Genomic DNA, 72089 nt, shown 5'->3' with positions numbered 1-72089 from the left:
TGATGCTCTGTCCACCTTGTATCAATCTATAAGTGACCTGCAAAGCAGAAATCCAGAGCATGCAATAGTAATTGCAGGAGACTTCAGTCAGGCTAACATAAAGACTGCATTACCCCACTACCACCAGCATGTAAACATTGCCAAAAGGGGGTAAATGTACTGGACAAGGTCTACACTAACATCAAAGGTGCATATAAAGCAAAACCTTATCCACATCTAGGGAGCTGTAACCACCTAGCCATCATGCTGGTTCCAGCTTATAAATCCATATTGAAAACCAGTACACCGGCTATAAAACAAATAAGGATCTGGCCTGAGGGAGCATTCTCAGCTCTACAAGACTGCTTTGACTGCACAGACTGGTCAGTGTTTAGAGAGGCTGCTGTGACAACAACCATGTTGACTTGGACACATACAGTGAGTCAGTCACAGCTTACAAGTGTGTGGAGGATGTAACCAACACCAAACTCATCACCATATGGGCAAATCAAAAATCTTAGTTAACTAGTGAGGTGTATGAGCTCTTGAAAGTAAAAAAAATGCAGCTTTCAATTCCCAAGATATGGAATCTTTAAGTGTGGTCAGAGCTAAACTGAACAAAGGTATCAAAGAGGCGAAAAGATCCTATGGCAGAAAAATCCAAAGTCACTTCAGGGACCAGAAGGATACCTGGCAACTATGGAAAGGAATTCAAACCATCGCTAACAACTTGTCTACATCAGCTTCATGTGATATTATCGAGTTTCTGAACCAAGTGAACAAATTCTTCAGTAGGTTTGATGCTGACAACAAAACAACAGCATGCAGAATCCCTGAAGACAAGGATGCAGTGGTGCTGAGCTTCAATACAATCGATGTCACCAGAACCCTAAAATGTGTCAACCCAAGGAAAGCAGCTGGCCCTGACATCATGGGCAGGGTACTAAGGGAATGTGTGACATAATTGGCTCCAGTACTCACTGACATCTTCAACACTTCACTCCATATACCCAGTGTTCCGAAATGCTTCAAGGAGATGACTATCATTCCTCTACCCAAGAAACCGCAGCCAACAACTCTGAATGACTACCGACCAGTTGCTTTAACCTCAATTGTAATGAAGCACCTGGAGAGGCTGGTCAAAGATCATATTGTCTCAATCTTGCCTGTGATGTTAGACACACTGCAATTTGCATACAGGACAAACTGCAGTACAGGGGATGCCGTCTCACTAGCTATCCATGAAACACTGACCCACTTAGAAGACAAAACCTTCTGCCTTCAACACTGTCATCACTCAGAATCTGATATCAAAACTACTTCAACTGGGCAGAGACTCTCAGTTATGCAATTGGATTCTGAGCTTCCTTACTGAAAGGCCTCAAAAGGTTCGTGTGGGAGACAACAGCTCTGGAAGTATCATCCTGAACACAGGAGTACCACAGAGGTGTGTCTTATGCCCTCTACTTTTCACTCTGCTGACACATGACTGCATGGCCACACATGAGATGAACAGAATAATCAAATTTGTGGATGACATCATTGTTATAGAGCTGGTCAAAGGCGGAGAGGAGGGGGGCCTACAGGAAAGAGATTGATCAACTACTGGTCTGGTGTGACAGCAACAATCTAGCACTGAATGTCAGCAAGACAAAGGATTTGATTGTTGATTTCAGAAAATCTCAAGTACCACACAAACCTCTAGTGATGAAAGGGATGGCAGTGGAAAGGGTCAAGAGTATAAAGTTCTTGGGTGTTTATATCACGGAGAACTTATCCTGGTCAGTCCATGTATCCAGCACAGTCAAAAAAGCTCAGCAATGCTTGCACTTTCTAAGGAAACTTATGAAGGGAAAATTACCAAGCACCATACTTCAGACCTTTTATAGGAGCACCATTGAAAGTGTCCTGACCAACAGCATTGCAGTCTGGTATGGGAGCTGTAACAATCAGGATCGGAAGGCTCTCAAGAGAGTTGTAAGATCGGCAGAAAGAATCATTGGCTCCTTCCTTATACCTCTGGAGGATCTACACAAATGCCAGTACATCAACAGGGCCAAAAAGATTTCCAGCGATCCAATGCATCCTGCCAATGGTCTGTACACCTGCCTGTCCTCAGGCAGGAGATACAGAACCCTGAAGATCACCAGACTAAAAAAGTGTTTCTTTCCGCTCTCCATTAGACTGTTGAACTCTTGGGAAAAATGAACCATAACGTCTGTTACATAACTAGCCTATCAAGAGGCTTATTTTATGGATGTGCAATAACTACGTGCAATACTAAGGTAGCTCACCTACACACTGAAGGACTGTAAAGTGCAATATACAAACTGCAATAATTCAGTGTATTCATAGATATGCTGCTATTGTTTCAGTTTTACTTTGATAATATTACCTTCATATTGTTCCTTGTCTTCCTTGTCGCCTGTTCTGGGATGGGTGTGGGTCACTGCTGTCCTACTTTACTTACAAATTGCTCTTTATTACATTTCTACTGTGATATTTTATTAATTTTTCTCTGTCTATATGTGCAACTGTTTCCTGCATTGAGAATGAAGCATTGTAATTTCATTTAGCTGCACTGCTGTGTAGTTCTGAATGACAGTAAAGTTTTCTTTGACTTGACTTGACTTGATGCTGGATTTAATGTTCTTATTTGCTTTCTACAAGTTTGACGTGTGGTTGTTCATAGTTGAAATTGTCTTATTCTTCAAAAAATTGCTTATTTTTATGTTATCTGGTGTATGAGGGTTCCTACATCTCACTTAGGATCAACACTATTGTGCTTGATTGTAAATGTACAAGTAAGGTTGCATGAAAATGCAAACAGTCACTAGGTTAGAATTTTTGTGTTACATTGTGAAATTATTGTCAAACTCAAGTGTCTGTATATCTTTTTTCATGATTATGAGATGTAAATAAATATGAACATATATTTTAAAAATGGTCTCCATAACCAGTGCTGATATTCTTAAGGATTATACAAAACACAAAAAGTGGCTTTCTTTGTCAGGACAATATTGAAGAAATATCCTATATCAAATATATGGTCTGACAGTTCACATTGCCAAATGATTGTTCACAATTCTGGGTCACACATTTCCTTGCATTCTAATGGTTCAGCATGTAAAACCCTATATATGAGGAAGGTTTGGTTGTTACAAAAAACATCTGAAATCAGATCTCAGATCTTTTAGAAGTTCTAGTTCCAGATCTTTTGTCAAAACGGAAGTAATTCCTATAGTGGGCAAACTCTCATTAAGAAATCTGTCCATCCTTTTACTTCATTCTTAAACATCATGACAAACTCTTCAGACTGCAGGAACTCTGTCTGTCCTCTTACTTCATTCTTAAACATCATGACAAACTCTTCAGACTGCAGGAACTCTGTCCGTCCTCTTACTTCATTCTTAAACGTCATGACAAACTCTTCAGACTGCATTTCAAGATGCTTTAAGTGAGTGCAGAATTTGATTTGTGGTGGCTCCAAGAAACTAATCTCCATATCAACATAAAAGAAATAAGAGTAACATCTAAGTTTTAATTGCTCCAGGTCTTCTTCAGATTAACATAGATAATATATTAATAGTGTGCTATATCACCAATTATACAATGATGGGTCATTGTTATTCAAAACTGAGCACTCTGATTGGACAAATCAACTGACCCTGCTGCCCATTGTAAATTGAGCATGAACCAATAGTAAAAAAGGTCATCCACTGAAGTACCATTAAGCAGACAGACATTTTTTCATTTATATATGCTCTGGAGGCACACCTCTCAAATGTCCAGATTTTCACAGAATGTCTAGATTTTTGCCTCATATTTTTGGTGCGTTCTTCATAAAATTTGTGGTTTTCTGACAAATCATTGAAGAGTGAAGTCACTAAAAATTATATCCATTTGAGTTTCAGACTTCATATTCTATGTTCAGACAATGCGCATGACAAAAATATTGTTATTCTAGCAGCTTTCAAGTTTATAATTTGTAATCTGCATTTATACATTTACAATCTGTCCCTAAGTGAGAGGCCTTTGTCTCCATTATTTAAGGCCTTGTCCACATTTCTTGAGCTAAATGGTTGAGAGGTATGTATATAAGGCAGACCAAACACAAGAAAAATAAGGTGCGTTCTGCAAAACTAAAGAAACACATCTGTTTTTCCTTGTATTTCTGCACTGTCTCAGCAGACTCTTGTATATGTGAACTGCCCGGACTTAATAGTTAAAAAAAGTAACATGCACACGAGCAACAAATGCTTTAGAAAAGGAAACAATGCAGAGGAATACCATGCTGCTGTCACACAAAGACATTATTTAAGTAAGGTAAGCAATTTCTTTCTTAAATAATATCATTGTATAATAACAATAACAGACTTGTGTGTGTATATGAGGACTTACCCACAGCTAGCTTTATTTAATCACTCAGGCTTCACCCTTGTGATCAAACCATACCAGCCATGGGTAAATCATCACATATCCACAGCCATTCATTGGTTAGTGCTTAAGAAGAGGTTAAACTTCATAGCACCAGTGCAAAGAGGCAGTGCTGATATGGCAGTGGTGAACACAACACATTTCTCTGATCATAGTCTGTATTCCAGGACAACAGAATTCATATTTGGACTGTATCAGCAGATATGTCCCACTCACCAGGTTAGAGAAGGAGAAAGTTATTGTCAGCTGCCTGTCCAGTTCATAGGTTCATAGGTTCATACTAGGCTATCTGCCCTGAGGCAATTATAAGCCTAGCCCGATTCTATATGGCTTACGCCACCCCTTGATTTGAGTATACTGTGCCCTTTAAGGTTTAGTTTACTGTGCCTCTGTCTAATAGTGACACGGGAGTAATCCCTGGGACAAACCTATGATCCCCCATCCACCTATCGAGATTCTTCTTGAAGAGATTCAGTGAGGTGCTCTGCCTCACATGAACTGGAATTCTATTCCAGAGCGAAGGGAGCCTCTGGGTTATGAACCTGTCCCTCGAGCGTGTGGCTCTAAGGGATTTAGATTTACTGAGGTGGAGCATGTCCATTAATTCTGGATTTCACATAGCTTTGTATGTCAGGCATAGATCGCCTCAAAGTAGGCGGTATGCAACTGAGTAGAGCTGGAGTTTTTTTAACTGAGCAGCATTGGCATCTGTTTGAGACCCTTGATCCTCTTGGTGAGATACTTTTGGGGTCTTTCTAATTGCTGCAGGTGTCGGGTAAGGTACATCCCAAAAGGGGCATTGTATTCTATGATGGGCCTGATGAGGGATGAATAAAGAGGCACGATTACCTCTCTTGATCTAGATGTGAAATCCTTTGTGATGAGGTGGGCTATGTAGAAGGTCTTTCTAACCACTTTGGTAATGTGGTTTTCAAAGGAGAGATTGTTATCAACTTGGGTCCCCAGGTCCCTAATAACTTTCTCTGTACTTAATGGGTTTCCGCCTATGTGGTAATTTGTGGGCACATTGTTTTTGCCAAAGGGTATGACTATACATTTTTTGGCATTTAGCTTTAGACCATGGCGCTGGCACCAGTTATCTGTCTCTGTGAGACCTTTTTGAAGGATGTTTGTGTCAGCTGGAGAGTTGATTATGGCTTCAGTTTGCAGTCGCTCTGCTAACTTGGTGAGCCATAGTCCTCCCACGTTTGCCTGTACCTCGGAAAAGTATATACCGAACAAGAGTGATCCCAGGACAGAACCCTGTGGGATGCCACGTGACTGGTTTCAAGTCTGACATGGCTCCAGCAACTCTCACTCTGTGGGTTCTGTCTTTGAGCCAGTTTGCGACCCATCTTGTGACATAGGGGTTTATATTTAAGCTGGATAGCTTATCTATGATGCCCGAGTGGGGTATTGTGTCAAATGCCTTTGCAAGGTCCAGATAGGCTATGTGGACTACCTTCCCTTCATCTATGGCTTTGGTGACTGTTTCGAAGAAGTCAACCAGGTTCAAAAGGCAGGATCTGCCCTTGACAAAGCCGAACTGGGTAGGATCTAGTGTCTGTAGGTCCCCAATGTCTTTGTTTATGAGCTCCATGATGATCCTCTCCATAGCCTTGCAGACTAAGCTAGTCAGGCTTATGGGGCAATAGTTTCCAGGGTCCGTAGAGGCTCCACCTTTGTGGAGTGGGACCACTGTTGCTGTACGCCATTCTGTGGGCACATATCCTGTAGTGAGGCTGAGATTGTATAGCTGTTTTATTTGAGGGATTAGTTCCTCTTGGAGTTCATGTAGGACGCAACCTGGGACGCCATCTGGTCCCATGGAAGCAGTGTTTTTTGCTTTGGAGAGGGCAGCCTTCACCTGAGCATCAGAGATGTTTGGGAGGCAGCCCTCTGCTGGGATAGATACTTGCTCTTTTGGGGGGTGTGGAGAAGTTTGCACTGAACCCGTCTGCCAGGATATTGGTGATGTCTGTGGGTTCAGTGTATTTTGTCATTTAGAGTCAACTCAGAACAAGTCTGGGAGCTGCATCCCAGGTTTCTAACATAACAGAAAAATATTGACTGGGAGCACTTGGCTCAGTAGCCTGGAATTAACCAAGCAGGAACAGGCTACACCATACGGGATCCTCATTGGAAGAGACCATAATTCATTCACTTTCGTTCACATCACTGATTCACTTGAAGCCCAGAAATTGACAGTGAAACTCCAAAGCGGAATTCAGTGTAGTGGACTGTCAAACTGCAGACTATAATTTACGATTCCAGAATGATCATGTTATCTCAGCCAAAATTAAGACTAATGAAGCAGGCGCCCAGGGATTCTTGGAATAACAGAAGGTTACAGAGATAGAAAATCTTGAAGGCATTCGATTTAGTACTAGCAAATATGATCTCATAAATTGCTGAGAGAAATAGATAGGACACCAAAGACAATCATTATGATTGTCTTGGTGTCCTGTGCAATTTTTCTCTCAAGCTGGCCTTGGAGGATTTTATGAGGGATCGTAATTTTGCTAGTACTGATCAGAAATGCCTTCCCTATTAGGGATTTTGCTCTATCATGTAGTAGCTTCCTCCTTCTGTTGTACAGTTTATTTATGGTAGGGGTCCACCAGACTGGACGCCTGCCCTTGGATGATTGGGTCTTGGTTTTATTTGGGATAAGATGATCCATGCATTCCTGGAGATGTCCGTGAGAATGCGCTATATAGGATTCTGCAGTTTGGGCCGTAGTTTCCACTGGCCCTGGGGCCTTGAAGGATTCCACTTCAGTTTTGAGAAGTGAGAAGTTCGCTTTTGAGAGGTTTTTCACTGTGGTTTTCTGGGCTGGGTGGGGTCGGATGTGACATCCAGTGAGATTAATTTATGGTCTGATCTTACCAATGAGGGATATACATCTGGTGTGGAGCATAGAGTCCCCATGTTGGTAATGATCAGGTCTAGTATATTGTCCCCTCTTGTGGGAGTGGTGACTAGTTGTTCCATAGCATTTGAGTTTATAATTTCCAGGAACCTTTGGGCTAAGGTGCTGGGGCTTGAGTAGTGCTCCCAGTCAATGTTTGGGTAGTTGAAGTCACCCAATATAATGGTGTTCGGAGAGATCTTCATGTTCTCCAATGTTTTCAGGAACGCCGAGTGGGATTCCTGACTTTGAGAGAGTGGTCTGTACGATGCTATAAACTGAAAAGCAGTCTTGCCCACTGTTAGTTGCACATGGATGGTCTCCGATACTTTGTGCAATGCCACTAACCTGGAGGTGTGGATATCCTTGATAAATATGGAAACTCCCCCTCCTTTTGTGGTTCGGTCCGGGTTTTGGGGCCGAAAAGCATGATATGAGGTATAGCCTGGTAGTGCGGGGGTGCTCTCTGGAGCCTTGAACCAGGTTTTTGTCAATGCACAGATATTGATGTTCTTCATACTGAGGAGAGCTTCAAGTGCGTGCATCTTGAGGTTAAGACTTCTGGCATTTAGCAGCATTACCCTTAGTTTCTTGTTCCTTGTGCTGTCTATGGGGGTGGGTTTGACTTTTGAGCCTTGCCTAAAAAAGGCACTATGGGGGTGGCAAGAGCCTTTGCCAATATCCGAAAGCCCAGTGGTGACAGGTGCAAGCCGTCCCTAGTGAAGCAACGTGGCTTGTTGAGCATGTCATCCCAGGCTGACAGACACTGGATCCCCTTTGAATGACACCAAAATTTTAGCCAATTGTTAAAATCGATCATTTTGTCTTTGTACTGTGGCATCATTCTAGGTGAGGGTAAGATGCTGCTCAAGGTCAGGGCCATACCAGCCTGGGCTACATGATCAGAGAGCTCCTCTATGTCTCTTTTCATGTAGTCCAGGGAGGTACATCTCAGGTCATTCACACCAGCATGTACAATGACTGAGTCATATTTGTATTTGCTTTGGAGTGACCTGAGTGCTTGCATTATGTGGCGGATCCTAGCACCTGACAGGCAGCTCACCGTGACCTTATCTTTATTCAGCCTGGTGAGTGGGACGTCAGTGTGTCGGACAGTAGAGTCACCTATTACAAGAGTATCAGGTGTATTATTCAGCCTTAAGGGCTGTGGCTGCTTGGCACACTGACTTTGTGGGCTATGTGTTGTGCGTGTTTTGTTTTTAGGTAGCGTTTGCTTGGATGTCTGCTTTGGAGGTCTCTGTTGCTTAGGTAGATTTTTATTTAGAGCCTCCGAGTATGTTTTTGTGTATTTATGTGTTTGGTTCGCTGATGTGGTGGAACTATGTGATACTGGAATTGTGTTGTGTGAGGTTACATTCTCCTCCTGACTGATTACACCAGTTTTGAGATGAGAGAGCTCAGCCTCCAGTTTGGCTAAATAGTTGCATCTCTCACATATATTTGAATCTGTTTGGAGGAGGAGAGGGTTGTCCGTGTACATGAGACAGTTGTAACATTGCCTCAAAATTCCCAGATTCACCAGCTGGACTGGAGAAGAAACCATTGACTGACCTTTGGACATGCTAGAGTAACATAGGGAAACTGAAATTTAAGACGGACCAATAGGGGACAGGGTAATCATAGAGAGTATAAGAGTAAGTAGTGCTTATGGTTTAATAGTGCTAACTTGTAGGATTACTTAATTGGACCAGTGAAGGACCTTAGAATGAGAATATGGTGTTTAAATTGAGAGATAGAGCAGTTCTAAGGGAAAAAGTGAAGAGCAGACTTTGTGGAGCCAGGAATAGTTTAAACCCAATTAGCGGCGCTGCCGCTGTTGCGCTATGCACAAAAACGTGCAAAACCGCCAAGAAAAGAGGGTTTTAAGAGAGGAAGATGAAGGAGTTTTGGAATTGACCCAAAATGGCCAATAAAACTACAGTTTCAAGTCAGTAACCACTCCCACAGGGGCAGGCAGGCTGTTCAATGTTTTTCACTGCCACTGATAAACAGAGAGACTTCCCTTTAGCCCAAGCAAAAAATGGCCTCACAGAAACTTACAAACAGTTCAAGAACAGCAAGCCTGTAACTGAACTTTTTTAAATCTCAGAAGAGTGGAAAAAAGCAAGATTTTTTTTGTTTTTTTGTTTTTTTCAGAGATAGCAGAGGTTCACAAGTATTAACAAGTTATAACAGTGCAGTAAATGACTCCACACAAGAGTGCTAGGCCAAAGACAGATAAAATGCAAGTTTTGAGAAAAAAACGATTTTAAAAATAAGTGCAAACAGGAAATTCAGTAAACAGCTTTAGTTTGTGCTCTAAATACAGTTACTAATGCAGAAATCAAGTTTAACAAGCCAGAAAATGCTCAAAATAGGTGGCTATGCAGAAAAACTTAGCAAATAAACAGAGGAAAAATACTTAAAATCTCAAAAGTGGCTCCTTTCTTCTCTCAGCGTTTTCTCCTCTTAGTGGGTGCTTCACCAATAGCCAACATGCCTGAAAAGACGCCAAAGTCATGAGGCAACCAGGTTTTAAGAGAGGAAGATGAAAGAGTTTTGGAATTGACCCAAAATGGCCAATAAAACTACAGTTTCAATTCAATAACCACTCCCACAGGGGCAGGCAGGCTGCTCAATGTTTTTCACTGCCACTGATCAACAGAGAGACTTCCCTTTAGCCCAAGCAAAAAATGGCCTCACAGAAACTTACAAACAGTTCAAGAACAGCAAGCCTGTAACTGAGCTTTTTTAAATCTCAGAAAAGTGGGAAAAAAAGCAAGATTTTTTTTTGTTTTTTTGTTTTTTTTCAGAGATAGCAGAGGTTCACAAGTATTAACAAGTTATAACAGTGCAGTAAATGACCCCACACAAGAGTGCTAGGCCAAAGACAGATAAACTGCAAGTTTTGAGAAAAAAAACGATTTTAAAAATAAGTGCAAACAGGAAATTCAGTAAACAGCTTTAGGTGTTAGCACTAACAGTGCTAGGATTCACCATATCACACATGCGCTCAGGTCTCTCAACAAGTACCATTATGACTCTGTCATAGTTCATGTTGGTATGAATGATATGAGATGTACCTCACTGGACTATATTAAGACAGACATAGTCGAGCTCTCTGAGTACGTGTCCCAGGCAGGTATGTCCCTAGCCTTGAGCAGCATACTACTCTCACCTAGAATTATGCCATGTATAAACAAAAAATGATTGATTTCAATAATTGTCTTAGTTTTTGGTGTCATTCCAAGAGGATCCAGTTCCTCTCTGCTTGGGAAACCATGGTAGACAAACCTCGCTGCTTTGCCAGAGACAGTTTGCACTTGGTATCCCTACGCTTTCAGCTGCTGGCAAAGGCTCTTGCCTCCTCCATACTGCCTTTTTTAGGAAAGGTCTTGAAAACATTACTGACATGAAATTAACCAATCAAAACAAAATAAAGGTCATGCTGCTAAATGCTAGGAGCTTAAACTAAAAACTGCACTCTCTGGAAGCACTTCTATCACTAGAAGATGTATGTGTTAGTGGAATCACAGGAACCTAGTTTAAGGCTTCAGACAATACTCCAGCCCTGCAAGTATGCAATGCCTTCCACACCTTTACACTGCAAAAGAAACGTAAAAATCAAAGGAGGTGGTGTTTCAATCTATATTAGAGATAAATTCATCTCACATCATAGTTAGACTAGACAACTCCATGGAGTTACTCCAGGTCCAGGTTACACTGGATAAGACCCCCATTCAACTCCTAGCCAGTTATAGATCCCCCTCCATGGTTCACAACACCCATGAAGCCTACTTATCCAAACTGAAGACAATCCAAATGTTACCAAACACAGTGGTTATGGGAGAATTCAATTATCCTACCATCCACTGGGAAACCTACTCTAGCCTAAACTCGCTAGCACAAAAGTTCCTTGACTTTGTGAATTCAAATGCCTTGGAGTAAATTGCCCATACCCGGACAAGAGGAACAAACATTCTACATCTGCTTTTCACCAACATGTCAAACAGGTGCACTGCTGCAAATGTTGGACCCTCATTGGTTAAAACTGACCACAAATCAGTTATCTTTGAACTGACACCAACACCAAAACTCATAAAGGGTGAAATCAGATTAAAATACTTCACAAAGGCAAACTATACCCGCCTAGGTTCATAGGTTCATAGGATGATACTAGGCTATTGGCCTGGAGGCCCTTAAAAGCCTAGCCAAGAATTTTGCCCATGTTCCTACAATGACAGCACCTATTTTCTCTGTCCAACAGGGACACAGGTGGGATCCCAGGGGTGTATTTTCAGTTTCCCATCCAGTCGTCCGGGTTCCTCTTAAAGAAGGATATTGAGGTACTCTGCTTGATGGGTCTATATTATAACATCGAAGTCTAACAACTTTGAATATTATAATATCGAACCCAGTAGAGCAAACGCTGGAAATAGCAAAGCTGCAAAACACCGAATACTTTCCTAGGGAAAGTATTTGGTGGGCCGTTTCTGCAGCTTCGCTATTTCCTCAACTGTGGAGTGAAGGTTATGGACCGGGTTAAGGTAAGTGTGCGAACGAAGGTGAGTGTGCGATTGGACGTGGGTTAGGTGAGTTAAGGTTAGGGCGCAGGGCAGGTAAGTGTGCGATTGTGTGGATGTGAGGGTTAGGGTGGGGTAGGTGAGTTAGGGTTAGGGAGCGGGTAAGGTGAGTGTGCGATAGTGACGGACCTTAGGGTTAGGGTTGGGTTAATGTAAGTGGATAGCTAGTGGTGTATGTATGGTTTAGTGTAGGGTTTTGTGAAGTGTGTGTGTGTGTGTGTGTGTGTGTGTGTGTGTGTGTGGATTATTTATTTTGGTGTGTTTGTGTTGTGTGTATGTTTGTCAGAACAGCAAATTTTTTCCCTGGGAAAAAATTTGCTATTCTGACTGTTCGGTATTCTGGTGTTTCGCTCTACTGGGTTCGATATTATAGCATTCAAAGTTGTTAGACTTAGATGTTATGATATATACCCCTGCTTGACATGGAAAGCGGGTCTATTCCACAGATGGGGGAGTCTTTGGGACACAAATCTATCCCATCAACAAATTCTGTTAATGTCATAGACCACGTTGAAGCCTTACATGCAGGTTGCAGAAGTTTGAGTTACAGATATGCAACAACTCCATCAAGGCTGAGTCTGAGTTGGCCTTGTATACCAGACACAGTTCACCTCTGAGCAGTCTGTATGAGTAGAGGGACAGGGAATTTAGCTGATATGTATAGGATTGGTGTTTAAGACTCTGGATTTTCCTAGTCAAGAACCTCTGTGGTCTCTCCAGCTGCTGCATGTGCTTGGCAAGGTACATGCCGAAGGGGGCATTGTACTCGAAAATGAGTCTGATAAGAGAGGAGTACAGGGATGGTATGACCTCCTTGTTCCTGGATGAAATCCTCTTACTTTAGCGGTGAGCCATGTAGAAAGCCTTCTGTATGATGGAGGCAACATGGTGGTGAAACGTCAGGTTGCTATCAACCTTGGCGCCTGTTCATCATGACGGATTGTGTGCTTAGTATGTTGTTATTAATGTGATAATTAGTGAGGATGCCATTTTCTCTAAAGGGGATAATGATGAATTTCTTGGCATTTGGTTTGCGGCCATGCTTCTATCATCAGTCATTAGTTTGGGTAAGGCCCTCTTGGAGGATGATCACATCACTAGGGGAATTTAAGACAGCACCCAGCCTGCAGTCATCTGCAAACTTGGCCAGTCACAGACCACTGGTTTTGGCTTGCACCTCAGAAAAGCATATCCCAAAGAGTAGAGGCCCCAAGACCAATCCTCAGGGTACGCCATTCATTACAGGTCTACTACTAGAGGTGGCTTCCCCTTTATTGACTGAGTAGCCGGTTAGCTAACCATTTGGTAACATAAGGGTTGATGCCTAGCTGGGAGAGTTTATCTATTATGCCCGAGTGGGGAATAGTGTTAAAGGCTTTGGCTAGGTCAATATAGGTAGAGCGCACCTTACTTCCCTCGTTCCTGGCTTTGGTGATTGTTTCAAAGAAGTCAAGCAAGTTTAATAGGCATGAACTCCCTTTGACAAAACCAAACTGTGTGGGGTCAAGCTTTTGGAGGTTGCCAATATCCTTGTTTACAAGGTCCATGATAATACATTCCATGGCCTATCAGATTAGGCTAATTAGGCTGATGGGCCTATAATTGCCTGGGTCAGTGGATGCTCCACATTTGTGTAGAGGGATGACACTGGCTGTCCTCCATTCAGCTGGGATGAAGCCAGTGCTCAGGCTTTGGTTGAATAGGATGCCTAATGGTGCTGAGAGTTCATGCCTGAGTTCATGTAGGATGCAGTGAGGGATGTTGTCAGGTCCCATGGAGCCTCTATTTTTTTCCTTTGAGAGGGCATTAAAGACTTGCTCCCTAGTGATGAGGGGAGGAGGCAGGTGCTGGGGATGTCCTAGTTTACTGATACAGGGATAGGGGGTGAAGTTTTCACTAAACCTGTCTGCCAACAGGTTGGCTATATCTACAGAATTTGTGCATGTGTTGTTCTTGGCCACCAGTTCAGAGCGCATTTGGGTGTTACCTTTGAGATTTCAGATGTATGCGAAGAAGGACTTGTGATTGTCCTTAGTGGATGTGGCCAATTTAGACTCAAAATTACTTTTAGAGGATTCCACCAATGACCTTATTTTCTTGTTCAGACAAAGGAGAGATTGCTTCCAACTTGGCATCTGCTCCTTCTTGGTGCTGTACAGCAATTTTTTCCTTTAATTATAGAGTTTGTTTATTGCTGCTGTCCACCAGACAGGTTTACTCTTCCTTGAGGAAGATGATTTGAGTCCATGCAGTTATGTAGGTGCTCATATAGTTTTTTGGTGTAGACTTGGACATGCTGTAATTAAATCAAAAAGTGCTTCCACAAAGTATTAGTTTAAGGGTATGCACACATGTAACCAGCTTGTCGTACGTTTTTTATTTTTTATATTTTTTCTCCTAGCAGATTTGTTTGTTTTTTAATTGAATTGTACAGGTTAAAGGTTACATTACAGGTGGGAAAAGTTTTGAAATGATTTATTGTGGTCTTATTTTTTATATCACAAAAACCTTGCATTTTAACAGGGGTGTGTACACTTTTTATATCCACTGCAAGTCCAGATAGGTAGAGTGGGCGTCCTGGGTCATGGTTGGGGGTCTATAGATAGCTATGTTTTGAATATGTGTTTTATCAACAGTTAGCTGCATCTGGAGTGTCTCCTGTGCGTCATACTGTTTGACCAGCCTGGAGGTGTGTATGTCTTTGATAAATATTGAAACTCTGCCTCCATTGACTTTGTAGTCCTCCGTTTGGGGTCTGAAAGTATGGTAGGATGAGTAACCGGGTAAGGCTGGGATGCTCTCTACATGTTTCAGTGACTGCACTAATGTCAGCATCCTCCAGGGTGAGAAATGCTTGCAATAAGTGCAGTTTCATGCTAACACTCTTAGCATTTAGCAACATGACCTTTACATTTCATTTAGAATTTTTCATGTTGGTAATTTTGTGCTCATGGCTTTGCCTAAAAAGGCACTAGGGGAGGCAAGAGCCTTTGCGAGAAGCCTGAAGCCCAGGAGAGACAGATGAAGGCCATCCCTGGCAAAGCATCATGGCCTATCAATCATTTTCTTCCAGGCTGTTAGGTACTGGATCCCCTTGGAATGACACCAGAAACTAAGCCAATTGTTAAAGTCAATCATTTTCTGTTTGTATTGAGGCATCATTCTGGGTGACAGTAGGATGCTGCTTAAGGCTAGGGACATACCTGCCTGGGACACATAATCAGTGAGATCAATCATGATTCTCTTCATATAGTCCAGAGAGGTATGTCTCAAGTCATTCACACCAACATGAACTATGACAGATTTATAACAGTACCTGTTGTTAAGAGACTTGAGCGCATGTGTGATATGGTGGATTCTAGCACCTTAGTAGCAACTTACCGTGACTTTCTCCTTGTCTATCTTGTTGATGGGCACATCTGTGTGTCTCATGATAGAGCATCCTATAACTAGTATGTTGGATTTGTGGCTGGGCCTTAGAGGCTGTGAGACTCAAGCGTGTGTACTATGTGTGGTGCTTGCCACTGTGGGTTGTGATGTAAGTGTGTGTTTTTGCTTCGGAGGTCTAGGTATGTTTTTGTTGAGAACCTCTGCATATTTAGGAGTGTGTTGTACAGGTGTGGGTGGTGTTAGAGGTGTGGTGTTTGTAGTGTTTGTGCAGACAACCTTCTAAGTGCCAGATTTACTGGTTTATGCTACCCAAACATAGACTGGGAGCATTACTCTAGCTCCAACACCCTAGCTCAAAGGTTCCTAGAATTTATAAACTCAAATTCTATGGAACAACTTGTTACCACTCCCACAAGAGGGGAAAACATACTGGACCTGATCCTCACCAACATGGGGACTCTATGCTCCAGACCAGAAGTGTATCCCTCACTGGTAAGATCAGACCATAAACTAATCTCATTGGATATTCACATCCCGACCCCACCCCCTGCCCAGAAAACCACAGTGAAAAACTTCTCTAAAGCAAATTTCACACTCCTCAAAACCGAGGTGGAATCCTTCAAAGCCCCCGGGCCTGTGGAAAATATGGCCCAGACCGCAGAATCCTTTATAAACGCATTCTATGAACACCTTCAGGAATGCAAGGTTAATGCAATCCCAAATAAAACCAAGACCCAATCCTCCAAAGGCAGACATCCTGTCTGGTGGACCTCAGCCATAAACAAACTATACAATAGAAGGAGGAAGCTACTACATGATAGAGCAAAATCCCAAAAAGGGAAGGCATCTCTGATCAGTGTTAGCAAAAAACTACGGGCACTCATAAAATCATCTAAGGCCAGCTTCGAGAGAAAAATTGCACAGGACACTAAGGATAATCACAAGGCTTTCTTTAGTTATGTTAGGAACCTGGGTGGGAATTCCCAGATATGCTCAGAATTAGTCCAAAATGACAAAAAAATACACCGAACCCACAGACATTGCCAACATCCTAGCTGACAGGTTAGGCACAAACATCTCCCCCCCCTCCCCACCAAAAGGGCAAATATCTATCCCAGCAGAGTGCTGCCCCCCTGACATCTCAGATGCTCAGGTAAGAGCAGCCCTCTCCAAAGCAAAAAAACACAGCATCAATGGGACCAGCCGGTGTCCCGGGCTGCGTCCTACATGAACTCCAAGAAGAGCTAAACCTAAATATAAAACTACTGTTCAATCTCAGCCTTACCACAGGATATGTACCCAAAGAGTTGCGTACAGCAACAGTGGTCCCTCTCCACAAAGGTGGTGCCTCAATGGATCCTGGAAACTATCGCCCCATAAGCCTGACTAGCTTGGTCTGCAAAGCTATGGAAAGGATCATCATGAACCTCATAAAAAAAGATATTGGGGACCGACAGACACTGGATCCTACCCAGTTTGGCTTTGTTAAGGGCAGATCCTGCCTCTTAAACCTGGTCGATTTCTTTGAAACAGTCACCAAGGCCATTGACGAGGGGAAGGTGGTCCACACAGCCTACCTGGACCTTGCAAAAGCCTTCGATACAATACCCCACATGGGCATTATAGATAAGCTCACCAGCTTAAATATAAACCCCTATGTCACTAGATGGGTTGCAAACTGGCTCAAGGACAGAACCCACATGGTTAGAATTGCTGGAGCCATGTCAGACTCCAAACCAGTTACAAGTGGCGTCCCACAAGGCTCAGTCCTGGGACCTCTCCTGTTCGGTATATATTTCTCTGAGGTACAGGCCAACACGGAAGGACTGTGGCTGACCAAGTTCGCAGATGACTGCAAACTGGGCACTATAATCGACTCTCCAGCCGACACAAGCATCCTCCAAAAGGGCCTCATAGAAACAGACAACTGGTGCCAGAGCCATGGCTCAAGCTAAATGCCAAAAGTGTATAGTCATCCCTTTGGCAAAACAAAGTGCTACAAATTACCACATAGGTGGTAATCCATTAAGTACGGAAGAAGTAATTAGGGACCTGGGGACCCAAGTTGATAGCAATCTCTCATTTGACAACCATGTGGCCAAAGTGGTTAGAAAAACATTTTATATAGCCCACCTAATCATGAAGGGATTCACATCTAGATCAGGTGAGGTCATCATGCCTCTTTACTCATCCCTCATCAGGCCCATAATTGAGTACAATGCCCCTTTTGAGCTGTACCTTACCAGACACCTGCAGCAACTGGAAAGACCCCAAAAGTACCTCACCAAGAGGATCAAAGGGCTCAAACAGATGCCATATGCTGCCCGGTTAAAGAAACTCCAGCTCTACTCAATGGCATATTGCCTGCTCAGAGGCGATCTGTGCCTGACGTATAAAGCCATGTCTAACCCGGAATTAATGGACATGCTGCACCTCAGAAAATCCAAATCCCATCGAGTTATGCGCTCGAGAGACTTGAACCTCAGCACTGAAATAAATAGGACATGCTGGAGGGACAGATTCACAACCCAGAGGCTCCCTTCACTCTGGAATAAAATCCCATTCCAGGTTAGGCAGAGTCCCTCATTGACTCTCTTCAAGAGGAATCTTGATGAGTGGATGGGGGATCATAGGTTTACCCCGGGTATCACTTCTGTGTCACTGTTAGACAGAGGCACAGTATACTAACCTCGAAAAAGGGCATAGCAAAATTAATTTAAAATGGGTGGCGAAAGCCAAACACACTCTGGCTAGGCTTATAAATGCCCTAGGGCAGATAGCCTAGTATGAACCTATGAACCTATGAACCTATAAGACAGCAAGGATTCTAGTTTCTTAATGTAATTGCATCTCTCACATATTGTTTTCCTAGATGGTAGGAGTAGAGGGTTGTCCGCGTAAATGAGGCAGTTGCTACAGTGTCTCAGGATGCCCATATCAATCAGACTAGCAGGAGAAACCATAGGAAATTGTCCATTTACGGTTATCAGGAACTGTGGAAGTGGAAGAGAGGTCAGGGATATTGGAGTGGGTACTATCGGAGAAGAGTACCTATAGTTCTGAGGAGGGCTGGATAAAATCAATACTGTAGCTGCAAGGGAGGGGCTCACTTACACAGTAAGGGAAAAATGCAGCTGAGATACCTTGCAAAGGGTTAAAACAGTGCAGTGGCTCTGGCTTTGATTCTATCTGGTAGAGCCGAGTTTGAAGGTGAATGTATAAATACATTCCAAATCCCACCCCAAGCTGAAAGTGGTAACTATGCCAAAGTTTACACTAAAGCCCTGTATAATCACTTGCATAAGTGTATAAACTTGGCTGTACCAAACAGAATCAAAGCCAGAGCCCCAAGTAAAATCAAGCTGCCATGGTGGACTTCCAGCATCAACAAACTCTACAATAAATGCAAAACGTTGCTGTCCAAGAAAACAAAGACAAGGACCCAACAATGGAAAAGCACCCTCCTCAGCATTAACAGGCAAATACGACAACTTGTCAAATCATCCAAGAGCTCCTTTGAGGGAAACCTAACAAGTACTGCCAAGAATAACCATAAGGCCTTTTTCAGCTATGTATGTAACCTAAAGGGTAGGACCCAAGCATGTGCAGAACTGGTGGCCAATGATATCACACACACTGGCCCCACAAAGATAGCAAACCTACTAGTGGATAGGTTTGGCAAAAATGTCACTCCCTAGTCCCTCCTAACTTACAACAAACCTTCCCCAAAACTACCCCCACCTTACATATCTGAAGAGCAGGTCTTCAAAGCCCTGTCCAAGGCAAAGAACATGGCCTCTATGGAACCAGATGACATTCCTGGCTGTCTTTTAAACAGGCTAAAACATGAACTAGCATCACCACTAAGTACCCTTTTCAATCATAGCCTAACCACAGGGTTTGTTCCTGTGGAATGGAGAACAGCTACAGTTATTCCCCTCCACAAAGGTGGCCTAGCAACATACCCGGAGAATTACAGACCCATAAGTCTGACCAGCCTCACCTGTAAAGCCATGGAATGTATCATTATGGACCTCAGAAATAAAGGCATAAGTGACCTCCAAACCCTGGACCCTACCCAATTTGGCTTTGTGAAGGGCAGATCCTGCCTTTTAAACCTGGTGGATTTCTTTGCAAATGTGACCAAGGCAATTGATGAGGGCAAATCTGTGCACACAGCATACGTCAACTTGGCAAAGGCTTTCAACACAGTCCCACATTCAGGCATTATAAATACACTTAGCAAACTGAATGTAAAACCCTTTATTGTAAGATGGGTTGCCAACTGGCTCACAAACCAGACATACACTATCAAAGTAGGTGACTCCACATCAACCAGCAGACCTGTTATCAGTGGGGTGCCACAGGGGTCAGTGCTGGGTCCCCTACTGTTTGGTATATACTCTCAGAAGTTCTGGTCAAAACTAAAGCATTGTAGCTGACTAAGTCTGCAGATGACTGCAAACTAGGTACACTCATTGAATCGCCAAATGATGTCAGTATAGTCCAGGATGGTCTCTCACAGACCAACAACAACTGGTGTATTAGTTACGGTCTCAAACTGAATGCAAAGAAATGCATCATCATTCCCTTCGGCACAAACAATATCCCTTCACACTATCAAATCAGTGACAGTACCCTAAGTACCCATGAAGTGGTAAGGTGTTAAATAAAATTAAGAATTCAATACACAGGAGGTTCAGATTCAAAAGTTTACTAGTGTACACCAGGAGGCAAAAAACTTACAAGTACAGAATTTTGTCTAACATGAAACAGGAAGCACACAAGTTTATATAGGTTTAACATTCAAGCTGTGCCCACCTTACTGACGTGATATGTCACAGGGCATCTACATCACTTTAGCTTACAGTCCTCTATTCATAAAACTGCTGATGCTGTATATTTTAAAAAAGTTTTCCTCTGGCAACAATACGGCCTTGCTATCCACCTGGTCAGACATAATGTCTTTCTATAAAGTTACTTCATCAAGGTTTCATATCAGTTCGAATACAATAGCAGATTCAGTCTTTTAATACACATCTTTGTTCACTGTTACACTTTCCCACCAGCTGCATGCTAACTCAGTAACACAAGTACAAGGCCAAATCATCCCAGCAGGAAAGAGCAGAAGATTTCATTATTTCACATATCTAATTTCCTGACCCAGCAGATAATCATTTGTGAAAAGCATAAACATTAAAACTTGCTAAGCTAGCATCTGCCAGGGTTGAAGGTCAGCTTGCTTCAAGCCACACTGCAGTTTCAAAACTACTTACATTTACACATGAATTAATCCTTTCTGTTATATGATTAATAGAATAAAATGCATTATATACTACTTTGCTTTTAAACTAGCATTTCTCATATATTCAAATACACATTTTTCTAACATTTTCCCCCCTATTAATACTTTTTATTCTATTTTGAAGTATGCATAGCATCATTTCATCTCCTAACCTTTTCCACTTAGGATTTTCAGGTAGGTGAGTCATTCAATCTATACTTCAGAAAAAATGTCATCTGAAATCAATTTTTCAATCTCAATATCTTGGTACAAAGTTTCAGTAACAGATACATCAATAAAATCTTTGACTAGTCTTTTCATGCAGGGAATTCCACAGCAAACACATGCTCCTATTAGGAGTATACCCACACAAATGGCAATCAGAATATTCATTAGGATGGAACCCCACCCCCCAAATGGATTCTGGAAAAAGTCCGTCAGTGGGTTTGGGCCTGATTCAGTCATGGCTGATACTTGCTGAATTACCTCTAGGTAATTATTAATTTCATGCCTGTTGTCTGGTATGTACGCACAGCATTCTTCTTTGATAAGTGCGCACGTACCACCTCTCGCCGCTAGGGTGAAGTCAAGAGCCATTCGATTTTGTAGCACAACAGTTCTCAGTGCATTCAGTTCATCAGTCACCAATTCTAGGGCAGAAAAAGTTGCATTACTCATTACTTCGAGAAGTTTCGACAACTTCCTCAGCTCCCAGATCGATTTGACTGCTCCATATGCTGGGAATATTCCTGCCCAAGATATAACACTGTCACTCAAGTCCATATGAGTCAATTTGCTTTTGTCTTTCACACTATTATGGTCTTTCCAGCCAGCTTCGATCTTTCCAACTGGATTCACAGGTTTTTCAACTGGACCTTCAGGTTTTCGGGCTGCTTCTCTCACGTTTCGTATCTTACCCAAAGGTAATTCTGCAGTATGTCTTATTGCCGGAACCAAGTAACCCAAAAAACAACTGCCGGACCAATTCTCAGGTAACCATTTATTTGCTTTTTTCCCACAAATAAAATAACAGTTTTCTACTTTAGTACTAATACGCATTAGCCCTGCATGAAACATTTTCTGATCTATAACTGACAATTGTTTAAACAAAACAGGATTTTTGCGAATGTCATTCATGGCTGTTTTTAATGAGTTCAAATATGAGTCATAATTAGTATTGCAAAAAGTATTGCCATTACTATTCTTAATATAACATCGGTAAGATATGGTTATATTACAATTGCTCCAGCCCACCTGGAGAGTATCATTTTTGTAAAAACATACAATTCCTTTTTGTGTGACAGGTAAAAATAAAGCTATTTTGTCTTGTGATCTCACAGTTCCTGTATCGAAGAGTAAATTCTCCCAAATCTCATTTATCCCCAAAGGGATAGCGGACATTATCAGTCCTCCATATGCTGTTGGTATAGCTGTACAAACCCAGCAATTTGAAATGTTCATAGTCTCTGCATATACACGCTTCATGGCTAGGTATGTGTTAAAATTTGGATGCCAGTCTATAGACGTTTCGTCACGCCTTCCCACTTTCACTTGTGTGGTTGTGTGTAGGATAAACCACAACAAGAGGAAAATTGTCACAATTACAGTCAATAAATGTATACTCAGCAAAATGATTATGCAACATCTCTGGGGTTGATCTAGATTTCTATTCGCTTTGTTTTTGGCCATCTTGGTCTGGTTGTGTATCAGTCACTAAGTTAAGTCGAAAGTTCTTTACCGGTTTGCAGTGTGTCAAATGAACCCAGGACGTCCTCTCGGCCACTCTAACTGCAGTAGGCATTGCCAACAGAACCTGGTACGGTCCTTCCCACTTTGGACTCACCCAATTCTTCCTTTTCGTCACTTTCAGCCACACCCACATCCCGGGGGCCAAGACTGCTTCTACCGGTCTGGTCTGTTCCTTATCTGAAAAAGAGTTACACTGCAAAACAGATTTATTTGTTAACAGTTTCCTCATATAACTAGCTAATGAACTGTCAACCTCTTGCTCTGCAGGCATGAGAGCTTTCCACTGAGGCACATAATATGCTCTCCCAAAAATCATTTCAAAGGGAGTCAAACCCTTCACATTTGGAACCGTTCTCATACTCAGCAGTGCTAAAGGCAGACAGTGTATCCAATTCTTTTGGGTCTCCTCAACTAACTTCCTTAGTTTATTCTTAAGGGTCCCATTGTACCTTTCCACCAGTCCTGCTGACTGTGGGTGGTAGGCACAATGGTTCTTTAAGGAGATACCAAAAAATCTCCCAAGTTGCTGAATTGTCTGGTTCACGAAATGTGTGCCGTTGTCACTATAAATCCTTTCCAGAATGCCAAATCTAGGGATTACTTCTTTTATCAGAGCTTTCGCCACTGTTGTTGCATCCGGGTTTTTGGTTGGAAAAGCTTCTACCCATTTGGAAAACATGTCTACAATAACTAAACAGTATTTCTTCCCTTCACACTTACTCAATTCTATGAAATCCATACAAATAGTATGGAACGGATATGGTTGTATAGGAAAACTTCCTTGCTTGGTTTTAAATGCCCCTTGTGCATGATGCTTGTTACAAGTATGACAAGCTGCACAAAATTTTTTTGTGTAGTTTGTGTATCCATATGTTTGGAATATTCGGTTTACTGACTGTACCATCCCCCCTGTTGAGACATGGCACTGCCCATGGCTCAACAAAGCTGCATATCTAAATAAATTAGACGGCAATATCGGTTTTCTCTCTTTGGAAATGTACAGTCCAGTCTCAAGAATTGCACCTCGTTTTCCCATTTTTGTTTTTCTGCTTTTGTAGTAAGCATCTGCATTGTTTTTAACATGTCTAAATCTAAAATCTCAGAGGGTTGTAATTCCTCATTCAAAAGTAAAGTTTCTGAGTCTGAGGCTGCTTGCTTTGCAGCTGCATCAGCTCGTGCATTGCCTTCGAAATCTTATCCTGTTGTTTTGTATGAGCTACACATTTACAAATAGCTTCTTTGGTAGGTAACTGAATAGATTCTAATAACTCCAAAATAAATTGCACATGATTAATAGGTTTTCCACTAGATGTTATCATTCCTCTATTTTTCCATTGTTGCGCAAATACATGTACTGTAGAAAAAGCATACTGACTATCAGTATATATGTTTACACACTTGTTTTTTGCTAAAGTACATGCCCGCGTCAAAGCTATCAATTCTGCTGCTTGTGCAGATAAGTTATGTGGTAAGGATTGGGCTTCTAGAATTTCAGTGTCTGTAACTACTGCATACCCTACCAGATTCTTTCCTGTAGGACCCCTTCTGCATGAGCCATCCACGTAATATGTCACCTCGGCATTATCCAAGGGCATATCTGTGAGATCTTGTCTAGGTAAAGCTAACTGTTCAATTTCCTGCAGGCAGCTGTGTGGTGTGCCATCCACAGGAGTTGGAAGTAATGTTGATGGATTTAATGTCGTACATCGTTCAATTGTCATATGAGGTTAGCTCAGCAGTATAGTCATACATGAAAGATGTCTAGCAGGAGAAAGGTATGCCACTTTTTCTTGCAGTAAAATTATTGCAACTGCATGAGGCACTCTCAATGTGAGAGGGTGGAATAGCACCACTGAGGCCGAAGCCTGTACTGCCATTGCAGCTGCAACTACTGCTTGTACACAGTGAGACAAAGATCGCACCACTGGGTCTAACTGCGATGAATAATAGGCTATGGGGCGTTGCTTATCCCCATGTTGTTGCATCAGTACTGACGTCATATATCCTTGCTTGCAATCTAAGGTCTGAAAGAACCGTTTGTGATAATTTGGAAGTCCTAAAACTAATGAAGAAGCTATCAACTGCTTCAACCTGCAGAAAGCCGTTTCTGCTTCAGGTGTCCATTGTAAAATATCTTGTGCTGCCATTGGTGTTTTATATATCAAGTCAGTCAGTGGAGCAGATTCCAAAGCATAATTTGGTATCCAGCTCCGACAGAAATTAGTTGTAAAAAAACTTGTAGAAGAGATGAGCCCAGTAAAACAAAAGTCGGTGACCAGCAACTAAAACAATAATCCAACCAGCGTAATCCAAAGCAGTTTATTTTAAAACTCAAACACAGTAGAAAGTGATAAGACAAGCGCTTTCGCCTGGTATATTCCAGGCTTTTTCAAGTCAAAACATTAAACAAGTTACAACACCATGTTTAAATAGTGTGGTTGATTAGTTGCAAATTAGTGTGCAGTGTTTAATTGTTAACCCTAACCTGACCACAAAACATACAGTATGTTTTAACCAAAGTATGTTTGTTTTTGAAGATAGTGTGTTGATTTCTGTTGTTTGTTTGAAATGAATATGTTTATTTAAAAAGTGTCATCGTGCTTTAAACATTTCAATTAAAATTGACTGACTAACCTTAAAATATGGCAAGTGAGAATGTTTGTTTTAATTGACAGCAAGAAAATTTATATTGGCTTATGAATTTTAAGAATTTTAAGTATTTTAATGAAATGTTTAAAGCACGATGACACTTTTTAAATAAACATATTCATTTCAAACAAACAACAGAAATCAACACACTATCTTCAAAAACAAACATACTTTGGTTAAAACATACTGTATGTTTTGTGGTCAGGTTAGGGTTAACAATTAAACACTGCACACTAATTTGCAACTAATCAACCACACTATTTAAACATGGTGTTGTAACTTGTTTAATGTTTTGACTTGAAAAAGCCTGGAATATACCAGGCAAAAGCGCTTGTCTTATCACTTTCTACTATGTTTGAGTTTTAAAATAAACTGCTTTGGATTACGCTGGTTGGATTATTGTTTTAGAAATTAGTTGTACCTAAGAAAGACATCATTTCCTTCTTGGTTGCTGGTTTGGGTGCTTGCAAGATTGCTGCTTTTCTCTCCTCGTCTAGTATTCTACCTTCATTGGATATTACATATCCCAAGTATCTAACTTGTTTTTTCCAAAGTTGTAACTTACTTTTGTTTACTTTGTGTCCTTGTGTTGCTAAAAATTTCAATAACGCTACAGTATCCTCCCTGCATTGTTGCTGGGTGGGGGCTGCTAGCAAGATGTCATCTACGTAAAGTAGAATTTGACTACCTCGGTGGGTAAACCCTGCCAGGTTGCTAGCCATTTCTTGTGCAAATATTGTTGGGCTCCCACAATATCCCTGTGGTAGTCGAGTATTGGTATACCTTTTACCCTGAAATGTAAATGCAAACCAATATTGACTATCAGGATGTATAGGTATTGAAAAGAAAGCGTTACTGATATCTACCACAGAGAAATACTTCTGTTGCGGTTCCAAATCGTTTAACAAAGTATGTGGGTCTGGCACCGTGGGTGCTCTGGGTATCACTGCATTATTTACAGCTTGTAAATCTTGTACCATCCGCCACTCCCCATTTGCTTTCTTAACAGGAAATAGGGGTGTATTACATGGTGAATCAAGAGATTCTACCAGTACTCCTTCTTTGAGTAATGCTGCTATTATAGGCTTAATTCCTATTTCTGCATCCTTTCTCAAAGGGTATTGTCTTTTCTGTGGTCTAAATGCTGACTTTGGGGTAATTGTAACTGGTCCTGCTGTTTGAATAAGTCCTACATCTGACTTGCCTGTTGACCAAAGAGTTGTTGGAATTTCACATAAGGCCTTTTCTTCTTCTTCTAATAAAAATGCTAATCAGCTGTCCTCGCTAGATTGCAAGTGTACAGCTGGATGTGTCTGTGTCAACCAATTCAGTTTTTGTTTCTGTATCCCTTGTTCTGACAGTTCTAAATTGTCTGTTTCTCCCATCTTGTTACTTTTTCTCCTAAGTCTGCCCATTTTACATTTTTGTTCTTTGTCAAGCTGACATGTGGTCTGCCTTCTAGGTGAGAGCCCCAAGCTATGTCTGAGGCATTGGTGACAATGGTCTGCCCAGTTGGGCAGAGGGTGACGGGATGACCCTTGTTCTGGGCACAGACCCATGTCCACCAGAGAAATTTGCCCCTTATGCAGGGGATCAAAGGTAGAGAGGTCTCTAGAGGCTGAGAGTGCTGACACCAGAGGTTCTTTAGGTACCAGTGAATTTTTCTCATGTGAAGCCTGGCTAGAGGAATTAGAAGAATGCAAGATTCCATGCACCCCAAAGCTTACAGGAACTTCCTCACAGTGAGGTGACTTCTGGAAGCCATCTGGGTAAAACAGAGAGGCAGAAAGCTCTACTTTTCTGGGGATAGGAAGGCCATTTGGAATACTGTGTCCAGCAGTGCCCCCAAGAAAATGATCTTCCTGGAGGATATTTGCCTTGATTTCTTTTCATTCATGTTGTACCCTAAGGAGGTTAGGAGGGTTTTGACAAAGAGGAAGTCCTTGAGCAGCTTTTCTTTGCAATCTGCCTGAATGAGGCAGTCATTCAGATAAGGGTAAATTTGTATATTTTTCTGTCTGCAAAAGGCTATGTCCAGGGCTTAGCATTTGGTGAATACCCTGGGAGCAGTAGATAAGCCAAAGGGTAGCGCACAGAACTGAAAGTGTTGTGAGCTTGCTCTGAATTGAAAGAATTTCCTGCAGGATTCCATTATGGGGATGTGGAGGTAGGCATCTTTAAGATCTAGGGTAACTAACCAGGCATTTTTTGTCAGCATAGGCAGCAGCTGCTTCAAAGTTAGCATTTTGAATTTGGGGACCACCAGGAAGGTGTTCAGAATGGATAGATCCAGGATGAGGTGCCAAGTACCCTCTTTTCTGAGAACAAGGAATAATCTGGAATAAAAGCCTTTGCCTGTTTGATCTGAGGGGACAGGTTCTACTGCCCCTTGGTATATGAGAGTTTAAACTTGTTTCACTGCCTCTGTCCACTGATTTGGAGGTAAGTCTGGGTACCCTCTTGGAATTGGGAGTTTGTTGAAGGATAATTTGTATCCCTGAGAAATTATCTTTAAGATTCATTGGTCCTTTGTTACAGAAAGCCAATTCTCTTTGCAGAGGGAGAGCCCTCCTCCTAGATTTTGGTGAGTGAGAAGAGGGCAGAGGGGGGAGAGGGAGTCATTGAGAGTTTTTGCCATAGAGGGATGGCTTAGAACTCCCTGCCTTTGGAGTGAAAGTTGTCCACTGTTTGGTTCTCTGCTGTCCTTGGGATAGGAGTCTGGGTGGTCTGTCTCTGCGGGGCTTACCTTGCCCCTGTCTGCTAGATGCAGGAAAGGACCAGTGTTTTGAGAGAAAATTCCTGCTGAACCTAGGAAGTTGTAACTGAAACAAATATTTTACTGTTTGCATATATTTTGCTTTGTCTTTCATCTTTTTAAGCACCTCTTCTGCTTTTACTCCAAATAAGCGGTCCTTATCCAATGGTGCATCAAGTAATTTAAATGTGATATGATCAGGGAGAGGTTGTTCCTTCAACCATGCATGTCTCCTAATGACAGATCCTGACATTGCTGCCCTGCTTGAGGCTTCTAGGGTGTCATATCCGCAGTGTAATGAGTGTTTGGCCACTTGACAAGTAGAGTGCAGTAAATCTGCTAACTCTTTTGAATTGGCACAGTAAGAAAAGTTTGAAATCTTTTGTTTTAATAGTTCCAAAGTGTGTTGTTGATATTTTAATACGTGGAACTGACAGTTGAGTGCTCTGATAGTTAAGGTTGCAGAGATGTATACTTTTTTACCCCATCTGTCCAGAGCTCTGGAGCCCTTGTCAAAAGGAGTAGGATTCTTTGCAGAACTAGCCTTAGCTCCTTTTGGTTCCTGTGTAATGCCCTCCAGGTCTGCAGCAGGATTTCTGTACATGTATTTGTGGGAATCTGGTACTCTGTAATACCTGTCATTTTCTGGGAGCAGGTGGGAGGGGGTCAGGAGTTAAGCTGGATTCCTGGAAGACATCATCAACCACCTATAAGATAGGGGGGATGGCCAAGAGTCTATTCTGGGGCAGGTCTAGAAACTCTTTTAGTCTTTTCTTAGACTGAGGGAAGTCCTGGGATTCCCAGTGGAAATGTTCCCTGAAGGTGTGAATGGTTTCCTCAAAAGAAAGATCTTCTGGTGGGGAGGCAGAAGGAATAGATTCATCTTCATCTGAATCCTCATAAGCAGTAAGAGGTTGTTGTTCCTCTTCAAAATCTGAATAATCAGACTCCTCAGAATCCTGTTCTGTTAGTATTTCAGGGAAAGGGGCCCTGTTCCTTTTAGAAGGTGTGGCCTGACTACCCATGATAAGGGTGATAAGATCCTCCACTTTTTAAGCATTTGAGCTTGGGGTGGGGGAGCAGGGGTAAAATGGGGCTAGAGGTAGCTTTCCTAGGAGTGGCCTTGCCTCTCAGCCTAAGAGTATCCATCAGTCTGAGAGAAACGGTAGTCGTCGGAGAAGACATTGTTTTTTGTCTAGATTCAGTAGTGCAAAAAGCCTCCTCGGAAGCCGGTGCCTGTGTCATGGCTCCGGACCCAACCAAGGCATAGACAACCACAGGCTCGGAAGATGAAGAAGATTTCTGTGGTATACCGGACTCCAAAAGGGTCTCAGTAGAGGCCTGCGAAGGTATCAAATCAAGCATCAGGGGCTGTGAAGGCACCTCACTGAATTCCAGAGAACTGATGACCTGCTTAGCGGTAGAGTCATTAGAAGGCTTAGCCTTGTGTGGTCTGTCTCTATCTTTATCCTTACTTTTTTGGAATGTCTGTGGCTAGTTGGCTAATGGACACCATTTCGGAATCAAAAAGAGCTCTACAATGAATGGTTCTCACATTAAAGAGGGCACAGAACCTGCAATGGGGGAACGTCGTGGTCTGGGCCTAAACAAGTGATGCAGTATGAATGGAAGTCTCGATGTCATACTTGCTTTCCACAAGTGAGACAATTGTTAACTTTTTTGGACATCGGTTAGTGCAAGAAAAAAGGATCCCCAATGGGGTACTTAGCTTTAGACATTTTTAGCTGCAATTCAAACTCTGGTAGCGATCAACCAGCACACTTGTGAACTGCTTCTGCTATGGGCTCCATGGCAAGAAAGACTGATGTAATGGCATTGGCTACCTTCCTTTATAGCACTGACGACCTGACATCTGCCAGCAAGTGACAGCAGCTGACACAGAAAAACATTGACTCTGGTATTTGAGCCGGCTGAGGGCTATCACAGCAGGGATAACCCACAGGTGATGACTGCAACAGTGAAACACAAAGAACATCCAGTGTATCAACCTGGGGGAGTACACCGAGGCAGTGATGGGCTACATCTCAAAATGTGTGGATGATATGACAATCACCAAAACCATCATCACATGAGCCAACCAGAAACTCTAGTTGACAAGAGAGGTGTACAAACTACTGAAAGCAAGGAATGCAGCCTTCAGGTCTGGAGACAGGGAAGCCCTCAGAACAGCCAAAGCAAATCTGATCAAGGGAGTGAGGGAAGCAAAATGTACCTATGGCAGAAAGATCCAGAGCTACTTCTCTGACCAAAAAGACCCCAGGTGCCTATGGCAGTGCATCCAGTCCATAACTGACTACAGGCCCATGTCTTCACAATGTGAGGACAACAAGGACTTCCTAAATAAGATGAATGTCTACTTTAGCAGATTTGAGGTAGGGAACAGAACAACAGCAAAGCAAATGCCCATCGGCCATAACAACAAGAGGCTCACCCTCAACCCAGCTGATGTCTAGAGGACACTGTGCAAAGTTAACCTGAGAAGAGCAGCTGGGCCTGACATCCTAGGGTGAGTGCTCAGGGACTGTGCAGTGCAACTAACAAATGTCCTCACGGATATCTTCAATAACGCTCTGAGTCAGCAAATAGTTCTGAAATGCTTCACGGATACAACAATCATTCCATTACCAAAGAAGTCCCCACCATCTTGCCTAAATGACTACTGCCCTGTAGCCCTCACCTCCACAGTGATGAAGTGTTTTGAAAGGGTGGTCAAGGACACCATAACATCAGGACTGCCTGTTGATCTCAACCCTCTGCAGTTTGCATACTGAGCAAACCATTCTATGGCAGATGCCATCTCTTTAGCACTCCATCTGTCTCTGGCACACATTCAGAATAAAAACACCTATGCAAGGGTACTATTCATTGACTGCAGTTCTTGTTTTAACATGGTCATCCCTCTTTATCTGATAATGAAGCTACTCTAACTAGGCGTCAGTACTTCACTTTGTAACTGGATTCTTGATTTTCTCACAGACAGACCTCAGAAAGTGTGCTGAGGAAAATAACTCCTCGGATAGCATCACTCTTTACACTGGAGTCCCACAAGGATGTGTACTAGGTCCCTTGCTGTTCCCCCTGTTAACACATGATTGTACAGCCAGATACAATACAAATCATATCATCAAGTTTGCTGATGACACAACTGTGGTAGACCTTGTGACACTGCCAGCCCGGCTATCTGGAATTTTGTAAATAATCATATGTCATTTGTGAATATTAATATAATTCATATGCTTGTCTTACAAATGTAAGAGAACTATATGTTATGTGTATATTAAACTACTGATGTGTGTTGAACAGGGTTTGTACAGTACTGAGCTTCAATGATGTCTCCACATTGTACCCTACTGAAAAAGAACAGAAATGTAGATAGTAGAAGCTGGAACATGCAGAATTAACTTGCAAAACTTCAAGAAAATAAGTTGAAATTGAAGTGTTTTATGATTGTGTTATCTCTCAATTTCAGTTCAGCAGCACACACAATGTCTAGAGCTAGAGGTTTTTGTATTGTTTTGAAACAGAAATAATTACTAGGTTTCAAATGTAAAAACATTTTATTGTTTTCACTTCCAAGTTTTGCAAATTTCTGAGCGATACATACTTCTCACAGAGGTGCTAAAATTCTGTTAGTATCTGTTTATCCTGGGAACTGAAGTCAGGTGGCAAAGAGTGATGTCATCCAAGCTAACTCAGCAGTAATGTTATTTATTATTAATCAGAGAGAGAGAGAGAGACTGCATTTTCTATCTTATCTTGGACCTAGCAAGAACATCCACTCATCTGCATTCACCTTGCTAACAGAAGTAACTAGGGCACAATAATTTATTTTAGATATAGTTATTAATATAGTAAAGGTTAGTTTAGATGTTTTCTGTATTTATTTATTTGAAACTGTCCTGCAATGTTGTTTTAAAATATTTCCTGTGATTCTGAACTCTGTAGTTACTGTGTTGTTTGAATATTGCCTTGTAGTTTTATTATTCTTTTATTATTTATTATTTATTATTAAATATATTTAAACTTATCTTTGTGGCTGATATTTGCGACACATATTTAAGCTCTTAGAGTACTTGCATATGTATTTGGTGACACTGTACAGGCCAGTCCTGATAGCCTGGCGCTTGGTCAAAAACTACCATTTGGATAATAGTCACATTATACAGTAGGATTGGTCACCCTTTGTAATGGCCTTATAGCAGCCAATAAGTAGGGGTTGGTGGCATTGATAACTACCTTATAGTCTGGGCAGAAGGAGTAATAGGACCAGAAGGGTCTGTATGTTTGTATATAAATCAAATCTCAAAGTGTGTGTGTGTCAGCTACTTGGGCAGGGACACGAAGCACTGGTTGGACAGAAAGGGTGCTGGAGGTCTTGGCTTGACCCCTCAGCTGAGATCTTAACCCTATAGCTGTGCTATTGGGAAGTCTTATTGGGGATCTAGAGAAAGAGGGAGAAATCAGCCCCAGACTGAATGTGATCCCTGTGTGCTCTTAAGGGAAATTGCACTTTACTATGTGTGTACTTGTCATCCTCCCATTGTGTACATCCCTCACTGTTGCCAGTGGTGAGTATTGAGGCTCCTTGATTACTGGGCCAGTGCAGGGGTGTCACAGGCCTTATCAGTAATGATGATGAAACAGCATATAGAGATGAGGTGAAGCAACTGATTACCTGTTGTGGAAATAAAGCACTAAATGTGAACAAGACAAACAGAGATAAGTATGGACTACAGGAAAAATCACAAGGAGCATTCTCCCCTCACCATCATTGGGGAATGAGAAGTGCAAAGTTTCTGGGAGTCACATCATTGAGGACTTGTCTTGGAACATCAATACAAATGCCATAGTCAAGAAAGTACAACAGAGACTGCACTTTTTAAGAAGGCTGAGGAGAGTGAATCTCCCATTGACAGTTCTTACTAGTTTCTACAGAGGTACTATAAAAAGTATCCTGATGAACAACCTCATAGTGTGGTATGGAAGCTGCTCTACCTCCAGAGAGTGAAGACAGCTGAGAGGAACATTAAGAGCACCTTACCACCTATCCATGACTTGTGCTTATCCAGATGTTTAAGCAGGGCCAGAGGAATAATTAAAGACTGCACTCACCCTGCTTACAGACTGTCCCTGTATCTATCATCCAGAAAGCGCTTCTGAAGCATAAGTTGCCAAACTATGAGATTCAGGAACAGCTTCTTCTTTAATGTCATCAGGCTACTGAACTCTAGTGACCACTATGCTCCATGATGGCCACCTGGGTCAGTAAAAACTGTCTCAGATTGTGCATTAACATGGTTACCAGTCTCATCTAATACTTAGTACAATATTTACCATGACTGTAACTTATAGGCCATCTAGGGCAGTAGCAATGCAATAAAACTTCTCTTCTTTCAGTGCAATACATGTTGTGAATTCATAAATTAACCATAGTGCAATACTCTAAAATCCGTAGTGCAATAATCTAATGTTCACAGTGCAATACTCAAATGTTTCCTTCTGTGCAAGGATCAATGCATTGTCTTATCCAAGTACCTGTGCAATACTAAAGTCCCATGCAAGTAAGTGTTCACTTCAAAAAGTGTTAAAATGTTTCTAATTATGTGCAATATTAGTCTGATTATCTGTATGTCCATGATATAATAGCTAGGTGTTATATGTGTAAATGTCTGTGAAAATAGACTATATGTTGCCTGCACATTGAGTCCGGAGACACAAAATTTTATTCAGTTTTTGCACTTGAGTGATTTCTGAATGACAATAAAGTTTACTTTGACTTTGACTTTATATCTTATACATCAGAAGGCATGGAGAATAATCAGTGTCATATTTCATACATAAAAATAACAATGGAGTCAGTTCCCTACCATTTTTTCCTGAGATCTTGGAAGGGAAGACAGGGCACGCCATGGTGATGGTAGAGTCTTCCATTTAGAGCACAGAGGTGGTGGGATTAGGTGTCTTGCATATTTGTACAGCCAACTCCTAACAAGAAATTAAACTGGAGGCTACTGCTGGAGGCTATACTGGGTCTCAGTAGAAGGCTGAGGCTTGAAATAGTTTAGCCAATGCTGTCATCCATGCTACTGGCAACCCACATACGAGTGTACAGTACCATCACCATTACAGTGACCTACAAAGACAACAACAAACCTACTGAGCTGACGGGAGGAATGTTATAGATCCCACTCTCCACCTTAGTACTGCAAGTTTATCCCCTGATAACCATGCAATACACTACCATGACATGCCAACACAGGCAATTCTTCATTTTTGTTTTTTCTTATATGAAGTCCCTGTAGAGACTGAAGGAAGCTATGAGGTACATCAGGAGAAACTGCAACATTTGAGAGAGTTCAGGTTTGACTGATTGCAATTTTATACTAGGATTGATTTTACCAATAGCTTACCAAATATCAACTAAATGAGGATGCATATTCACATTTGCAATGGTGTATCAACCTGTGAGATTAGCTCACGTAGCTTTGAGCTAGTCATTTATTCTCTAAAGACAGATGGATGTGGTTTCAATCCCGGAGATCAGAAAATATGTCCAGTATGCATTTTACAATTCAGTCTTTACTATCAGTAACCATACCTTAGAACAACATGTATTCATGTCCAATGCACTGTTAATTAACTGTTGACCATAAAACACTCGCAAAGTATTATTAATTGTGAGAACTATTGATGTTGTGACATTACTGTAACATCTCAGCAGTACTCAAATTGAGGAGTTATTTAAGGTAGTACCCGCTTTTGTAGGTATTCCTTACTTTCTTATGCATACATAAAGACTTTTTCCAAAATATACACAAATTTTTTTGTTTCTGACTTCATGTGACGTGCCTTTGTTGTAGCACTTCTCATGTTAAATATTGCCTAGATTTTAGTTATTATTGTTGTTTACACAATAATACCTTTAAGGTACACAGTTGCTCATTATGGTTTATACTTATAATGGATTACCATTACTTCTTTATCAAGATTTAATCCATACTGCATATTATACTTACTTTTTATGAGTTGCTATTTGAATGACTTTTTATGTTGAATTTTTACTTTAACGTTATGATTTCTTTCACATATTTTAAGAATTTTAAATATGTCATTTCAAATTTTATGTTTATTTCTTTGGTAACATTCCACACTTTGAAATGGTTATTACTAACATGAATTAATGTTTGCATATTCTCTTTGAGGAACAAGTTGTTCTTGTGAAGGCTTGTACTTGTTTACCAATTACTACAATGAGTTTCACCTTACCATGTTGTCATTTCCCTTTTGCCTTGTATAAAAGGGGCGTGCACTTTTACCTCATTGTTAATTTGTTTTCTCTGAGGAAGCTGCACCTTTGTGCGGCGAAAACGTTTGTGATAAATAAATTCGTTAAGACTACCTACTTGTTGTTGCTGGTACAAGGGCTCCGTGGTACGTTTTTGGATTTCAATTGTTCTTGTCATTTGCATTTGCCACATTACTGTAAAAGTCATCTATAGCCTCACACATTTATATCTAGATGTGAAAACTTATACAAATGTATGTAGAATATGTTGACATTGACATTACAAAATATTTATATTATTTCTTTTTTTATCTCTCCCCCACCCTCTTTCTCACTATCATTTGTAATTTATATATATATATATATATATATATATATATATATATGTGTGTGTGTGTGTGTGTGTGTGTGTGTGTGTGTGTGTGTGTGTGTGTATCTCTTTCTCTCTCTATATATATATATATATATATATATATATATATATATATATATATATATATATATATATATATGTTATATTTCATTACAACATTCATCATGTTCCATGACCACCATCACAGACAGATAGACTGGCCATGGTGGTGGCTTGGACCACTGTCCCTCCACAGATGGCTATAGAGGTATCACTACCAGCAACAGAGTCACCCAACACATCTCAGTCACAACTTAGCAGTGTTACCTCCACAACACCTGTACTACCTTTGGCATCCTATCAGGTAGCTCTGCTCTTCGGCCTGGTGCACTGGCACTCACCAGGAGCAATGACAGTAGAGATAATGAATATGTCACCTGCGAAGAGATGGCAGGACTGTTGGAGGAGAGGACAATAAGGGGCTTTAGTGCTTGCATCAGACTTAAGGAGGGACTCTTGTAGCACATCACCAAATCACTGCCACATCCAGCACTACCTGAAGTTTTTGTGACAGAAGACAGTGGTGGTAGTTTTTAGGGTGAGGACTAGATTCCCACTGTGTTCACAACAGATGGGGATGCACCTCTGAAACCCCTTACCTAAGTTTAATAATGGTGTCCCCCTCCCTCTTATGTTCATCACCATTCCTGTCTGTCATGCATGTCCCCTATGGCTGTGCCTATTGTCTAACCCACCCTACAGTTACACACCATACATGTTTCCATTTCTGTCCTTAAAATGTGTTTAATGCTTGGCATTCTGCAGCGAAGCCTACTGCCATTTCTCTCATCCTATGCTAAAAACGTAACAACAATTACTCATACAGTAATACTTTGCTATTGGTCACTCTCCTAAGTTTGGCAGCATTGGGCTTTGGTAAGCAATTTTGACAGAATGACAGGAATATCAGTGGTCTCCATTAGTTCTATATGCTTTATTTGTCTCAATACTTGTAGCAGTGTTGTATGTCACTCAGGGTGGGATTATGTCACATTTTCCTTCCAATCTGTACAGTGGTGTACCACTGAACAGGTACACTTACAAACATATTTGCAGACTGATATCACTGAGTACAGTATTGATATCAGTTGCATGTATGCCTTGCTCATTGTTTAGATGCAACAGAATTGTCACTGATGCACACATGAACACATCACTTAATGGCAGCAATACATGATACAGTGATCTGGGGATAACACTCAGGAATGCACGGATGACACTCCAATGTGTCACAGCTGTCAATATCACCCAACACCATCCTGTTGAATCCCTTTGACATCACCTTGGTGAATTCCATTCTGCACATGTCATTCACCTATAATTTGTCGGACTCATGACAATCCAAGTCTCTGTCAGGCTTCACCTGTTACAGCATTGCCATGGAACATATCAGTTAGGCTGTAATGACTTCCATTCCAGTAATGTGTACTTAGCATCACTGTTACACACATAGGTTCAAAGGTTCATAGGTAGGTACTAGAATATCTGCCTGAGGGCATTTATAAGCCTAGACAGAATGTGTCAGCTTTCTCCACCCCATTGGTTAATTAACTGATCTTATGTCAAGCAGAGCCAATGAAGTGATCCCAGGGGTGTATTTTCTGTTACCCATTCACTTGTCAAGGTTTCTCTTGATGAGTGTTAGTGATGGGCTCTGCCTAATGTAGTTTGGAATTTTGTTCCAAAGCACAGGGAGTCTCTGTGACAGGAATCTATCCCTCCAGCATGTTCTATTTATTATTGTGGTGAGGTTTAGCTCACTAGAGCGCATCACTCACAGTGACTTGGATTTCTTTAGGTTGAGCATGTCCATCAATTCTGAGTTGGACATGGCTTTGTAAGTCAGGCAGAGATCACCTCTGAGTAAGCAATATGCCACTGAATGCAGCCAGAGTTTTTTCAGTCGGGCTGCATAGGACATATGTTTGAGTCCAGTAATCCTCTTCGTGAGGTACTTTTGTGGTCTTTCCAGCTGTTGGAAGTGTCTTGTGAGGTACATCCCAAATGGGGCATTGTACTGTATGATGGGTCTAACCTCTTTATTTCTAGATGCAAACCCTTTAGTAAAAAGATGGGCCACATAGAAGGATTTCCTAACTACTTTGGCAATATGATTGTCAAAGGAGAGACTACTATCTACCTGGGTCCCCAGATCTCTTATTACCTCTTCTGTATTAAGGGGGTTGCCACCTATGTGGTAATTTGTGGATGTTTTATTTTTCCCAAATGGGATGACTGCATATTTTGGCATTTAGCTTGAGACCATGACTTTGACACCAGGTGTCCATCTCAGTAAGGCCCTTTTGGAGGATGTCCGTGTCATCCGGAGAGTCAATTATGGCTCCCAGTTTGCAGTCATCAGCGAACATGGTTAGCCATAGTCCTTCTGTGTTTGCCTGTACTTCTAAGAAGTATATGCTGAACAGTAGGGGTCCCAGGACCGAGCCTTGAGGAACACCACTTGTGACTGGTGTAGAGTCAGACCTGGAGCCCACTATTCTTACTGTGTGAGTTCTATCTGTAAGCCAGTTGGCAACCCATCTCATGATATAGGGGGTTTATGTTCAGGCTGGTGAGTTTTTCTGTAATACCCGAGTGGGGAATGATGTTGAAAGCCTTAGTGAGGTCAAGGTAGGCTGTGTGAACCACCTTTCCCTCATCTATGGCCTTGGTGACTGTCTCAAAGAAGTCAACCATGTTTAGTAGGCATGATCTGCCCTTAACAAAGCCGAACTGGGTCGGGTCAAGTGTTTGGAGGTTCCCAATGTCTTTGTTAATGAGTTCCATGATGATGCACTCCATAGCCTTCCAGACCAGGCTAGTCAGGCTTATGGGGCAATAGTTAGCAGGGTCAGTTGTGGCCCCTCCTTTGTGGAGTGGAATAACCATTGCTATGTACCATTCTATAGGCACATAGCCTGTGGATAGGCTGAGATTGAGCAGCGTGTTTAGGTGGGGGGTTAGTTTGTTCTGTAGTTTGTGCAAGACACAGCCTGGGACACCATCTGGCCCCACTGATGCTGTGTTTTTGGCTTTTGATAGGGCTGTTTCACCTGTGTGTCTGTGATTTCTGGGACACTACACTTTTCCGGTATTGTTGTGGGCCCTTTTGGGGGTGAGAGGGAGGTGAAGTTTGTACTGAATCTAACTGCAAGGATGTTGGCAATATCAGTAGGTTTGGTATATTTTGTGCTATTTTGCACTAATTCAGTGCATATCTGCGAGTTGCCACTTAGATTCTTAACATAGCTAAAGAAGGCTTTGTGGTTATCTTTTGAATCCTTGGCTATTTTTCTTTCAAAGTTAGCATTGGATGATTTTATGAGGGACCTTAGTTTCTTATTGATACTGATCAGGGATGTCTTTCCTTCTTGGGATTTGCTTTTTTTCTGAACTAGTTTTCTCCTTCTATTGTATAGCTTGTTTATGGCAGGGGTCCACCAGACTGGTTTCCTTCTATTAGAGGAGTGAGTCTTGGTTTTTCTAGGGATGGCACGATCCATGCATCCTTGTAGGTGCTCATAGAGTGCATTTGTAAAGGTTTCTGCATCTTGGGCAGCATTATCCTTTAGCGTGGGGGCTGTGAAACTTACTTGTCTTAAGTAAAGTGAAGTTTGCTTCAGATATCATTCCCTCCCATGATGACTCATGCAAAGTAACACATGTATCACTGCACAGACATAGACATAAGACTTTGCTTTGTTCTGTTGTGAGGCAGAAAGCAATTGTGTAAAGTAATACTTATGTTACTAACAGTTACTGTTATTATAATTATTATAAAGACTGGATTGAATGTTTAACATACTCCTGATGCTATGTTGGTGGAACCATTAATACATTACTTTCTGGATTCTGATCCACATATTTCTGTTGGAAGACTGACAAAGCCCATTGCTCATTCTTCCACACGTCGCATATTCTCTTCAACTGTGTGGGATGTGACACCTGTTATATGACTTCCTCTGTGGCACCAGCGGCTAGTGCACAAGTCTGACACCTGTCATATGACTTCCTCTGTGGCACCAGCAGCTAGTGCACAGGTCTGACACCTGTCATATGACTTCCTCTGTGGCACCAGCAGCTAGTGCACAAGTCTGACACCTGTCATATGACTTCCTCTGTGGCACCAGCAGCTAGTGCACAGGTCTGACACCTGTCATATGAGTTTGTCTGTGGCACCAGCAGCTAGTGCACAGGTCTAAGAGTATGTTTAGCATGAGTGTGTTGAAAAGTAACTTGTAACAGGCAAGGTTGGCTTATGTAATAGATGTGATGTGTGCATTTCTACTTAGTACTAGAGTTTAGACAGTTATAGAGTGCTTTGATGCCCAAAGTGTTTTACTCCCTTTTAATGGGAGCCATGTGTATTTAAACACACTGTTAAGGTTATCTCTTCATTTGTGTGCTTTCTAACACTATGATATGACTTCCTCTGTGGTGTCCGAAGCTAGTGCAAAGGTCTAGATTATGCTGGGCTTGGTAGGTTGGTATCCAAGTCCAGTGGTGTATGCCCAGTATGAGTGTGTTCAAAAGCAACCAAAAAGAGGTAGGACTGTATTACTCAGTAAATGTAATATGTACAATTCTACTTAAAGTTAACATTTAAACAGGTAGAGTATGTTGAAATACAAAGTATTTTACTCCCTTTTAAGGGGGGACAGAGGTAATCTAGAAGGCTCAAGTCAAGTCTGGTATCCTACCTGTGACCATCTACCTATTTAATAAATCACTTGAAACTTCAAAATGGCATCTTTATTCCTCCTACAGGGAAGATATCAGAGAGACAGTCTCCTAGATCTGTTAACTAAAGTGATTCTAAATGGACTAATCCTTTGTACTCTGTCCCTTTTTTTTTGGGGGGGGGGGGCATGTGCACTCAAATGCACTGCTCAAGTTATCTCTTGAATTGTGTGCTTTCTGACGACTGTGATATGACCTCTTTTGTGATATCAGCAGCTAGTGCACAGGTTGCTTGTATGCAGAGTTAGAAAGACAGGTATCCATATGCAGTAGTGTGTAATTGGTAATGCAGAAATGCCTCACTCACCAAATAAGAGGGGAGATATTTTCTGCTTTCTGAGGGGTGAAGGATTTGCATCTCCCAAGTACTGTACCTTGTAGTAAGCATGCACACTTTCACAATGTTCATTTTCTGTTCCTACTGTTGTACAAGAGTTAGCAGACAGGGCAAAAGCTATTCAATGGTGGGAAATGGCAAAAAAATAGCTGAGGCTTTGCCTTCAGCCACACAGCTATGCTATTTCGCTGTGGAGTTTAGAGTTGATTCCCAAAGGACAATAGTGATACAGACATGTGTAGACATTTATTATGCCAATTATTACAGCTTCTACAGTTCACTGTAAACCTGATGTGATGTCCAAATTGACTGTAAGGTCTGCTGAGGGTTGTAATCCAATGATTACAACTGTCTGTTGCACAATGCACATTATCTTTGCTAGTTTTCCATAATGTTTTCACACCACCTTCAAATGTGTAGTTTCTCAGAGCTATTGTACAAATATTTCTGTGGCATCAGTAGTTAACACATATGTTGTGCGATCATGAATTAGGTATGCATGGATTCCAGTCCTATCTGCTATACATTGCAGTCGAGTATTAAACAATTATTGCTGCATGACTGCAGCTTACTGCGCAGATGCATTGTAATGAGTTCTACTTAGATATTTCCCTTTCACAGGGGTTGTTGTACTCACCTTTAACCTTGGCCTTATTCATTCAGAAACAAACTGCTGTAATAATAGGACCTTAGACAGGCAGAGTTCAAATCGATGCAGATCTCACCCGTGGAGCACTGACAACTCTCATCATCACGTAACAATAATACCATGTGAGCATAAAAACAATGTTCGACATCTTCGGAATGATGTTATGATGTCTGAGGTATCCTGCTTTGACTGGACGTCAGGAAGCCAAGCGGAAGCTTATTCTTTAAATCTTTTATATCGTTATATCTATCCATATTTTCTTTTTTAACTCCCACTTTTCATTTAGTAAATTATCTTGCAAAGTTTGTAATTCTTCATTTCATTGTTTCATTTTATCTTTACAACTTTTTTACTTTTTGTAAAATATGAGCTTTTGGATAATCCCATAAAATTATGTTACTAACAGAACAATTATCAAAATCTTGCAGATACAAATTACGTTTTTTAAGTAAACATTCCTTAAAATCAGATTGTGTTGGAATGCTGGAATTCTTGTAAACAAAAGGAAGGTTCTATTTTTAATTGAAGGATTAAAACATATAGCTTTATGATCTGACAAAGGACATATTATCACTATGACTTTATTTAAATTTGATTGTAATTCATTAGACACATAAACATTTTCTGTCCTTGTTTGTGTGCCAAAGCAGAGGAATAACAAGTATAAATAAAGAATTTGATGCTGCAAAAACAGTCACAGCTTTAAGATCTAAATTCTCAGTCCATTTCCTGAGAACTTTTGTTATGGCAGAAATCCTGGTTTCCTTTAATGCACTTGTATCCTTTATCTAAAGTACAGTTAAAGTCTCCTCACAACATTGAATTCTCTTTCATTTTACTTCATGTTTGTTTATGTCTTTCAGCTTTTCCTGGTTAGGGGTCGCCACAGCGGAACTCCGGTCTGCTAATGATTGGCAGTTGATTTTTACGTACCGGTTTGCCAGGCCTGATGCACAACCTTTAACAAAGGTATGCCCATTCACGCATGTCTCTACGCAGAAGACGCTCTAGCTGAGAATTGAACCGGACAGCGTCTTACTGTGAATTTCAAAATGTTCCTTAATAAACTTTGAACCTACTCCTTCAAACCAAGTGCATACTGGCAAATAGTACAACAATTTAGCCAGCACCAGTGACTTCAAAGGTTTGCGCACCACCCTGTCCACGTCATTGTCCGATAAGCTCCTAGAGGACCTGGAGGAGAGGGTTGGTGAGCGAGATCTCTCCAAAATGGGAGATCTCAAGTTAGGGGAGACTGCTAACAGATCAGTGGACTGGCTCCGAAATATAGTCTCTTCCAGCTCCGAAGGCCTTGGAGCTGAAGGACTAGATTTGTCCAAGTCTATGATCTCTGTCAGTTCCAAGAGCAGTGGAGCTGAGGAGATCAATTATTAGAAGTCTTAGCCAATTTTAGTGACGGCTTAAACTGAGCCGCATGAGCATGAGATGGCCGTTTTGAAGTCTTGTCACTCTTAGAGGAAGGGGACCTACTAGAAGAAGAAGTGCTCTGTAGATCCTCATAAAAAGAAGGATTCAGGAGCCCTTTGAGTATCAGTTTGTTCATTCTTTCCTGCATGACATGGGAGCTGAAAGAATGACAAAATGTGCAAGTTTCCTAAAAGTGACTAGCCCCCAAACAATAAACACAAATGTTATGCCCATCAGTGATGGACATCTTCTGAGAGCATTTCTGACACTTCTTAAACCCTGAAGACTTGGGTTCCTTCTATCTAGTTTCCTTTGACACTTTAGGAAGGAAACCGCACTAAAACAATAACAGGTAAAGCCTAAAATACACCTCTGTAAGCAAACTAACACATGCAAAAAATATTTAAAGTTTCAAACAAACACTTTTACAACACTATAGTAACAAATATAATAAGACAGGAACAAGGTAAACAACTCTGCCCTCTAAATTAAATGGGCATTAGGCCCTCCAACTTAATGGACCTAGTACAGTTGTGACAGACACAGAACAAGAAATTAGCTCTCTAAGTAAATTGAGCTAATATATACAGAAAAGGAAATAAAGACTAATTAACTTCTACTACTGTAACCACTAACTACACCCCTATAAAAGACGGGAAATTAGCAAAAAAGGCCTTGCTGCTAATGACGGCCAACAAACTCACACAATAGCATGTTAAACAGCACTCAAAACTACAGCACACAGTTAAACTATGGAAAAAAACACTAACAAACTACTAATAAGCAATATTAAAGCTTAACAACAGGAAAAAATATAACATTTTAAAGAACTTAGTCATGGCCAAGAAGAGAGCATCCAAACTCGTAAGGTGGCAAACGAGATCTGGGAATTACACCACTGCATGATGGGATACCTTTCTGCCATGAGCCAAGTTAGAGACTTTGAGCTAGTGTATTCAGCCAATTCGCAGCCGAGGATTGGCTCCGAACCCATCCAGTAAGAATGAAGGTGAGATAGGACAACATAACATTATTCCTTTCTCCTCAGAATAAGTAGTAAATACTTTTGGTAGAACAGCAGTTTTTCTCCATAACACAATAATTCATCTTCTTTTTTCCTTGAATGTGGATGCTGCCAAAATAGTAAAATCTTTATTATTTTAGATAGTTAATATTTTTTCTAAAAGATTATTATTTTAGACAATTAATATTTTTTCTAAAAGATAAGTTTCTTATAACATTACATCCACTTTTTATGTTTATTAAACCTAAACAGTGAGCTTCTCTTTACCACCAGCATTTAAACAATTAATATTAATTCATATGACTTTCACAAAAGTAATTTTTTAAATCAGTTTTTTATCTTCAAATGATAAAATGGCGTCAACCAAAAAACTATGGATAATTACTTTAAAATACTTAAAGTAAGAATAAGGTGTGTAAACACTATCATTTTACTTAACACAAGAAAAACAAACTTGTTTCAAATAAAATATAGATATAGTCCAATATTAAAGTAATGAATATAGAAATAATCCTCAATGCTAATGGAACCCATGTTCCCTGATCAGGTTCACTGATGTAAATCTAACTAAATCTCTCCTCGCAATCAAATGAACTGCTAACAACATTTAATGGAAAATTTATCAAACAATGAAGGAGTAATCCTAAGTTTCATTAATTAATGTTGCAAAAGTCAAATACAAGTGAACCATCACTCTAAATTAAAGACTATAGAAGAATTTCTATTGTAAGTAATATTTTAATAGAATTTAAAACCCATACCAATTTAATTTTATCTTATATGCTCTGTTTTTTTATTGCTCTATTATAGCCATTGCTGAATTCATTCAAATTATGATGTGTAATGATATCTGGAAAGCCCATCAGTGATACCATGATGACCCTCAACCACACACATATACATGCTGATACTAACTTATAAGAATTATTGCCTGAGACCCTAGTATTCTACTTTAAGGTTACAACCTCAAGGTGTTTTTCAGTATCATTCAGCCTCACCAAATTGGACCCACACTTTTGCTCGTTAGCTTTATGAGCCTCTCAGTCATATTTGAGTTGCATAGTAATTACACCAGATGCCGAAGACCATATTATCAAGATGACATTGCCGTATCCTGAAAACATCGAACACCCGGAACCATGAAACCTAATCCTGGGAAGTGAACTACTTGGCCATCAGGACAAAAAAAAACAATGCAGCAAGTAAAACTATCCATAGGTTCATAGGTAGGTACTAGGCTATCGGCCTGAGGGCCTACATAAGCCTAGCCAACAAGGTTCCCCGGCTTACGCCACCCAAGAAAGTTAATTTCCTGTGCCACTGTCGAGCAGAGACACATAAGTGATCCCCGGAGTATATTTCCTATTTCCCATCCCCTCATCAAGATTTTTCATGAAGAGTGCTAATGAAGAACTTTGCTTGACATAGATGGGTAGCCTGTTCCAGAGTATGGGAAGTCTCTGGGACAGGAATCTATCCCTCCAGCATGTCCTGCTTATTGTGGTGACAAGGTTTAGGTCCCTAGAGCATGTAGCTCAGAGGGATTGGGATTTATTTAGGTGTAGCAACCCCCACACCCCCCTAACTAAATATTCCTACTCCGTGATCACACTACAGTGTGGAAAGGGCAAGGTTCACCATGGTGGCCAATGGGTTCATTTCCCGGGATTAGGTTTCACAGGTGTCATCTTGATAATATGGTCTTCAACAATGTGGCATTTCGATCCTTTGAGGTAGACCCATATATATCAGCCTTGAGGAGATGTTCGACAACCCTGGCTGCTTTGCCAGGTCTGGTCTGCTCCTCTCTCCTTGTGGCTTCTTTATATTAGCCAGGACCTTTCTGTCCCCCATAATGCATTTTATAGGCAAGGTCAGTCTTCTTAAATTATCTACACAGATAATCAAAATCAAAATTATATAAATGTAGCACTGTTCAATGCTAGAAGACTAAATAAGAAGTTGCACTCTTTACAGACATTCTTAACTCTTGAAAATGCAGATATCTGTTTAGTTACTGAAACATGGTTTCAGAACAGGGACAGCACCCCGCAATGCAACATGGATAATGACAGTGTTATTGGAGGGGACATGTCTGTATTCCTAAGAATCCACCTCACCTCTAGACTGTTAAGCTGGTCAATGACCTTGAACTTCTTCACTCCCCAGTAAGTGTTGAATGGACCATGGCTTAAAACTAAATGCCAAGACTGCAAGTGGTGCCTGGACATGGTCTAAAACTAAATGGCAAGACAGTAATTGGTGCCTGGACCATGGTCTAAAACTAAATGCCAAGACATTAAGTGGTGCCTGGACCATGGCCTAAAACTAAATGCCAGGACAGTAAGTGGTGCCTGGACCATGGCCTAAAACTAAATGCCAGGATAGTAAGTGGTGCCTGGACCATGGTCTAAAACTAAATGCCAAGACAGTAAGTGGTGACTGGACCATGGCCCAAAACTAAATACTAAGACAGTAAGAGGTGCCTGGGCCATGGCCTAAAACTAAATACCAAGACAGTAAGTAGTGCCTGGACCATGGCCTAAAACTAAATGCCATGAAATGCAACATTGTGGTCTTAGATAAAATGGGGCACCTATGCACCTTCCACATAGGTGATGCCCCTTTGAAAGTTGATTCAGTTCTTAGCAACTTTAGCACTTTCATTAACAACAAACTATCCTTTGATTATAATGTCTCCATTGTTGTTAGGAAGTCTTTTTCCCTTCTACCTTGCCAGACTAATGGGGTTATTGTCTCTAGATCTAATGAAGTTGTTATCCCGCTCTACCCCTCCCTCATTAGGCTCACATTAGCCCCTTTGATAAGTACCTATCTAAGCATATGACCCAGCTTGAAAGACTGCAGTACTTTCTCTCTAAGATAATCACAGGCATAACTTCCTTGAACTACCCAGGCCATCTGAAAGCACTTTGTCTATTCTCTGTTTCCTACCAACTCTTGAGAGGTGACCTCTGTCTAGCCTGTAAAGCCTTGAAGGATCCAGTTATATGTGACCTCCTACACATCCACAATATTTCCCTCAACACCCACTCAAGATATCTTATCTTCCAACAAAATATAATTAGGACCTGCAGTTGAGATAGACATGTATATCCCAGAGAATCCTTCTTTTATTAAACAGACTTCCTTCGGAAGTAAAGCAAAGTAGCTCCCAGACTCTCTTTAAGCATAACCCGGATGAATGGGTGGGCAACCATAAATACACACTTGGGCCTGGCCCCCTGAATCCTTCAATGAAAGGGGTCATAATCAGCCATGACAATGGGAACCTACAGTTTTGGGGTATTGTGGCCAGGCCACTAATAGTCCTCTGGATCGACAGTCTACTATTGACCTACAAACTAATGAACCTATGTTTAAATGTCTTTAATCACTACATATCTACAGTTTTAAGGAAGTCCTTTTTCATCACACATCTTATACCTAAATTTATTGCATCCAGGTCATGGGATGTAATCCTTTCACTGTACTTGTCAATAATTAGGCTAACCAATGAGTATAATGCCCCTTTCAGTACGTACCTGTCCAAATAAGTGTCACAGCTGGAACAATCAAAATGCATTCTCATTAAAAAATCAAGAGGCTGAATCATAAAAACTATGCAAAGCATCTCAAAGCCTTGTATCCATACCTCTCAACCAAGAAGTCTGGGCAAAGCCAAAAATAATGTGGGGGGGGGGGGGCAAATGCCCAAAAATAGGAACAGATTTTAAAAACTGCTTCTATAAACTTAGAAAATTGCTAGAATAACAGGTTTCGAATTATTATCTATTTCTGAAGGATATTAAGTCTGAAACTCAAATGTCTGTCATTCTTTAGTATTGTTGAGTTTCTTCAAACTTGAATAATTTAACAGAAAACCACAAATTGTATGAGGGTCAGACACTAAATATGATGCAAAAATCTGGACATTCTGTGAAAATCTGGACACTTGAGAGGTACACCCCTCTTCTCACTAACATGCAGGCTACTGAGGGGTGATTTCTGCCTCACATATAGAGATCCAGCAGACCCTATGCCATCAGAAGTATTGCACATTCATAAACTCCCACTCAAAGTATCTCAATCTCTTTTTTAAAATAAATAGAGCACTTTGGAGGGAAAGGTATGTATCACAAAGAATACCACTTCTATGGACCTGTCTTCCACTCCCCATAAAGCAAAGTACTTTTTTTACTTTTTTAAAAAAAACACAAAATTTAGGAACTCCACCAAGCCGCTTTAATGAAGAGCAGAAACAGGCTCCAATGTACTAAGCGCTTTCACTTTTCTTACTTTATTCAAAAGTAATTTTAACTAATGGATTGGGTGACTGCAAATTTACCCTGAGTTTAGTATCCATGTGTTTCACAGAAGGGGGAAACAAGTAAATGTCCCGACACATCTTTATTCATTTCATTTCTGAGTTATTTGTATGCAAAATATAAGGACTAAAACTACCATGAGAATGTAAGGCAAGGCTTCTCAAGATCAATAGCTTACTAAGTACCTATGAGCCTAAGCAGAGCACTAGTCCAAAAGATGTGACTATATCAGTGGCTCTGAGTTCTAAGAAGCTTTGGGGGAGGGGGAACATGGCAAATACAGAATGGCCAGTCATGTGCACTTTTTCAACCCTCAGATCAGTAATAATAACACAAAGAGAAGTGTCCAACACTCAAGGCTTACATTGCTTCATATCACCAACTGGTAGGCCCAAAAATATTCCAAGTGGTAAACTGTTTTCACTTAAAAGTGGGCATAGACACACTCAGGTCTAATGATGTCTCTTCTTCTGTGGGACCATTATTGTCCTTAATGACTAAAACCCTGATGCTGGCAACTTATAAGATGTCACCAATGCAAGAGTTTTCCAAATCTTAGCAAAATCACTAGAGAAGAAAAATGAATGTACTATAGTAACCACATAGAGGCTGGGGAGTTGGCTAAGGTGTTTACCTTATAAACACAACATACAGGGTTTTATTCTCACTATTCTCACCATTGGGAAGCATGGCTAGGTTTAAAAAGACAAGGTTGGGAGGGTAGCTTAATGGTTAAGGTGTTTGACTTACAAACATAAGGTACAGGGTTTGAGTCTCACAGGGGATAATTGACTAGGCTTAAAATGGCTCACAAGGGCAATTAGCCTAGTACAAATCTATGAACCTATGAACAACACACCTATATCGCCTGTGTCTAGCTATTGCTTACTCAGGGTTTTATCAAAGAGTCTCACCATATTCTGACACTTTATCTCTGGACCCCACAACCTGCTGTTAAAAATCTCTTCTAAACTTGATAGGCTCAATGCTTTAAGCCCTTTAAGATTCCAACCCCAGCTGTCATGCTTGTTTTCCTAGGGTAATGACAGATTCTCTATGTATTTTCCCACTCCTTGGGATGGTTCTGAGGTCCCTGCATCTAGGTGGTCAGTTAGAAGTGATGCAACTGGGCTTACCAAAACGTATGTTTTCAGGCTCAGGCAAGAGAAGTCCTCAAGCTTGGTATTAACCCCTCTTTGGGGATGGTCCCTCTGACTTAGTTTGTCTTTTAGGTAGCTGTTCTAACATCAGTCCCTTCTTGTCTTTAATGGTCTTTTCATAGGTTCAAAGGATCATAGGTTCATACTAGGCTATCTGCCCTAGGGCATTTATAAGCCTAGCCAGAGTGTGTATGGCTTTCGCCACCCATTTTAAATTAATTTTGCTATGCCCTTTTTTGAGGTTAGTATACTGTGCCTCTGTCTAACAGTGACACAGAAGTGATACCCAGGGTAAACCTACGATCTCCCATCCACTCATCAAGATTCCTCTTGAAGAGAGTCAATGAGGGATTCTGCCTAACCTGGACTGGGATTTTATTCCAGAGTGAAGGGAGCCTCTGGGTTATGAATCTGTCCCTCCAGCATGTCCTATTTATTTCAGTGTTGAGGTTTAAGTCCCTCGAGCGTGTAGCTCGATGGGATTTGGATTTTCTGAGGTGCAGCATGTCCATTAATTCCGGGTTGGACATGGCTTTATACGTCAGGCACAGATCGCCTCTGAGCAGGCGGTATGCCACTGAATAGAGCTGGAGTTTCTTTAACCGGGCAGCATACGGCATCTGTTTGAGCCCCTTGATCCTCTTGGTGAGGTACTTTTGAGGTCTTTCCAGTTGCTGCAGGTGTCTGGTAAGATACATCCCAAAAGGGGCATTGTACTCAATTATGGGCCTGATGAGGGATGAGTAAAGAGGCACGATGACCTCCCCTGATCTAGATGTGAATCCCTTCATGATTAGGTGGGCTATATAAAATGTTTTTCTAACCACTTTGGCAACGTGGTTGTCAAATGAGAGATTGCTATCAACTTGGGTCCCCAGGTCCCTAATTACTTCTTCTGTACTTAATGGATTACCACCTATGTGGTAATTTGTGGGCACTTTGTTTTTGCCAAAGGGGATGACTATACACTTTTTGGCGTTTAGCTTGAGGCCATGGCTCTGGCACCAGTTGTCTGTTTCTATGAGGCCCTTTTGGAGGAAGCTTGTGTCGGCTGGACAGTCTATTATGGCGCCCAGTTTGCAGTCATCTGCGAACTTGGTCAGCCACAGTCCTTCCATGTTGGCCTGTACCTCCGAGAAATATATACCGAACAAGAGAGGTCCCAAGACTGAGTCTTGTGGGATGCCACTTGTAACTGGTTTGGAGTCTGACATGGCTCCAGCTATTCTAACCATGTGGGTTCTGTCCTTGAGCCAGTTTGCAACCCATCTAGTGACATAGGGGTTTATATTTAAGCTGGTGAGCTTATCTATAATGCCCGAGTGGGGTATTGTATCGAAGGCTTTTGTGAGGTCCAGGTAGGCTGTGTGGACCACCTTCCCCTTGTCAATGGCCTTGGTGACTGTTTCAAAGAAATCGACCAGGTTTAAGAGGCAGGATCTGCCCTTAACAAAGCCGAACTGGGTAGGATCCAGTGTCTGTAGGTCCCTAATATCTTTATTTATAAGGTCCATGATGATCCTTTCCATAGCTTTGCAGACCAAGCTAGTGAGACTTATGGGGCGATAGTTTCCAGGATCCGTTGAGGCACCACCTTTGTGGAGAGGGACCACTATTGCTGTACGCCACTCTTTGGGTACATATCCTGTAGTAAGGCTGAGATTGAACAGTAGTTTTAGGTTTGGGTTTAGCCCTTCTTGGAGTTCATGTAGGACGCAGCCCGGGACACCGTCTGGTCCCATTGATGCTGTGTTTCTTGCTTTGGAGAGGGCAGCTCTTACCTGAGCATCTGAGATGTCAGGGGGGCAGCACTCTGCTGGGATAGATATTAGCCCCTTTGGTGGGGAGGGGGGGAGAAGTTTGTGCTGAACCTGTCAACTAGGATGTTGGCAATGTTTGTGGGTTCGGTGTATTTTTTGTCATTTTGGACTAATTCTGAGCATATCTGGGAATTCCCACCCAGGTTCCTAACATAACTAAAGAAAGCCTTGTGATTATCCTTAGTGTCCTGTGCAATTTTTCTCTCGAAGCTGGCCTTAGACGATTTTATGAGTGCCCGTAGTTTTTTGCTAATACTGATCAGAAATGCCTTCCCTTTTTGGGATTTTGCTCTGTCATGTAGTAGCTTCCTCCTTCTATTGTATAGTTTGTTTATGGCTGGGGTCCACCAGACAGAACGTCTGCCTTTGGAGGATTGGGTCTTGGTTTTATTTGGGATTGCATGATCCATGCATTCCTGAAGGTGTTCATAGAATGCGTTTATAAAGGATTTTGTGGTCTGGGCCTTATTATCCACAGGCCCGGGGGCTTTGAAGGATTCCACCTCAGTTTTGAGGAGTGTGAAATTTGCTTTGGAGAAGTTTTTCACTGTGGTTTTCTGGGCATGGGGTGGGGTCAGGATGTGAATATCCAGTGAGATTAGTTTATGGTCTGATCTTACCAGTGAGGGATACACTTCTGGTCTGGAGCATAGAGTCCCCATGTTGGTGATGATCAGGTCCAGTATGTTTTCACCTCTTGTGGGAGTGGTAACAAGTTGTTCCATAGCATTTGAGTTTATAAATTCTAGGAACCTTTGGGCTAGAGTGATGGAGCTAGAGTAATGCTCCCAGTCTATGGTTGGGTAGTTGAAGTCACCCAATATAATGGTGTTTGGAGAGAAGTTCATATTTTTCAGTGTTCTCAGGAAGGCCGAGTGGGGTTCCTTGGTTTGGGAGGGTGGTCTGTAGCAGGCTATAAACTGGAAGGCAGTTTTACCCACTGTTAGTTGCACATGGATAGTCTCTGATGCTTCGTGCTGTGCCACCAACCTGGAGGTGTGGGTATCATTGACGAATATTGATACTCCCCCTCCTTTTGTGATTCGGTCCAAGTTTTGGGGCCGAAAAGCATGGTATGAGGTATAACCTGGTAGTGCTGGGGTGCTCTCAAGAGCCTTGAACCAGGTTTCAGTTACTACACAGATATCGATGTTCTCCATGCTAAGGAGAGTTTTGAGTGCGTGCATCTTGAGGTTTAGACTTCTGGCGTTGAGTAGCATTACTCTTAGTTTCTTATCCCTTGTGATACCTATGGAGGTGGGTTTGTCTTTTGAGCCTTGCCTAAAAAAGGCACTATGGGGGTAGCAAGAGCCTTTACCAATATCCAAAAGCCCAGGGGTGACAGGTGCAAGCAGTCCCTAGCGAAGCATCGTGGCTTGTCAAGCATGTCATCCCAGGCTGACAGGCATTGGATCCCCTTTGAATGACACCAATACTTAAGCCAATTGTTGAAATTGATAATCTTGTCTTCATACTGTGGCATCATTTTTGGTGAGGGTAAGATGCTACTCAAGGTCAGGGTCATACCGGCCTGGGCTACATGCTCAGAGAGCTCCTCTATGTCTCATTTCATGTAGTCCAGGGAGGTACATCTTAGGTCATTCACACCAGCATGGACAATGACTGAGTCATATTTGTACTTGCCTTGGAGTGACCTGAGTGCTTGTGTTATGTGGCGGATCCTAGCGCCCGATAGGCAGCTCACCGTGACCTTCTCCTTGTTCAGCCTGGTGAGCGGGACGTCAGTGTGCCTGATGATAGAGTCACCTATTACAAGTGTATCAGGTGTGTTGTTTAGCCTTAAGGGCTGTGACTGTTCGGCACACTGGCTTTGTGAGCTATGTGTTGCACGTGTTTTGTTTTGGGGTAGCGGTTGCTTGGGTGTCTGCTTTGGAGGTCTCTGCCGCTTAGGCAGATTTTTATTTAGAGCCTCCAAGTATGTTTTTGTGTGTTTATTTGTTTGGTTTGCTGTCATGGTAGGTCTATGGGAGACTGGAATTGTAGTGAGTGTGGTTTCCTTCTCCTCCTGACTGGTTACGCCAGTACTGAGTTGAGAGAGCTTAGCCTCCAGTTTGGCTATATGGTTGCATCTCTCACATGTGTTGGAATTTGTTGGGAGGAGGAGAGGGTTGTCTGTGTACATTAGGCAGTTGTAACATTGCCTCAAGATTCCCAGGTTCACCAGCTGGACCAGAGAGGAGATTGACAACTGACCTTTGGGCATGCTAGAATAGTATTGGGAATTCCTTTATAATTGAACAAAAGGGCCAATGGGGAACAAGTTACTCAAGGGGAGTTTGTGAGGGTGTAGTGCTTTTAATTTTTTAGTGCTGACTTATATAATTGCTTTAGTGAGCAAGTGCTAGGCTTTAGCATAGGAATAGGGTCTTTATTATGAGAACTAGATCAGTTCCAAGGCTCAAACCCAAATAAGTGGCGCTGCTAGATGCCGAGCTATGCACAAAATCACGCAAAGCCGCGCTACAGCGGGTTTTATACAGGCGGACTTGAAAGAGCTAGAAATTGGCCCAAAACAGCCAACAGACTACCAGATTCCTGTGCTGGGAACACTCCTCCAGGGACAGATAGGCTGCTCCAAGCTCCCCACTGCCACTGGTGAACAAAGAAGCCTCCCTCTATCCAAGAAAGGAAATGGCAAAACAGGAACTTTCCAAAAGTCCAGAATACAGCAAAGCCTGTATTTGGACTACTCTAGGTCAGGAAAGATGGGAAACAAGGATAACTTTTTTTTTTCTTTTTTGCAACAAACAGCAGGAAATTGCAATAAATATGTAACACAGGCTAGCACACTTGAGTGTGTAGCCTCAACAAGTAAATGCAACAAACAGGACAAACTTTAAAAGTGCAGGTGCAAAAACAACTTTAGACAGTTTAAAACAGTTCAAGAAGCAGAAATATTTGCAGTTTAGCTAGATCGGACAGTCGCCCAGGTAGTAGCAGGAAAAAACACTTTTATCAGGTTAGCAGTCGCTCTTTTAGCCTCTCTGCTGCTAGCACCACTCTGCAGGACCACGAGGAGCTTGGCTGAGTAGTAACAAGTGCAAAAACCTTGCCAAAGCGGGTTTTATACAGGGGGATTTGAAAGAGCTAGAAATTGGCCCAAAATGGCCAATAGACTACCAGATTCTTGTGCTGGGAACACTCCTCCAGGGATAGATAGGTGTTCTAAGCTCCCCACTGCCACTGGTGAACAAAGAAGCCTCCCTTAATCCAAGAAAGGAAATGGCAACACAGGAACTTTCCAAAAGTCCAGAATACAGCAAAGCTTGTATTTGGACTACTCTAGGTTAGGAAAGACGGGAAACAAGGATAATTTATTTGTTTTTTTTGGGGGTTTTTTTTTTTTTGCAACAAACAGCAGGAAAATGCAATAAATATTTAACACAGGCTAGCGCACTAGAGTGTGTAGCCTCAAAAGGTAAATGCAACAAACAGGACAAACTTTAAAAGTGCAGGTGCAAAAACAACTTTAAACAGTTTAAAACAGTTCAAGAAGCAGAAATACTTGCAATTTAGCTAGATCGGACAGTCACCCAGATAGTAGCAGGAAAAAAACACTTTTATCAGGTTAGCAGTCGCTCTTTTGGCCTTTCTGCTGCTAGCACCACTCTGCTGGACCAAAAGGAGCTTGGCTGAGTAGTAACAAGCGCAAAAACCTCGCCAAAGCGGGTTTTATACAGGGGGACTTGAAAGAGCTAGAAATTGGCCCAAAACAGCCAATAGACTACCAGATTCTTGTGCTGGGAACACTCCTCCAGGGATAGATAGGCTGCTCTTAGTTCCCCACTGCCACTGGTGAACAAAGAAACCTCCCTCTATCCAAGAAAGGAAATGGGCAACACAGGAACTTTCCAAAAGTCCAGAATACAGCAAAGCCTGTATTTGGACTACTCTAGGTCAGGAAAGACGGGAAACAAGGATAATTTTTTTTTTTTTTTCTTTTTTTCAACAAATAGCAGGAACATGCAGTAAATATGTAACACAGGCTAGCACACTTGAGTGTGTAGCCTCAACAGGTAAATGCAACAAACAGGACAAACTTTAAAAGTGCAGGTGCAAAAACAACTTTAAACAGTTTAAAACAGTTCAAGAAGCAGAAATATTTGCAGTTTAGCTAGATTGGACAGTCGCCCAGGTAGTAGCAAGAAAAAACACTTTTATCAGGTTAGCAGTCACTCTTTTAGCCTCTCTGCAGGACCACGAGGAGCTTGGCTGAGTAGTAACAAGCGCAAAAACCTCGCCAAAGCGGGTTTTATACAGGGGGATTTGAAAGAGCTAGAAATTGGCCCAAAATGGCCAATAGACTACCAGATTCTTGTGCTGGGAACACTGCTCCAGGGATAGATAGGCTGCTCTAAGCTCCCCACTGCCACTGGTGAACAAAGAAGCCTCCCTTAATCCAAGAAAGGAAATGGCAACACAGGAACTTTCCAAAAGTCCAGAATACAGCAAAGCCTGTATTTGGACTACTCTAGGTTAGGAAAGACGGGAAACAAGGATAAATTTTTATTTTTTTTTTGTTTTTCTTTTTTTTCAACAAATAGCAGGAAAATGCAGTAAATATGTGACACAGGCTAGCGTACTTGAGTGTGTAGCCTCAACAGGTAAATGCAAAAAACAAGACAAACTTTAAATTACAAGCACAAAAGTGTGCTAAAGCTGGCTTTAAAGCAGGGGGTTAGAAAGAGATAGGAAATGGCCCAAAACAGCCCATAAGCTACAGGTCACTGGGCTGGAACCACTCCTCAAGGGACAGATAGGCTGCTCAGAGCTCCCCACTCTCACTGGTGAACAAAGAAGCTTCCTCCTATCCAAATAAGGATATGGGCAACACAGGAACTATGACACAAAACGGCCCATAAGCTACAGGTCACTGGGCTGGAACCACTCCTCAAGGGACAGATAGGCTGCTCAGAGCTCCCCACTCTCACTGGTGAACAAAGAAGCTTCCTCCTATCCAAGTAAGGATATGGGCAACACAGGAACTATGACACAAAACGGCCCATAAGCTACAGGTCACTGGGCTGGAACCACTCCTCAAGGGACAGATAGGCTGCTCAGAGCTCCCCACTCTCACTGGTGAACAAAGAAGCTTCCTCCTATCCAAATAAGGATATGGGCAACAAAGGAACTATGACACAGCCCAGAGATCAGCAATACCTGAAGACTGGACTATTCTAGTTCAGTAAAGGCGGGAGACAAGGATATTTTTTTTTTTTTTTTTACAAAGTAGCAGAAATTAGGTACAGAAACACAGTAAATGCTTTAATTCGGCTAGCGCACTTGAGTGTGTAGCCTACCAATTAAACTAAGCAAAAACAAACTTTAAAAGTGCAAAAAAACCCTCAGAAATACAGGCAGGAATGCAATAAAACAACTTTACAGAGCTTATTTAGTAAAAGAAACAGAAAAGTCTATATATACAGAAAAGCAGCTAAAACACACAAACACTTCAGATGCAGTGCAACCTAGAGCACTTGAGTTGTAGCAATATTAAGGCTATTACAGTTATAATAAATGCTCTGAAATATACTCCATAGTTCCAAAATGTTTGAGAAGCACAGTCAGAACACAAGGAGGTTCAGGCGAAAGAAAAAAAAAGTTTTGTTTTACTTTTTGAAAGGGAAAAAGGAGGAACAGAAGGCCTTATCAAATGTTCTCTCTGTATTAGGCAGAATGAACTAATGACACTAGACTGGGAGGAGTGTCACAGTAGGGGCGGGCAACTGCAAAGCCACCAAGTATAAGAGCAAGACACCAACAGGGAGGGAGGGTGGGACAAAATAGCCTACAGCCAGCAAGCACTAGAGACACAAATGAAAGTTTTTAAACAGATAAGGATTTGTAAAGATACAGAATAGACAAAGTGCTATATATATATCAAATTTTAAAAACAGTAATCTGTAAAAATAATCAAAAAAAATCAAGATACTTATATTTTCAGCTCAGTTGCGGTCAACAACTTATCCAGTCTGCACTGTGTGTAAAGACAGAAACCCTATCAAAGTTAGGGCTTAAATACCAGAACAGCTTTTTTTTTTTTTTTTTTTACAAGAACACAAAAGAACCAGCCCCCACTAACCAAAAGATAATTACACAGAGGAAGTGGTTGTCCTGCAGGTTTCATTTTCTTACTTGATCCATTCCTCAGGCAATATAGTGTTTGGTTTTGGCTGGGTGCCTACGTTTTAGTGGTTTGCAGCCCCCTTGTTCACTTATGACAGTCAGAAAAGACTATTTCCAGGGTCTTTTCTTCCTCCACAACTCCCATGTTATCAGTCATCGCTTTTTCAGATTCTTCACATTGTATATAATATATTGCAAATTATCTTCCATTCTGTATATAATGACATCCATTTGCCGTGTTTACCCCAGGCTGAGACTGAAATAAGTCCAAACGGATCAATCCTCTACCCTGGTTAAGAGAATTAAAAATAAATGAGCTTGTTATCCTTCTGAGAACCAAAACTAATGCTGCTGACAACCATTCTAAGCTAGAAGGCTACCGTTAGGACCCAAAGAAATGAGGGAAAGGAAAAAAGGGTATTGTTTCCTTGTCCGTTCTTTTCTTTCATTGCCTTCATGCTGCAGATCATTAGTAGTGAAAGTACAAACCAGCAGACAGCTACAACAGAGGAAAAGACACCTCAGATTAAAAGATGCTACTCTTAAAGTCTGCCTCTTTATAGTAGTAGTTAGCCTAATCAGTTGAGTATAAACTATTACCTAGAATAGGAGTACTTGGGATACAAGTTCTCACAATGGATAATTTCTCATCTACCCTTCTCAAATATTCATTCTTTTTATTCTATCCATACATAATCATATTCATATTTATTTTTTATATCATTAATATTCTCACAACATTGCATCACACAACTTTTCCAGAGTTTCACCAGTCTTTTCATTTCCAAAAATCACAATCTGGTATTCCTTCCTCCCCACAAAATGAATGCCCTCTTTCAATTTTCTTTTCATATGGCACAGTCCCCTGTACTGGTAACTTATTTATTATCAGTCTCCACAGGAAATGCTGACACTATCCTGTATTGGTACATCACTATTTCCTTACTTTAATAGCTTCAATAATTTCTTCTGGTAAAGTTTCCCATAGACGTACACAATACTATTATTGCATCATTCTATGTTTTGTATCTTGTACATTTTATTTTCCATGTTAGTATTTTTCTTGATTCATTTTTTTATTTTCATCATTTCTCACCATTTTTGTATTTATATTTAAATATTCTCATTACTAATTTCTCATTCCCCTCCTTTACCCACTTTAATAGTCTATACATCTTTAAAAAAGTAGAATAAACAACAGGATTTAGTAACTGCAACCCCCCTTCATATTCACTCATATACAACACATCTCTTTTCACTGGGTTTAATCTTGCACCTCATATGAAAGAAAGCACCGATTGCACAATTACCTTTCCATATTTTATTGGGATCATATTAACATTTGGCACATTGATATTTTCTCATTAATACTGAATTTACCAAATAAAATGTTTTTTCTGACACTAATCTGTATGTCCTCCACAGAAGACCTATTTATTTTATGTCTTTTAGCAGCCCTTCCCACTGCATCATAACTACATAATGTTCCCAAATTTGATCTCTAACGAGGACACATCATTCATTGAAAAACACAACCCCCCAATTTTAAACACGTCACCCAGTTACTTTTACCTTTATTCAAGGTAATTTGATTTCCTTTAAATATCGATTCAGACAAACCAACACTTTTCCCATCCATATCTTGTTCTTAGCAGCTACAGCTATATTGACTGCGTGTGTCATAACAACTGGTTTCACCATCTCCATTTGCATCACATTATCTCGCATCTTTCATTTTATTAGATACTTCACTCACTGTCACTTTCATTACCAATACAAACAATATTCCACGCATGGCTCATCGTTGTCGTAAACCACACTTCATGCATATTCCTCTACTAAGTCACCCATTTCCTAATATCTTCACCTTATTATGTTGATGTGCTGACATACACACTTTCCTAATTCTATTACCTATTCCATGCTTCTCCATAACATCCCACAAAGCATCATGTTCCATGGTATCAAATGCCTTGGTAATATCACATAAGTTTCACATCCTCCCTTTTACTTATAACATCATCCATACTTTCTCTCCCAAAGAATAACAGTTCTTGATGTATTTTCCTATTTGAACCATATATATATATATATATATATATATATATATATATATATGTTCTTTCATACTATCCCTTATCATTCCTTCCTTACATTCTCCTCTGGAATGTTCCCATAAAAATGTTATAATCTATGTTATGTTGGGTGTCCATTTTTATTTCATTTTTTTTGTCTTTCTTCCATATAAATTTTAATATCCCGCTATATAACACTTAATAAACAAAACCTTCCTTCAGCCATTAATAGTGCATTTACAAAAAACCCTCTTTGCCAGTCCATTAATTTCTTGTACATTCCATACCCTGTACCATCTCGGCCTGACACTGACTCAACGTACTTTAAGTACGTTATCCATTTCAATAATTGTAATTTCTTTTTCAAATTCTCCATTAACCTGCTCTGGAAATGTCTTTACTTTCCATTCTCTAGTTTTCTACATCCTTACACTCATATTTCCACATACTCTACTACAACACTGATAACTTGCTCTTGTATTCTTTTTACCACGTCTTTTATATTTTTCATTTATCTCATTATATTAATATCATTCATTACTATTTACCCAAATATGTAGACACTACCTCCCTTCCTCTTGTAAATAATATCTCTTTCTAAACATTAATGCCTTACATTTTTCTCTTTCTTTTATACATTTATTTTTCTATATCATAATACTCTCTTGTATTATTCTCTAAAATTTCTAATACAGTTCTATAAAATTTCCCATAATCCTCTTCCTTTCATAAAACATCCTGGAAACGGATACATTCCAAAAACACTCAGTTCCAAGGATTCCAGTGAATAACAAGTTCACTATAAACACACAAGCTTTCACACTAAAACATGCTTTCTCAAATGATAAAGTTTACAGAGATCACTTGAGAAGGCAAGTTTTAGTGTGAAAGCTTGTGTGTTTATAATAAACATTTTTATGTATTGGCATCATTAGAGCCGAGTTGTTTTCTTTAATGTACCTCCTATCTTGGTTTTCTCTGACTCAGGAATAATCCACTTTTGAGCTGCTAGTTTGCTACAAGATATTTTTTGTAGCATACATTTTTTTTTAATAATTGTTTTTTTTTTTCTGGTAATGTGCAGGGTTTTGTGCACCTTCTAACTAAAGTCAACTTTTATTTTCTTCTGAAGTTTCTACAGATATCTCTTTGTCAGGACAGTATGTTTAACAGTATGTCAGAATGCTGTTGTTCTCCCCCATTTTCACTAGAAGTATGTTTAGTATTGCAAGTTCTTAAGTGAGCTGGCCACTGCTACCCTCTCCTATTCTTGCTAGGAGTGTATTCAGTACCAGAACTGGATATATCACTAGCTGACCTAGGCAACTGCTGAGGGCCCGCTAGCTGGGGGGAGGGGAGTCCCAGTCCCAACATTAATTAATTTAAAAAAAGTTGAAGTATTCTTACATTTACTTCTTTCTGTCTGTGTGTCTTCTGTAAGAAAACAAACAAACATTCTTTCAACTATAAACTCCTCTTCCAAAACCCGAATGCACAAAAGTCATGAATAGCACCACAACAAGGTCAAGCACACCAGCAGTACTGTAAAAATCTTCTTTAATGACAATTAAGGTTAAGCGCTTTCATCTACTAAATGTAGGCTTCATCAGAACACTGTTACAAAATTTAAAATCCATTTAAATACTGTTTTTGGCACCAAAAAATACAATTAAGGCATTTTTACTTAAAGTGAAAAGGCACAGTATATGCTTCATGTTATTCACATTAACTCTCAGTAATATTGTGTGCACCACCTATCTAAGTGGAAAATAAAAATTCAACCACACAATAAATAAATGCATCACTCCACCATACTACACAAATCCCAAAAAATCAAAATCAATATAAAACTATATAAAACAATGAAACAACATTAAATAATGTACATACTTATATATGTTCACAAAACTAGATCAACATCAAATATATACAATGTAAAGCCAGTGTAGAATTCATTCCTTTTTCTAAATTATATATATATATATATATATATATATATATATATATATATATATATATAAGTATAATATACAATTCATTGATAAATGACCTGATAAAACCCCTAAAAGCTCATATACTTGCAAAAAATACATCAAAATAAAATATAAAAAAATTAAAAAATTAAAAAATATGTATATTAATAACCACTAATGTTTAAATACATAAATATAAACATGTTTATGCGATACTTATTGTTTCATTCACCTTATATACTGCATTTTCCTAAACATGTCATATAAACTAACATCACTCATTTACGTTTTTGAATCAAAACTGGTTTAATTGTAATGTGATCATTTAGCCCAGGCGACGTGGATGCATCCATAAAATGTTGCCACCAAACCTCCTTGTATCCTAATACAGCCTTAAAATTCCCTCCCCTAGGGTCAATCTTAATATTCTTCAAAATGGCAAACCATTTTATGGACGCATCCATGTCACCTGGGCTAAATGATCACATTACAATTAAACCAGTTTTGATTCAAAAACGTAAATGAGTGATGTTAGTTTATATGACATGTTTAGGAAAATGCAGTATATAAGGGGAATGAAACAATAAGTATCGCATAAACATGTTTATATTTATGTATTTAAACATTAGTGGTTATTAATATACATATTTTTTAATTTTTTAATTTTTTATTTTGATGTATTTTTTGCACGTATATGAGCTTTTAGGGGTTTCATCAGGTAATTTATCAATTAATTTTATATTATACTTATATATATATATATATATATATATATATATATATATATATATATATATATATATATATATATAAAATTTAGAAAAAGGAATGAATTCTACACTGGCTTTACATTGTATATATTTGATGTTGAGCTAGTTTTGTGAACATATATAAGTATGTACATTATTTAATGTTGTTTCATTGTTTTATATAGTTTTATATTGATTTTGATTTTTTGGGATTTGTGTAGTATGGTGGAGTGATGCATTTATTAATTGTGTGGTTGAATTTTTATTTTCCACTTAGACAAGTGGTGCACACAATATTACTGAGAGTTTATGTGAATAACATGAAGCATATACTGTGCCTTTTCACTTTAAGTAAAAATGCCTTAATTAGGTTCATAGGTTCATAGGTTCATACTAGGCTATCTGCCCAAGGGCATTTATAAGCCTAGCCCATAGTTATTTGGCTTTCGCCACCCCTTTAGTTTGAAGAAAACTATGCCTATTATTTTGCTGTGCCTCTGTCAAGCAGTGACACTGAAGTAATCCCTGGGGTATATCTGCGATCTCCCATCCATTGGTCAAGATTCCTCTTGAACAAGGCCAGCGAGGTGCTTTGCCTCACATGTAATGGGATTTTGTTCCACAGCATAGGGAGTCTCTGGGTGATGAATCTGTCCCTCCAGCACGTTCTATTAATAACCGTGACAAGGTTTAAGTCTCCGCCCTTGTGGTTCTGAGGATCTAGATTTTTGAGGTGAAGCATATTCATCAAATCTGGGTTTGACATGGCCTTATATGTCAGGCACAGGTCACCTCTGAGCAAGCGGTATGAGACTGAATAGAGCTGGAGTTCTTTCAGTCGGGCAGCATAAGACATATTTTTGAGACCCTTTATCCTTTTGGTGAGGAACTTTTGGGGCCTTTCCAGCTGCTGCAGGTGTCGGGTCAGATATATTCCGAATGGGGCATTGTACTCAATCATAGGTCTAATGAGTGATGTGTACAGGGGGACGATGACCTCCCTTGATCTAGATGTGAATCCATTCATGATCAGGTGGGCAATGTAGAAGGTTTTCCTAACTACTTTAGCAACATGAGTGTCAAACGACAGGCTACTGTCAACCTGGGTCCCTAGATCCCTGATGACTTCTTCTGTGCTCAGTGGATTGCCACCTATATGGTAGCTATGGGTAACCTTGCTTTTCCCGAAGGGTATGACAATGCATTTCTTGGCATTTAACTTTAGGCCATGGCTCTGGCACCAGTTATCTGTTTCTGTGAGGCCCTTCTGAAGGATATCTGTGTCAGATGTGTTTTCGACTATGGCGCCCAGTTTGCAGTCATCTGCAAACTTTGTCAGCCATAACCCTCCTGCGTTTGCTTGTACTTCAGAAAAGTAGATGCCGAACAAGAGTGGACCCAGGACTGAGCCCTGTGGGACACCACTTGTGACAGGCTTTGAGTCTGACATGGCTCCAGCAACTCTGACCCTGTGTGTTCTGTCACTTAGCCAGTTTGCAACCCATCTTGTGATGTATGGGTTTACATTCAAGCTGATGAGTTTTTCGATGATACCTGAGTGGGGTATTGTGTCGAAGGCCTTTGCCAGGTCAAGGTAGGCTGTATGGACTGCCTTTCCCTCATCAATGGCCTTGGTGACTGTCTCGAAAAAGTCAACCAAGTTTAAAAGGCATGATCTGCCTTTGACAAAGCCAAACTGGGTTGGATCCAAAGTCTGCAAGTTCCCTATGTCTTTATTTATGAGTTCCATTATGATCCTCTCCATGGCTTTGCAGATAAGGCTTGTCAAGCTAATGGGACGGTAATTTCCAGGGTCGGTGGAGGCACCGCCCTTGTGAAGTGGGACCACAGTCGCCGTGCGCCACTCCTTGGAGTGCGTATCCTGAGGTGAGGCTAAGATTAAACAGCTGTCCTAACTGCAGGTTTAATTCCTCATTGAGTTCGTGGAGCACACAGCCGGGGACACCATCCGGTCCCATGGATGCTGTGTTTTGCCTTGGAGAGAGCAGTTCTCACCTGGGCGTTGGAGATGTTTGGGGGCTACAATCCTCTGGTATAGATATCTCTCCTTTTGGGGAGGGAGGAGAAGTTTGCACTGAACCTGTCGGCCAGTATGTTGGCAATGTGTGTAGGTTCAGTAATCTTCACATCATTTTGAACTAATTCTGAGCATATCTGGGAGTTTCCTACTAGGTTTCTAACATAGCTAAAAAAGGCCTTATGATTGTCTTTTGAGTCCTTGGCGATTTTTCTCTCAAAATTTGCCTTGGATGATTTTATGAGAGCTCTTAGTTTTTTACTTATAATGATCAAAGGTGTCTTACCTTTCAAGGATTTTGCTCTATCTTGTAGTAGCTTCCTCCTTTTGTTGTAGAGCTTGTTTATGGCTGGGGTCCACCAGACTGGACGCTTGCCTTTGGTACAAAGAGTCTTAGTTTTGTTTGGGATTGCCTGATCCATGCAGTCCTGTAGGTGCTGGTAGAAGGCATTTTTTTGGCACCAAAAACAGTATTTAAATGGATTTTAAATTCTTTAACAGTCTTCTGATGAATCCTACATTTAGTGGGTGAAAGCGCTTAACCTTATTTGTCATTAAAGAAGATTTTTACAGTACTTCTGGTGTGCTTGACCTTGTTGTGGTGCTATTCATGACTTTTGCGCGTTCGTGTTTTGGAAGAGGTGTCTTCTGTAAGAAGTGACACAACACAAAAGTGTCTTTCCATCCATTCATCTGTGTGCATCTGCATTTAGACACAACACAAGCAATGCACAACATTTGACTTCCGAAATACTGGGCTGGAGTAGTAGCAGATGGATACAAAGCAGCCTTATGGATGATTGCATGAATGCCACAGGGAACTTGTATTTGGTGAATCAAATAACATATGCATTTATGTATGTTCCTAAAATGGTTTGCAGGGGACCTATGGTTTGAAACAGTCCAGGGACCAGGATACACGTAATCCGGGTGCATTTTCAATGAAAGTGAGTTTGAGTTTCAATGCATTCTCAATGAATATAACTTTCAATCCATTTTCAATAAATGTGAATGTCAATGCATTTTTGTAAGAATACATTGACTCATCAAGGTAATCTTACATAATTAACACATTAAGAGTCTTGGTATTTCAATAGCAACATTTCAAGGCTATCCCAACCACTAAAAGTCTTAGTATGATTTATAGATCTTGTCTGATCACTTCTTTGTCAGTTATACATGGTATTGCTATTATATTTTAAAATTCTTTGAATGTAGGAATTGAATTTCCACTGCATTTTCAATGAATGTAGCTATAAGTGGAAAAAAGTTTACTGTTGCTCATGCTATCTGTTTTCAATGTGTAACTGTTTTGCTTAGCAAATGACCATTAGTGTTTGTGCTATAAATTTTGTAAGCAGTTTCATTAGCACAACAGGTAGCATACTGGCCTTTGGTGCAGAAGGTAGCAGGTTCTATTCCTACACCATGTAGATGGATTACTGATGCTGCAGTGTCATTAGGGGTCTCCACTGAAAAAGGGCTGTTAGCCAAGTGAGACTAATCCAGTCAACAAAGGATAAATAAATTAAATCTGCATCTCCGTCCTCATTTCAAAAGTAAAGAAGAAAATAGTGTTTATTCTGACAGCTGTGAACAGTGTTTGTGGTAACTGGGAGAGAGCTAGACAAGTGATGGAACATCAGAATGGCTGTGGTGGGGGCTGGTCCATTACCCTGACTAGGGTCTCATTTGACTATGATCCAGCTCTGTTAGTACTGTGAGTTCTTCTGTGTGTTAGTTTGCTACTGCTATGCTTCAACAATTCTTATAAAGAATATATTCGGTATTGAGAGTTCTTAAGTGTGACGGGTCCCTGCTATTGTCCTTCCCCACTCTTACCTTAAGTAAATTCTCTATTCAAACTGCACATTTTAACAGAGTGCTACCTTCTCCCACTCTTATTAGGATTACATTCAAGCCCATAGAGCATCTAAACTGTGGCCCCTCACACTCAATTTCTATTGTGTCTGAAAATGGGAAAATACTGATCTAGTTAAAAATCATGTGTTAGGTTAATAACTGAAATGACAGGAATGCAATAGTTTACCCAGCAGTACATGAATTTCCTTCATTTTAGGCTACTTTTTTGTATCCCTGAACATATATCACTTTAATCTTCTTGTATCAGAGGTTTTATGCTTACATACCTAAGTCCTTTAATAGATTTCACCACAGGGTCCCAGAAACTAATAATCCCTTCAGTTTCTTCCCATCCATCAATAACGTACAATTAGCAAATATGTAGCAGCCTAGAAACAACAGACTGAATCCACAAGTCTAAAAATACAATTTACTGTGAAGTAATTAGATCCAGCAATCATTTTAGAAGAATCTTTTGGTACAATTTTATTAACATGTTGTTTTGAAGTTAGGCTTCTTAAAGGATCATCGTTCACATTTTCATTGTGAGCAGACTGGTTAAAAATCTTACTTGTGTTTGGTACAGCAGTTAAATTTTATTCTCTAACACTTTGAGTAAAACGTTTTTTGTCAGCTGCAGCAGTCACATTTTTTTCAGGTAGAGCCATACTATATACAACACATTTAACAAAGTGATCCCTCTGTCCACATTTAAAGCATATTATTTCAATTAATAACATTTTCTGTTTGAAGGCATCTGCACCGTTCTAGTAACAGGTCTACATTGCCAAACTGTAAACAAGACTTCAAGTTACCAGTCTTTGCTTTAGTATAGCAAATTGGTTGTTATGCAGGTTAGCAAAGTGTCTCTCAGCTACCTTACCCTACTCTGGAATGGCCAGCTTAGGACAGTTGATCATTATCTTGTTCTGTAGCATACCTTTCAAAGCATCCACAAGCTTTTCTACTTTGGAAAAAAAACAAAACAAAAAAATAGCTCTCACAAACACACACACACTCACACACACACACACACACACACACACACACACACACACACACACACACACACACACACACACACACACATACACACACACACACACACACACACAGAGAGAGAGAGCACAGGTTTCTCTCTCTCCCTTTCAACTGGAGAAACAATTCCTAAATGCAGTAGGCTTGCAGTCTGTAAAGAAGAAATTAAATATATCAGTTTGGTATGATGACCAAATTTTGTCTGCATTCCACATCAGAGTAGTGGCAAAAAACACACTGGTGACAAAAGTCTCATGTATTGAGAGGCTAAAGTCTCTTTCACCCAGATATTTTCTCTACACTGAAAATCATGCATCTCTTACAAACAAATATTTCCACTGCATTGAGAGGCAAGTGTCTCTGGTTTGCAGGGCTACATCCTGGTGTTTTTAATTGGTTAATTAAAGATTTCTATTGTGGTCTGCCTTAATGGCAGACAAACAACTGGTGCCAGAGCTATGGACTAAAACTAAAAGTGACACTATCTCATTTCAAAAGCTCATAAGGCAAACCTCAACTACATTCAAGCTCTTAGTTGTAGGTGACTCCATTGATGCACCACTCACCAGGTTGTGCAAGGAGAAGGTCACAGTCAGTGGCCTATCAGGTGCCAAGACTGGCCACATCATGCATGCACACAAGTCTGTGCATCACAAGTGCACGTACGAAACAGTCATAGTGCACGTGGGTGTAAATTACTTGAGATGTAACTCCCTGGACTATATGAAGAGAGACATGATGGAGCTCTCAGAATATGCATCCAAGGCAGGCATGAAACTAGCCTTGAGCAAAATTTTATCTTCACCAAGAATAATAATAACACCAATTTGTGAAACAGGTATACCCACTAAATACACAAGTTTTTTTCAGGGGCAACCTGAGATCAGTGTCTGATTAAAGGACTTGCTCAAGATCGTACAGTAGGCAAATAAGAGCTGAAGGAATTAAATCCTGTTCCATGGTACTATAGCTCACAGCCATAATCCTTTGTGCAACTGCCAGAATCATGCCACAGTATAAACAAAAGATTATTGACTTCATCAATTGACTTAGCATTTGGTATCATTCAAAGGGGGGTCCAATATATAGAAGCCTGGGAGGAGATGGTCATCAGTCCTAACTTCTTTGCCAGGGATGACCTGCACCTAAGGCTTTTGTATATAGGCTAAAACTTTGTTCACCCATATAGAGCCTTTTTAGGCAATTTCAGACCTCAAAAGCTTCCAACTTAACAAAAACGGAATCCAGATAACATTATGGCATACTAAAAATCTTCATTTCTAGCAAGCACTCATCCTGGAAAATATTAATATATGTATTATTATTTAGACCTGGTTCAATGACAATTGAGAGCACCCCATCAGTGCAGGGATTCAATGACTACCACTCATTCAGGCTCTAAAGGTGGGAGTGTCTCTGTATCTCTAAAAAAAAAAAAAAAAAAGTTCACCTCCAGACTAATTAGACAAGATAATAGTTTGGAACTCCAGCACATCCAACTTACCATTAACAAGACCCCTTATCATATCATGGCTAATTATATGACCAAAGAAGCTGAAACGTAAGGTGTACAAAACACTGGTACAATCAGTACTACAGTATCATAGGATCATAGGAGATTACTAGGCTAATGGCCCTGGGGCCCTTACAAGCCTAGCCAAGAGTTTATCCCCAAAAAAGAAACCTCAATCAGCACCTGTCACCCCTGTCACTAAGGGACATAGGTGGAACCCCTGGGACAAATTTGCGCTTTCCCATCCACTCATCATGGCTGTGCTTGAAGAGGTTCAGTGATGTACTTTGTTTGACGTGTACGGGAAGTCTATTCCAGAGACCAGGCAGCTTCTTGGAGGCAAACCTGTCTCTCCAGAAGGTTTTGTTAATGTCACATATTAGATTTAGGCCTTTCGATTGGGTAATGCGTGAGGAGTTAAACTTAGGGATATGGAGCATCACTAGTAGAACAGGGTCTGAGATTGCCTTGTAGGCAAGATACACATCACCTCTGAGCAATTTGTATGATACCGAGTAGAGTGATAGTGATTTGAGGCTGTCCATATTGGACAAGTGTTGGATGCCATGGATTCTCTTTGTGAAGGTATTTCTGTGGCCTTTCCAGCTGGTGTAGGTGTTTGGAGAGGTGCATACCAAACTGGCATTGTACTCAATTATTGGCCTAATGAGGAAGGAGTACAGAGAGGTAATAACTTCCTTTTTCTGAATGCAATTCCTTTAGTTATGAGATGAACCAAGTAAAAGGCTTTTCTGACTACTGCCGCTACATGATGGGCAAATGTGAGCTAAAGTGGACAGTGAAGGCAGAACACCTGAGGAAACTAGGGGTGCTGGAGATTAAGTGCCTGAGATGGGCGGCAGGATACACACTGGGGGACAGATGAAGAAATAAGGACATCAGAGGAGAAGCCCAAGTAGTTTTGTTATGCTGGAAGCTTTTGAGGTTTGACATTGCATAAAAAGTAGTAGCAATTATGCACACTTGCAGAAAAGCAGAAGGCAATCTGGTGGAGAAGATATGGAACAGACAGAAAGAAGTCAAGAGGAAAGGAGGGCATCCAGGAAAGGAAGACCTGTGGCAGTCAGGCATGACTTTCAAAAAAGGTAGGAGAGTGGCGTTCAATTGAGAAAGATGGCAACTGTTGACATGACACTCTGACCCCATGTAAAAAATGGAAAAAGAGGGGTTGATGATGACGAAGATGATGACAATGACAATGATATAGTACCCCTCCATATCCCCATCAGTCACAATTCCTACCAAACTAGCATGGAGTCCCTATGCATTAAGCCAAACACCATTCTCCTCAGGGACTTTAACTGCCCCTCCATTAACTACATGATGTATACATCCTCTAACATGTATGCTCAGTGATTTTTGGACTTCCTCAATATACTCTCGCTGTACCAGTTAGTCCACACCCAACCACAGACAATAAAATCCTGGACTTGGTCCTCTCTAACATGGGACAGCTGTGCTCCATACCAATTGTAAATCCCTCCCTGGTCAAATCAGACCACAAATCAGTCACATTCATCTTAAGACTGAAGCTAGAAACATCCTCCAGTACCTCGCTATTCAAAGAGTATGCCAAGGCAAATCCAGTGAAACAGAGATGTAACTTGGCTAAATTCAACATCCCCTCCCTACTTGATGTCCCCATTACTTACGTGGAATCCTTTAGTGACAAATTCTATGCCCATGGGAATAGCTGGTTAGATGCCTCTATCCCCCTTCAAAGTAAATACAATGTCAAATTAAAAAAACTATGTTGGAATCCAAATATAAATAGGCTTTATAATAAAAGAAAATACTCACTGTACTAAAAATAAATCAAGATCTCAAGATTCAAAAATGGTCTTACTAAACCTAAAAGGGGATTCTGGACAGTGATCAAATCAACCAAAACCTGCTATAAGACAAACATTCCAGTCGAGGCAAAGAACAACCACAAAGTCTTGTTTAACGATGTTAGAAATCTTAGAAACAATGCCCAGCACTGTACTGAGCTAATAGGAAATTATACCCCATATTCAGAGCTAGAGGATATAGCCAACATACTTCCGAATACACCTAGCTCTACTTTTATCCTCCTCTCCCCTTCTGTATCCCCAGACCTCATATCCACATCTACACACCCCTCAAATCTACCATGAACATGCCTTCAAGAACACTGCTTCTGTGGGGCTGCATAACATAATGAGAAGTTATGTACTTACCATAACGTTCCATGTTAGTTGTCTTCTCTCGTCTTCTTTCTTGCTTGATGGGTTCGGAGCCGATCCTCGGCTCTGACTCGGCACTTGCTAAGCTCGAGAGTCACTTTTACCAGCTCGAGGCAGCCCCATATCCCATGATGCAAGGCGGTAAGTACCCAGATCTCGTTCATTTTCTATAGGCAAAACACCTAGCATGAAAAACTCCCAAAAGGAGAAAGAAGGCAGAGAAAAACCTAAAGGACGGGTTAGGAATAACAGAAGTGTATGGTCTTAAAGAGCACTCTTCCATGTAGGAAGAAAAGGTTTGTCCAGGCCAGGGGGAAGGAGGGAGGGTCGCAAGAAAGAAGGCGAGAGAAGACAACTAACATGGAACGTTATGGTAAGTACATAACTTCTCAATGTTAAGTTGTCAATCTCGCCTTCATTCTTGCTTGATGGGACCGCGTCCCTAGCACCTCTACCCTGGGTGGCTCAATGGAACAGACTCTAGAGAACTGTAGAGCCAAAACTGGCTCTGTCCCTGGAGGCCAAATCCAATTTGTAATGAGAAACAAAGGTATGAGGAGTGGCCCAAGTGGCTGCTGCACAAATAGTGTCTAATGGAAGTCTAGCCTGAAAGGCTGTGGAAGTGGCTAAGCTTCTGGTTGAATGCGCTTTAGGTTTCGAGCACAGCTGTTTTCCCCTGAGCTGATAGATTTCAGAGATGACAGAAGAAAGCCATCTAGATAAGGTCACTTTAGAGACGGGAAGGCCTTTTTTGTTATCAGCATAAGAAATAAAGAGCTGATCGGATTTCCTGAACTGTTTTGGTCTGTCCAAATAATATCTGAGTTGGCGGTGAACATCAAGATAATGTAATTTTTGTTCTGATCTGTTTGAGTAGTTTGGGAAAAATACAGGAAGGTCAATAGACTGATTCAAATTACTCTTTGAGGCGACCTTGGGCAAAAAGGTTGGATTAGTTCTCAAGGATACTCTGTCTTTGTGGAAGACCAAATAAGGGGGACGAACAGAGAGAGCATGAAGTTCAGACACTCTCCTAGCCGAGGTAATAGCAACCAGGAAGAGTGTTTTCCATGAAAGAAATTTCAGGGAACATGAAACAGCTGGCTCGAAGGGAGGAAGAATCAAGGATGTCAGCACCAAATTTAGGTCCCATTGAGGAGGAGGACTCCTGACTGGAGGTTTCAGGAGAAAGATTCCTTTTAAGAAGGCTCTACAAAGCCTATGGGACATGATGTTGTGATCTGCGAACCCGACATGAATGTTCGAGATAGCAGCTAACTGAACTTTGACCGTGGAAGAAGAAGAGCCCGCGTGAAAGATTTCCGCTAAGAAATCCAAAACTGCTTGAACTGGAGCAGTAAAGGGATCAATATTCTTAGCTTTTGCCCAATAAGAAAAGCGTTTCCATTTGCTGGTATAAATCCTTCTAGTAGAGGATTTTAGTGAAGCCACTATGATATCCCTAACAGGATTAGAGATCATAGGAAGCCTGGCTAAGGATTGAAGTGGAGCAACCAAGCTGTG

The sequence above is a fragment of the Protopterus annectens genome, chromosome 4.part0, assembly GCF_019279795.1.
Source record: "Protopterus annectens isolate FY-2018-M chromosome 4.part0, PAN1.0, whole genome shotgun sequence".
Classification (NCBI taxonomy): Eukaryota; Metazoa; Chordata; order Ceratodontiformes; family Protopteridae; genus Protopterus; species Protopterus annectens.
This window is presented reverse-complemented; position numbering follows the sequence as displayed.